A 72,089-nucleotide genomic window follows, 5' to 3' on the forward strand; every position below is an offset into this window, starting at 1 on the left:
ACAATTCTAGATGTTGATTTGTACCAAATATATACCAAGTTTACTCTTTTTTTTAAATCCTAAATGCAGGAAACAAAAATGATACGGACATACAGAGGGAAACGATAATCCCTTGTACACCATTATTCGTAAAAAGGCGTCGACAATGTTATTGATCAAGAACACCAAGAGGTTGTTTTTTTTAAAAAATTTTCTAACATATCATCTCTGTTCACTGTCTGACAGACACACATACAAAGAGTGTGAAGCATTTTAACGTCTGACACAGTATATTCTGGTGCTATTTGCTCAACTTTCAACCTGCGGGATAATTTTTAAACACGTCTATTGAAGCGAACGTTTGTGAGAAATAAAGTATGGAATCATATAACGCTTCTGATGTTAAGTGAACAGGGTGAGAGGTTACGAAAACATAAGTGATAAGTGGGAAAAAATGTAAAGACCAGAGTGGTGCACCCTTGAACAAAATATGATTGGATTTAAAGGTGCAATGCATGCACTCTTTCATTTTTATGTCATACAGAACACTCGTATTTAGGTCATATATATAAAGAGAGAGAGAGAGAGAGAGAGAGAGGGGCAGGCCTATACTATGTTTCAGTTGCATGCTGTTCTTCTAAACGTACAGTGCTGTGAGAAATCTTGCCGGTAGCTTCTCGTGGGTCGGTGGTTCTTTCCGGGGTTTTCCCGGTTTCTTCCTCCACCATTAATACTGGCCGCCATGTATAGACTATCTTGTGCTGAAAAATGGCGTTAAACCCCACAAGAACGAAAACGAAACTTATCTTGCAACTGCAAACATTTAATGTAACAGAGTCAAGAGCTCAGTCGAATTTTGTGTCCCATTATACAATGAAAATTCTGCAGTTTTCGACGTAGTTTCCAAACTTTGTTGCTGCGAAAGCATCAAAATGTCATATTATCACCTTCGTTACAAAATTTTACCTCACGTTCTAAAGTTTGTAGCTGTCGTCCTAAACACGCTTTTTCATTGTTCTCTCTCTTTGTATAAAAGGGAAACAAGCAACGAAAACTTAGACATTTGTTTTATTAGAATAAAGAAGTATATGAGCAAAGTACACTTGGATAAGTAGAGATATGGCGAAGTCTCGTTTGAAGATCATTTAGTGTAATTCAGATGATGGAAAATAATATTTCTCATCATAGAATCACAGTAGTATTAAAGCCTTTGTTGTCACAAATCCACAAGTAACATGTTTTCGTACATTACAATACAACTGCAAAGCATCGTCGATATTTGTAGGTGATGTCCATCTCTTTTCTTCCATGTAGAGAGCACATATATTAAATACATCTCTGTCACATGGATATTCATCTCGAAATGTACAGTCTTCTCGACAGATTTCTATTTGGTCTTCGTTCACTGACTGGAGGTAGCTCTGGGTTCCACAAAACATTAGTAATTTGTACATTGCAACGAGTCGGCCAATACGATGCACATTTCAGACCTGGACCATGCTATCAATGTCATTCTGCAAAGAAATGGCTTATTACTTGGCATTTCTCTATTGGAAAATACCCATTCCCATTTTAAGAAGAAAAAGTACTATTTCAAACATCATACTTTTTCTAGCTTGATATTTATGTTAAACTTTCCCGCTTGTCTTGACATTAATTTAATAAAGCGTTATGTGTATACATCTCTCTCTTTGCTTGCCTTTTAATTTCCCTGGATGGTTGCCTGAATGATTCATCGAAAACCTTTTCAACGTTTAGATTGATTTGATCGCTTGTATCATGACTATCTCGGAAGGAAAACAGTAGGGCCTATTCCAGATACTCTTTATAATATTTCCTGGTTTCTGACTTTCTGATAGATAATCATCAATTAAGGCATCTTTCTTCTTTTATAAATTAAAACAAAATAGAAGGACGATACGCTTTTTCTGTTTCTGATCACCATTTTCCGACCGTATACTACACAAACATCATCATTTTTTTATTTAAAATTACCGTGCAACCTATATACTGGAACATTAGAGGCTGGTCGGTATGTCCCACTATAACGTCATACGCAACAGACGGTCGTTCGCATCTTCGAGGTCAATCCTACGGATTAGTCCTACAGTGTAAGACATGTTGTTTTTGTTCAAGTGATATGTCTTACTATACAAAACACGGCCTTGTATAGCCTGTTTCGATGTCGGTTAACATCGGAATGAGTAGTCAAAGTTTCAGGAATATCTCACACACTTGGCCACCTTTATCGACAATATTCCACTAATTTATGTGTAATTAATATGCTTACTGTGCTGTCTATATCCTGGAAGAATGAAAATATGACACTAGCAAATGGATGCATTTTCATGTTGCGTTGACATACATTTGAATTTGTTGCAATGCGACGGTAGTCCAGGTATGTCGAAACATGTTTAAGTATGTTCATGTGGTGGTTATGTTTCTCGAACGAAACGAAACGTTGCTTACAGTTCCAATAGGCAAAATATATATTTACTCGTTTCGCTACAGAATAACATTTCAACTTCACCCGATTTCGGCATTCCCGGCTTTCATCGCTTTCCAGCCAACTGAAATGTATGCCAAAGAAACTTGAAAATAGGTCCATTTCTTTTGTGAGAATTGGAATTTGTTAGATCAGGGTCAGTAAAGTCTGGCAAAAGCATTATAACTTTCCTTTGTGGAAAAACGTTATTGATTGTGTATTGTATTCCTGAAAATTTAACTTTCTTTACACTGTTAGTCGATATCAAAACACGCTACACAGCGCTGTTAGTTAGGCCGTAAGGCCCATCACCCCCCAGAAAAAAAAATATCTGGTGATGTGTCTTAAGTTGAAGGACTATCTTTCGGATCACACCGTGAATGTACGTCGATAGCTACCATGCTTAAGTGCCAAGGGATAGTTTCGTAAAATGGCTCCAGTGAAATTTCTTAACTTCAGTTTATGGTGTGACTTTTTCAGCTATCATTGTTTAATAATGAAAGACATGGATATATTTGTGAATTAGGCATTTGGGGCTGGTGTTGTTCTTGAAACTCGTAATTACGAGATAGCTAACTTTTAATTGCGAGATAGTAAGTCGTAATTACGAGGTAGCTAACTCGTAATTACGAGATAGTAAGTCGTAATTACGAGATAGTATATCGTAATTACGAGATGCAAAATTGATTTCAACGTGGCACTAACCGACTTCCGTAGACGAAATTCGGTTTGAAGCATTTCCCATTTTCCCACTCGGTTATGTAACCGTCTTGAGAGTGTGTTTGACATTGAGTTTGTCATTACATACAAATAATGAATTCTGACCGCTGTGATGAGGTTGAGGAATTTACTGACGGGTGAGTAAAGAGATTGATAGCGGTTGCTAAGATTGATGGCATTCCGCTTATAGAAGAATATTTGCTTCAAAGTGGTGTTAAAAAAAACATCGTATGCATTGAAATGTAATCTTGTTAAGGCCCAAATAGAAACTGATCTGGGAACGCTCTGTTTTATCAATAACAACTAGACGTTCTAGAACGATGAAGTGGAATTCACCGATGAATCCACTCTGGTTACCTTTTCCAACGAATACATTAAACCATCATTGACTCAGCTGAGACAAAATAGATCTCGACTGTTATGCAGGAATGACGTGCTTGTTCATGTAACAGTTCTTAAGCGAAAGTGAGAACGATCGTTTTTAGAAATCATTCAGTAGTGTAAACGGTATGGCTTTAAATGAATGGGGCGCCAGACCCCAAGAGCGTACAATTGCCAGACATTTAAATATTTCCCAAATACATTTTCTATGATTATATGACAGCTGTACCTATAAGAAAAAATTGGTAATTGGTTAAAAGAGCGTGCACGTGTTGCACCTAATCAAGGTCGGACGGTTGAGCAATTGTACTACCCAATTACATTATCAGTAGAAGAAATATGATGGCTATTCAATGTTATCGACGTGAAATAATAACCGAAGTAGAATAACAGCCGCAAAATGAAATCACCAAGTGAACAGCGTTGATCATAAAATAAAATGTGCATATATTGTCGCCAGTGCTGTTTGTGAAATCGCCGCGGCATCAACCGTTAGTCATGGGGTTGATGGAACCAGAGCGACAACAACCATCATATGTACACTGTAGCGTCTAGAGGTTTAATTCTGCAATAGGTCAGTTTTGACTAGATGTCAACTTGGGATTTTAATCACATGACAGGAAAGCTATTTAAGTTTCAGCAATTTAATAAACGCTAGTAATGATAAATATTAACTGTGCCATATGGTATCACGATACCAATTGTTTTTCCATATACCTCAATGCTAATGTTTTGTGAAATAAATATACTTTCTGTCCTACTTGGGCATGCATGTCACACACTGTCATATAGAACAATGCTAGATAGTCAATTTGACAATGACATAACCAGGTACTCCATTGCATTTAAGAGAGATAACTCTACTGGAACTACACAGGGGTAAGAGTTATCTAGTCACAACAAGCACATTTTCAGCCATGTGTACCATATTTTAAAAAAATCATAAAAAATATAAAATATGATCTAGATAGAAATTAACACAAACTCACATGTTGCCAAGAGGCTCAACATTTTTTTAAGCCAAACAGAAAGTACAACTCTTACATAATGTACCAATCACAGCTAGTGTTGTTCTTTAATTCTGAATACAATGTTCCATACACCTTAAGCTCCGCCCACCTGGACTTGCGCAATTGGTACCGTTATACCATATGCATGAACGGATCACTAATGAAATCGGAATGTTTCAGGCAGAACTTTGAAATAGGTCCAAACGAGTCGATAATACCTAAAGTTCGTTCGTTAAATAAATGTGAGGCTCAGTGTAAAGTTAAGAACGTACACAATAAAACAATCAGTGAAAACGATTAATGTATTTCTCAGGGAAAATTACAACCCATAACGAATTGAATTGTAGAACACATGAAAAACGACACCACTCGAATGTGTTTCCAAGTGAGTTTGGTATTGGCATGGTCCAGAATGCGCTAATACTATGAAATATAAATTTAGAATTGTTTTTCTTCTTTATAGCTAACTAAATGTCACGTTAATGTAATATGGATATAATGAATACTCCCTGTAGGAATATTACAATGAATTCTCCCTTATATATATATATATATATATATATATATATATATATATATATATATATATATATATATATATATATATATATATAGTTATTTACCGTGGTACGGTAATGATATTTTCATTTATGCATCTATTTCAATTTCCATATGCAGCAATGATATAATAGTAGAATAGGTTATTGTTTTATCACTCGAGTCAATATAGGTGTAGGCCATCGGTTAAACCAACGCTACTGTAGTATAGCACTGTTAACTCTACGGGAGCATCGGTCTTCAACATTGAAGAATATATTGTAGGTTTATTTCATATCATTTGGAATATTTTATCGTCTGTAATGGTTTATATTGTTATAATGTGATCTATATAGAGATAATAGTAAGCATACCGCGGTCGTATTAGCTCTCTTATTTCTACTGTTCTCTTATTGCATATAGTTAGTCTCTGCCGGTCAGAATGCGTCTACCAGAATACGGCACACGACTGGTATTTATACCCTTGAGCCCCATTGGTCTTACCCAGAGATTGATGGGAAAAATCTTGCTCATAAGTGCGCGAGGGAAACACGCAAGTAGTTCGAATGATACGTAACAACAGATTAGTAACGCTCAAAAGTATAATGGCGGGTAAATTGCGATTCGCACTAAACAAGTACTTTGGCAGTGGAGTTACTCTATATTTGGACACTTGATGTAAAGATATTCACATTAGAACTAAACTCTTTATCCAAGAAAACTAATACATTAAGCTAATTAGTGTTAGAGGATTTAAAAGAGGCCAAAACACAACGACCAAAAAGACCGATTTGTACCAACATTGACAAAGGGATACGAACCCGTACGAAGTAAGCGCCAATCACAATCACCCCAATTAACAATATATTAATAATCCAAACATCACTAATCGTGATATTACAACATTTTTAGGTATTTATTGTGCCTAGCAACCCTACAAGTCCTTTATGTCTTCATGTATGTATTAAAATATATTCAATTTTGTTGACCATTGATGTAGACACGAATCACTGAAATTTAATATTTAATGCTGAGAAGTGTGCAGATTATGTTTAAATGAGCCAGAAACTACTTATATTTTATAACACCAGAATTTATCACATACACCATTTGGAATTATTGTTAGGGCTACCTAAATAATCGGTGTTGCAAGTAATGCTGGTAAAATTATTTCAATACGAATACATTCAGGAATATAGATTTGTCCAAAATTGATTGCAGTAGCAAAGGGCATTCTCAATACGATTTGTAAACTGTATTTGGTGGAGATTGAACTTAAATTAATTAGCACGACCAAATTCGAAACTGTGTTGATGGAAACGGAAAATAACCAACAACCCTGAGGACAGATAAGAAATGAGGCCGCAGATTTTCCGATAATAGCAGTTGAATAATATTCCTAAAAATAAAAAAATGTAAATACAAAAAAAGTCAACAAATATTATGTTGATCACTTCGTAAAAGTAAAATCATCAAAGTAAACCACTATAATTCGCCTTTGGTTTATTTAGTTTCCTCTTGCAATTGTTTGTATTGTTTATTGCCCACTGGTACATAACACTCGCGCGGAACGGTTGTAATAAACTATGTCTAAATCCACATTAATACACTAGTATCCTTTATGGGAACACGTCGAACCTCGAGTCGTAATACTGAGAAATTCAAGTCCGATTTCTCGAGAGTGAAAAAAACTGATGGACCGACTGAGCTTAAATTTAAAGCTGTGGTAAATAAAATAAATTCTATAAATTGATTACGTGTTATGTTTTTGTGCTGATTGTCCCGTTCAGGTCTAATTCACTGTATATAAAATAGCTCCTCCGAATTGTATATAAAACTGTCAAGGTTTTATCTTCTCTATGGGAGAGCAAGACACCAAACAGACACAAACACACACGCTACACACGAAACACGCGCGCGATCGATAGCAACTTAGAAACGTACGCATGAGTCAAAACAGATAACGACAATGAAAAAACTGCTGTTTTACAGATAGTTTCCTGTAGGAAATAGGTTAAGATCAGAACAATCTAATCCACTAATTTCTACGTAAGGAAATTAATTGTGTATTTGATTATCAAATTTCCAACCGTGTAATGTTTGTATATAGCATACTGTCACCGTTTGAATCGGATGATGCCCTAGGTGTATTACTGAAATGAAGCGTACAATCTAATAACATTTAAGCATACATGACCTTTTTTCGTAGGAAACCAGGTGTGTCAATCGTAGGCGGCCAAGTAAAGTATAGGTCTACACAAATCTCGTCTAACTTACCTGTAACAACTAGTCAGAAACTGTTTCGTTCATAAGCGTCGATGTATGCAATCTGTCTCACTATGTAAATTTTCACTGTTATGTGCAGTGGTATTTCGAAACTTTTACTACTCTACGCAGCTTTGTAAGTGTCCAAGCTTAGGCGAAGATATATATATATATATATATATATATATATATATATATATATATATATATATATATATTATCATATGCACCTGCGACTCTCACCCCATCCTCTGCCACGTTCCTGTATCAGTTCAAGTATATTTTTTCGGTCATATTTGTTTAATGGGCTGGCATGTAGCTGAATCATATAGTTCACACATAGTTCATGGTTGTAAAATAGCATTCACTGGAATGTGGTTAGAGATAATCGTATCAGTCCATAAGCAAAAGCGTAATTGAGAGAGAGAGAGAGAGAGAGAGAGAGAGAGAGAGAGAGAGTTATCATATAGGTTATATAATTATATTCGTCCCTTACAAAAACCGGTTCCGCGTGATACGGTAACCCTATACACAAAATAAACATCGTCCAAAAAAGGATTGAACTTGATGAATATAGCCAACACCCCTATGCCATCCAGTAATTGATTGACTCTCCTCTTACTGCTCTGTTACGATGACAGTTTTCATGACGTTCTCCTACGTCATCAGTATTAAATGTCAATGTTAAATCTACGTGTACGGTCATCATCTTTACGATGACAGTTTTCATGACATTCTGCTACGTCATCAGTATTAAATGTCAGTGTTAAATCTATGTGCACAGTTATCATCTTTACGATGACAGTTTTCATGACGTTCTGCTACGTCATCAGTATTAAATGTCAATGTTAAATCTGCGTGTACGGTCATCATCTTTATGACAGTTTTCATGACGTTCTACTACGTCATCAGTATTAAATGTTAATGTTAAATCTGCGTGTACGGTCATCATCTTTACGACGACAGTTTTCATGACATTGTGCTACGTCATCAGTATTAAATGTCAATGTTAAATCTACGTGTACAGTCATCATCTTTAAAATGACAGTTTTCATGACATTGTGCTACGTCATCAGTATTAAATGTCAGTATTAAATCTGCGTGTACGGTTATCATCTTAACTTTGTCATGATAGTGTCAATACTGCACAAAATAATTGGGCTCATAACATATTCTCCTATAAATATATACGTATATATACATAAATACATACATACATACATACATACATACATACATACGTGCGTGCGTGCGTGCATACATACATACATTTACAATGGTAGAAAGTGAAGTTAAATTAGTATATTTTCAGAAGAAATGCAGTAAAAGAGAACAAATAAATGGAAGATTTCATTTTATTTTGAAAAAATAAACATCTTTTGATCTTTTTGGTCGAGTAAACCCTTGCTGAAAAACAACAATTAGCAGCATATTTCATGGGTTCTCTCACGAATGATTGGAAACTAAAACAGACACGAGTCTGCACTTTATATCGCTACCAGACCTTCATAATTGTATTGCACTTTAGATCGTTACCAGACCTTCATAACTTTACTGCACGTAGTTAACTTGTGAAGAATCAATGCCACTATGGATCCCAACTTAATTACTCACATTCCAGCCTCCGTTTAAACAAGTGTGCCTCAAGGAATTATCCCTTTAATTTCAGCTTTTCCTCATACTGATTGAACTAAGACCATTTCTATCCATAATGAACGAATTAAATTAGGATTACCTCTTCAGACAAGTTTACTTAAACATGATAACTAAGGAAAGACAATGCTGAGTCATTTTCACTGGAAGGTAATACTTATATCGTCAGCTTCATGTTCTTACGTAAGAGATATAGCTATTTAGGTCGCGTGCTTTAACTGTGAACAGTTTCAAAGCAGTGCTTTTCAGTCCTCTGTCGTCTAGACTGTTAACCATGTGACGTCACTTACCTCATGAATGAGCACCCAAAGGATTATGCAAATACATTTGTTATGAATGACGATACCAATAAGTACCCACGCTGTATAATTTTGCGTCGTTTACAAAAGAATAAAAATACTTATATCACGTGACAAGATCACAGAGTGCACTTGCAGTGTTTTGAGTTTGGTGTGGTTCTCTATTTAAGACTATATTACATTAGTATTGTGTGTGTAATGCAAACAATCATGTCAGTATACATAAGTATCACAGTAGCAAGCTAAGTGTGAAACTAGAAAGGGATCCGAGATCTTTGCCTTTCAAAAATATTCACAGGTGTGGAGTTCACGTCGTACCATTCACGACTAGTGACCTTTAAAAACAACGGAAAATTATTCACGTGGATACTACTGAAAGGAAATTAATAGACACAACGTATGTGATATTCAAGGAGTCACTGGGAAACACCTTACTGAAATTTACGCCAGAACGAAAGTGAAACGTACATGTCGTATGTCATTATCGGGGAAATTGTACGTGTATTTCAGATCTTAATTGACTGATCGATTTCTGGTGAATAGTGACTATTGCCTTCAGGGGTTTGTTGTATTTATTTCCGAGTGTGCTACTTGTATCTAGACCACGACTTTTTTCTACATAATGTCGACGTCATACATGCAGTATTTAAAGGTAAGCATTCATTTCTATATTTATTTGTGAAATCTACGTGCTCCGTGTAGGCATTATTTAGGTTTTGCATGTTAGGTGCGAATAGTTCGTTCATACATACTTATTAGCGTTGGATTTCATTCATCATCTAGATCGATGTGTATTGCATGTATCTACGTGTATTTGACAACGTATTTGTTTGCTTATATATACATATATTGATCAGGAGGGAAACAGTTGAGCTTGAATATTTAATTCGTATCATGTACGATGCAAGTATTTTGTCTTGTTATTGGTCTAAAACCATAATTATTCCTTCAAGTTAGCGTGTCTCTTTCACGGAACTTGATATCTTGAGACCAGTGTGCTTTATCGCCAAGAAAATGAAAGTAACGGGGGAGGGGAGTATGTAATAGTAAGCTACCAGTATGTATGTATAGCAAGGGCAAATTTGTTTAAAGAAATGTTGTTGACATACATACCTACCCAATCATGTTTTGTATGCAACTAAAGGATTCATAAACACGCACCCATATGCTGGCAGGTATAATAGATTGTTGAATGGATAGGCAGGCAGGAAGGAATATATATATGTGTGTGTGTGTGTGTGTGTGTAGAGAGAGAGAGAGAGAGAGATGCAAGGTAGCTGTTTTATCCGCTAGTACTTTTGCGTTCAGGCTGTAAAACAAGTCACGTGTATAGTGTAGATGGAATGCATGGTCATTTCAATGTCAATCTCGTGGGTCAACGTGTATGCGAAGAGTTCTCTCCCGTTACCGTGTTGGCTAGATTACAAAAATAAAACTTTGTTTATTCCATAACATATGCATCATTCTTTGAGTCATTGATGGATAGACGAATGAATTGATTTTGGCTCTGGTTTTGTTGGGTTAAACTCCATATTCATAGCAGCCCGTATATTTTGGTGGATGAACATGGGAAGATCCCGCGAATAATCGCCGACCCAAAGAAAGCTTGAACGCATTCTTGCATAACCACGTTGGTTGAATAGATTCGAAGTCAGGCGGACAGAGTTAAGATGTGTGAGTGACCTGTATTGATTAACAGCTTAGACCATTTCGCCAACATGGGCCCCGGATTGATTGATAGATGGATAGATAGAAGGAGAGACTGACTTCTTAAATAGTTGGTTGGGTGATTCTTTGCTTCATGGGTGACTGGTAGATAGACAGGGTGATATACAGCATCTTAGGTATAAAGGCAGATAGGTCTGTGGGTGGGTTGTTTGGTTGATTGCTTGTTTCTTTGGTTGGTGGAATGGTTGGTTGGTTGGTTAGCAGTGAGACGGAAAGGTCAAACGAACGAACAGCTATGTTGTTGAATGTGTATATTACTAGCCGCCACTTCTACTACAAAGCCAAGCTCTTGAAAAATGGAACATTAAAATCGGAAATCCTGAATCCAAGAATGTTTCAGAACATATCACGTTTTTTATGCTTTCAGTCAAGAAAACTTTGCGTGTGTATGTGTGCATGTGTGTGAAACTCACAGGTTATTAAAAGTCTTTTTCTTTTCTTCAGTTACATCTTCTTACCTTTCGTTGAAGATTGTGACCGTAAATGTAGAATGGACAACGCAATGTTTCAGAGTAGTAGGCCCTAAAAAATATGTATAATAGGCATAGCTGGACGCGAAGGGTGGGTGGGTATAGGAAAGAACTGTAATTAAAAATCACTTCGTGTTCATTATTTTCCTCTGCCAACATCTCTATATAGAACGTTATATGGCGATATTTACTGCACTCTGTATTTAGCTTGAAAGTTTCCAGTGCACAGAATTGTACCCTGATTCGGAACATGCACCCCAACACCGCCCCTTCTTATGGTAAATATTGACTGTTTTCTAAAATTAATGGGAGTCACACACGCTTGTCTGACTAAGCACGTCATTTCGACCGTGATGCCAGTTTTTAGGCGTACATTGTTACTTAAAGTCATTTAGCTGTTTCGCTGTAAGAATTAAACATTCAATGAATATAACTTGATTTGTCCTGTTGATTGGATTGTTTGCATTTAGGATATTATTGTCCATCTCAGACCCAGAAATTAAGGGGTTAGTACTTTCCCAAAGGACATGATGAGGCAGCCATCTCGAGCACTCCTTCGCGGATATCGAACCCGCTACTCTTTGATTATGAGCTAGATAATCTACCGACCGACATACCTCATGATCCAGCTTTTGTTTGATTCATAAACAGACATATATATCGCAATATTTAACCAGCTGATTATTTAGCCATTAAAAATGTTGTTTGACACCAGTTATGTAAAACTCTTCTCAGATGGAAGCTTTGTTAAATGTAAATTCCAGTTAAGTTTAAAATTCCTAATATAAAACCCTGTTTAGTCGTAAATTCTTGTAATGCAAAACCCTATTCAGTTTCAATTTTTTTAATCTAACGCCCTGATCAGTTTCAGACTCTTTTAATGCTGTAGTCATGCTTAATTTGAAATTCATTTAATGTTAAAGCCTGACAAGTTTCAAACCATTTTAATGTAAAACCATATTCAAATCATAATTATTCCTTCAAGTAGGCGTGTCTCTATTAATGCAAGATTCTGTTTGAAACTCTTTTGTTGCAATACCAAACTCAGTTTCAAACTGTTAATTTAAAACCCTGTTCAGTTTGAAACTCTTATAATGTAAAACCCTGCTCAAACTGAAACTCTTTTAATGTAAAACCCTGATCAGTTTCAAAATCTTTTAACGTGAAATCCTATTCATTTTCAAACTCTTTTAATGTGAAAACCTGTTTAGTCGAAATTTCTTTAAGGAGATGTGCATCTTAAACATATTAAACCCCTGGAGAAATATATGGTCGAACACTGTACTTGATGCTTTTCCCATCAACCAATCCTATTTTACATGCAGATAGTGTTGGCTTTCCCCGTAAGTTTATAAGTTTATTTTTTTATATACAATGCCATCCCATTGCCAGGTGGTTAATGCGAAGGAATGATGCATTAATATATTGCTCCGCAGATAACACAAGTACATGCAGCACATATAAAACGCGCCGTGTATGTACACAACCTCTGATCTCTCATTCGTGTTCCACGAATTCGTAATGGTAGGTGCGGGCTATTACTGATAAGTTAATGTTGATTGGGTCAAAATACAAACCTTTAATCACGTGCTTTCCTCACTGCGCGAGATAAGAACATGCAAGGTAATGTAAATAAACGTTGGAAAGCCTGCGCTAGAATCCGGTGATGTCTTTGCCGTTATTATTGTCGTCGTCATTGTTGTAATAATGGCTCTAAGAAATAAAATGTTATTGCTTCCCTTTCACAGACCAGCTCTGCGCATTTGGCATCCACACTTGTGAAATATACCATGTACCTGAAATCAATTTGTCAGTGTATTAGGAAGGAGGTCACTGCTTCCATTCTAGTTACGCTCAGATTGCGATTATGCCATATCGTTTAAAACCGCTCTTCTGAAACATGATACTTTACATGGTACGCGCTGAAACACAAACTAGTTGGGGTGGGGCTTTTTTCACTGACCGTTGTGACAATAAAATATTCTTGGTGGATGACAATGAATCTGAATTCGCCTATTCGCCTGAATGCGACTTTTCAACTCTAAAATACATTTATTAATGTATTTTCCTCGTTAACATAACACTTCTGTCAGGTTCTTTTTAAAATTCACGGCTTTATTAGAAGGCGTACTCCAAAGTCCGTGGAGGGGAGTTGCGGTGGTTCATTGGTTACGACATTAGACTCGTGAATTGAAGGTGCGATACACAAAAACTTAGAGAAACATGATTTTCGCATAAAATATGGGAAAGAGATTATTTACAATTGCCGAATCACATTGACATTTTGTGCAAAGAAAGCACAGATGGAGCAACCCCAACCCACCAAAAAAATTGCATTCAACCGTCCATTTCTGAAGGGATGATTCCTTATACAGTGAAACAAATAAAAACCGAAAACCTTTGGTACGAAATTTACTTTTCGGTTTTCGGTTTTGAGAGGTTCGGCAAATCGGCTACGGCTTGGTCATCTGCGTGGGTAACGACGAGATATATGACCCATTGCCAGTCTTCACTGGAGTCAAACAAGGCTGTTTGTTGGTCCCGTCCCTCTTCCGCATGATGTTCTCTGCCATGCATTATGATGACTCCCATGACCGTAACACTGGGATCAACATCAGACAGCGCACGGGCCCCGGATTGCCGAGTAGTCCAAAGCGCTGGTCCTCACCGACTGCAGCCATCTCACATCTGTCACCTTGGGTTTGAGTCTCGGGCTAGGCCCTTGTGTGTTTTTTTTTAGATAGCTACCAGTAGCTTCCCGTGGCTCGGTGGTTCTTATTGGGGTTTTCACGTGTTTTTCCTCTACCAGTTATACTGACTGCCATATATAGCCTATCTTGCTCGGAGAAATGGTGTTAAACCCCAACACAACAACAACAGTAACATATGCCAGATTTTCAGCAAGCTGTTCAGTCTGAGAAGTTTCTCATATCATGCTTCAAATTGTGTACTTTGTCAAATTAATGAACATTTTCTTACGAAAAATTAAGTCAAGGTAGCTGAGCTGGTATCATACCGGACTCCTGATGGAAAGGGTGCTGGTTCAGATCCTACCCTAGAAAACCCCCCGAATAGATCCCCCTGTTGCCGACTTGGACAAAGCACTTTTGATTCTAATTGCCTTGCCCCCAAATATCGTTAAAATTGATGTGCCGTTAAACATTAAATCCCCCTACCCCAACACACACAAATCAAGCAATTTTTAAAAACTTTCAATAACACAATTCTTTCGTGAATTCATACATTGGATATTGTTAGAGTTGTGGCATACTCGTCTCATATCCTGACATTAATAATGTCCTCTTTCGTCGCCTGCTTGAAAAACAAGACATCGGATGCAAATAGTGGTCAGTCTGAACTGCTCTCATGCACGTTGTTGTTATTATGTCATAATAACCTCATTGACGTCACAACGATTCTATGACGTGTCATTGCTAGGTTACATCTGCCACCAAATGTGTCATTTCTTAACAATTTTAGTTTTGCAGCTGATATGTCATTGATAAGTCTTTCTATCGCAGGTTTAATAAAATCATTAAAGACATGTGAATAGTAAGGAAATTGTATCATCTTAAATCGGTATAAATGGTCTTTCAGTCCACTTTCTTTTCTAATTACCATTTCCTCCCCTATACATCTTAACGGTCATGCTCGTATGTATGTCAACAGTTATACGTATCTGGGTCACATTTTAAAATCCAATTGGTTCGATGATGAAGATATGATAAGACATTACAGATTTGTGTGTACTCGAATAAGCTTGCTTCTGCACAAATTTAGAAATTGTTCATTGAATATCAAAATTAGATTATTCAAATCTTATTGCTACACTATGTATTGTGCTCCTCTGTTGACAAACTTTAATGAATGGAAAAGAAAACTAGTTATTGGTTATAATAATGGTCCTCGCTTTCTATTAGGCCTTCCAAGATGGAAGATTGCCTCCAACATGTTTGTAAATTTTAATGTAATCAGCTTTGATGAAATAATGAGAAAATATATATTCTCAATGATGACAAGAATATCGAACAGTAAGAACTGTTTCTTGAAAACTCTGTGGAACTATGACATTCATTTATACTTTCGTATTATAAGTAGATGAAACAAATTACTATCTAAATGTGCTATATAATAACATTCTTAAAAACGCAGGACGTAGTCCATTGTTGTAGTTGTGTCTGTATACTTGTACATAAGAGATCTTTGATCTGTTTTGTCTAAAATAATTTTACTTAACATCTTTATTTTAATTTAGATATATGGACTATGTAGTCTGAAATAAAGAATTCTTATCTTGTCTTAATAGCAAGCAGCGGTGTGAAGATATTGAATCTGAATATCTCCCTTTTCTTTTAATTCAAAAGTTCCAGAAAATACGCTAAAAACTGAAGGTCCAAGTATTTCAGTGATGGTTGAAACGTTGCGAAACATCTTCATCGCTTACCGTTCAATATAGCCATCTATTCTCCCCATCCAGCCCCATGTTCCACCGCTAAAAACGTACATATTCTGAAAGTATGCCAACGATTACTGTCGAGTCTCTTTCATGGAGTCATGCTATTTACCAGCACTGGAAATAGACGAGGTGTTCTGAATGAAAGCTTTGATCACTTGGCCTGCTTTAACTTTTATCCCTTTGGTGAAAAGTCAAACATAGGACGGAGGGGGGGTGGGGTACAAAGTGAAAAGGAGTACGATGTGCCCTAAAGTGTGGGGCGCTAGACTCCGTTATAAGAATTGACTAAGCTTGGTTTGCCTAAGCTTGGTTTGCCTGGTTTTTATTGGCATTTTAACATATTACTGTGTTGAGGAAATGTAAACACATTTCCATTCTGGAGGATATTCTACGGCAACCTACCTTGGCTGGTCTGAGCGATTATGGAACCCGCGACTTTTAGATTACGACTTCGACGCTCTACCGACTGATCTACCAAGACTTCCATAGACTAGGGGGAAATTATAATCCATAGACTAGGGAAAATTATAATCCATAGACATGGGGAAATTATAATCCATATACATGGGGAAATTATAATCCATAGACATGGGGAAATTATAATCCATATACACGGGGAAATTATAATCCATAGACTAGCGAAAATTATAATCAATAGACTAGGGAAAATTATAATCAATAGACATGGGGAAATTATAATCCATAGACATGGGGAAATTATAATCCATAGACATGGGGGAAATTATAATCAATAGACATGGGGAAATTATAATCCATAGACATGGGGAAATTATAATCCATAGACATGGGGGAAATTATAATAATATTTCAAAGGATAGTTTGTTACTTCCTATCTTTAATTAAACATATGCAAAATGTTATACAGTCATGCCAAATAGAGTACGATTCGTTTAGCTGCTTATTAGATACCGATCAATATTTTATTTAAGAAAGAGCCAAAATTATACTGTTATAAGATAAAGGATACTGACGTTTCTTGATTTCGTATTCCCATACTCACACAAGGCTGGATTGCACGCACTTCATTCATACAACTATAATACTCATGCTTATATCAGCTGATCAAAATTTAATTCGGTTAATATAGTAAGATGAAGTTTCCTTTACATGTCAAGGAAGGTTACGGTATACTTGTTAATGCTTATTCACTTTAACTTGATAAACATCAGGGAAAATGTAGTTCCAGCCTCGTTTGATAAATAGGTGGTGCAGAATCGGAAAACGAGGGAATCATTTTCCGTCTTGAAGGAAACGACGGTTAAATTATGGCTCTTTCTATAATAATAATAATAATAATAATAATAATAATTAGATCAGTAATACGACATTGGTTGCTTGATCACGTGAGTTGTCAGCATCAGACAATCCGGGTAATTACGAAACTCGAAGAGTCGAGTCACGATCTTCAGTATCAGATGCCGATAGCTGTGCAACATTTAGCAATCAAGATCGAATTACTATGACAATTTTAATTGTATTATATACTTGCAATTTTCAGATAATTTATCAAAATCACTATAAATAACTGAAAACAAAAAAGAAATTGCTTAATATGTCAATTTTTATAATACCAATTGAATTCAATATTATTTTGATTGGCATGATATGCGCATGAATATCGGAGTTTATGAATCAGGCGCGTGAAACAGCAATTACTCATTTTCATTTTGATCACTGCTAGTAACAAGAATTCTTAGACGTTTGGTAGCAGTGGACCCGTATATGTGATTTACAGTTATTGTCCAGAAGTCAAAGTTTGCATCACGTATGATTTCAACAACTGGATGACTCAGAAAGTTTCGCTCCGAGGTCAAGCTAAAAGCGGTGTGTCGGGCTCTAATAAAGACAAGACAAGGGATGACATCATTATTTTCAGTTATTTACAACGGAATTAGACAAATTGTTTCGAATTTGATGAAGCAGATTTGTTTCAGAGATTTTTTTATACTCTTTTACTTTTGTATGTCAAGTGAGGCTACGGCATAGTTATTCACGCACATTCAGTTATAACCGTGGATGAAAAGGCAGTCACAGCTTCGTTCGAGAGGATGGTGACACTGAATCGGAAAAAAAGATAGTATTTATTTCCGACTATAGGAAATGATGGTAAATTTCTGGCTCTTTCTTGAGTAAATCTATATTGACCTCGTAAACGTTATGACGATACGATCTTGATAATGTTAATATACACTTAGTGGATGAGATAAAATCAATCCGCTTAATTGAAACCATCCGCAAGAAGACGCAGTTCAACTTTTTTCCCCAGACTAACATCGGTCATATTTTGATGCAGTTGTATACTTGGCAGATCCCCGTCCAACACACCACAATTAATTACCTGCATTTGTTAGAATAATAAAGTAGTTTCCAAATTGCAGACTTAGTATTAAATTCCGCCTGGAGAAAGCCATATGCACATAAGTGCACCACTCAGCTTAGATTACATTTCTGCATTTTTTTTTAACAATCGCTTTTGGTGTTGAATGTTAAGATTTTGTCTAATACGTAGGCGGGAAAAGGCAGGAATTATTTACATGCAGTTGTGGAGCACAGGGGTGAATATGTTACAAGGTTGCACCGGAAGACTTGATAATATGTTGATGACATCACAATGAAATGCGTCTGAGCCGCCATTCATAATAAGGTTATTTTACCTCATTTTCTTTGTGCTCGACCACTCCGCTGGCCTAGTGGTTATAGCGTTCGCCTCGAAAGAGGGAGGTCGTGGGTTCGAACCCCGGCCGAGTCATACCAAAGACTTACAAAAATGGTACTAACAGCTGACTCGCTAGGCGCTCGGCATTAAGAGGGTAGTGTTAGTACTGATCGGCCTGGTGTCAGGATAATGTGACTGGGTGGGATATCATGCTATATGTGTGCGGCATGATGCCCCAGTGCTAGACATCATTATAAACTGGCACACTGCAGACATCGTCGTGATTATGACTGACAAATTGTTAAAGCTACGTTAAAAATCATAATCACACACACACACACACACACACACACACACACACTTTGTGCTCGTGTATCAATGTAGAGACTCAGCTTAACCATGCGGTAGCATATTGTTCTGTACAGTGATGATATATTTTAAGATCTGTTCATGTCTGTAGCGGTGGTGTTGCTGGTGGTGGTGGTGGGGTTATCGCACAGCAATACATGAGGTTCATATTTTGCTGACGCAATTGGCGTAAAGCGTATTGTCCAGGAACACACTGTTAATCGCCCCCGCTCGTCCAAAGGGAAGATCAAAATTCGCACTTTTCGGTCGTGAGTCTGGTATGCTAATCACTAAGTTCTAGTGTGTGTGCGTGTGTGGATTTCCAACCCTTCCATTGACAAAGGATTTTTTTACTTAAGCAAAACAACATTGTGCGACGCGTCAAGAGTGTCCGTTGACCTATAAGGTGTGTGTGTGTGTGTGTGTGTGTGTGAGAGAGAGAGAGAGAGAGAGAGAGAGAGAGAGAGCGCACCATTTATTTGCTCATCACTGATGAGACCTTGCAACATTGTTGTGGATATATTTGGCCGTCATCTACGAAAAAATTCTGCTCACATGTAAGTTTCGAGGGTGGTTACTGATGTTATGAGCTACCCTGGTCCTCTTTTCTCTGAAGGATATGAAGGCAGCAGACATTTTTAAAGAATTTACCGAGTTATTTAGTCGGGTTGGTGTTACAAGGGTCATGATAACAGACAAAGGGATAAACACAACCAGCTCCCTGAACGAAACAGCTGTACGAACTAATCTGTATATGATAAGTGAAAACAACACCTTATCACCCGAAGCAATTAGAAAGGTAGATACCTTTAGCACGCCGAAGTCATTGCTGATGAAGGTATATGCAGATGATAAGAATAAATGGGATGAGATGTTTATTAATTTACTGCTTGCAAACCTTGAAATCCCACATGATGAAATTATGATTGCACCATTTGAACCGTTGTACTGCCTCCCGGTCGATTGACCAACTCATATTTGTCAAAAGTTGTTTTTGGCCAATGCAGACCTAGGGAATCAAGTGTGAAACATTTTGTGAATATGCGCGAGAAGATGGTTGGTATCGGGACTCTCGTCAAAGACACTATGCCCAATCAGTACAAAAAAAATCAAGACGTTGTATGATTGTCACACAACACATGTGAACATAGTCTGGTAGCAGAAGAAGTTAGTGAGCTGCCATCAGTTTCCTTTGGCGATGAAGGTACAATGACTGGGACCTTATGGCAAGGTGAGAAAAGTAAACAAAGTTAACTAATGGGTATATATACCAGTTAGCTACGATGTCGTAGCTTCAAATTGATTTGTTGTGGTTGAGGCTACGAATTGATCCCATATCATGTAATGGAACAAACAAATAATCACTAAAGTCAGAAAAACAAATAGTGCAGAAATCTACGACATAAGTATAATCATATTGTGAAAGAAATTTGACTTATTTTGAATTTATTAAACCCTTACACGATAACGCGAGACTCTCGCCGTGACCACTTTTCTATATAAGGCATGCCAGATCATATTTGGATATTCTATGCAATGTTATTATCAATCAAGTGATCAATAATGGCTTCTTGGTGGAATTTCAAAGTTGCCTATAAACCGTATTTACTGTTGCGCAGAATTTCAAACCGCGCCATAGTTTTACTACGATTTGTTTACGTTTCCAAATAAGGCTTCAGTGTCCTTATAAGGGCACACAAACAAACAAGACTGAGAACGGAAGTAATCATTATTTGAACTAATATGGCGGACAGTCTAAACGAAAATATCAGATAAAAAAAAAAGGTAAACGAGATTTTACAACTATTTTTCAATGATTTGCGATACTTCCGGTATTAAATAAGAGGACTAGTCATTTTATTGCATTATATGCAAGGAATGTGTTCAAATTGTTGATATTAGGCTAAAAGAGCGCCGGGTATGAATCACACCCGGCTTGCTCCATTGACACATATATACTCATGTTAGTACCCCGTTCACGAGGTAGGAGATGGGGTACTAATATTAATACTAATAAACCAGTAGGCGGGGTATGGCGACCTATCACGTAAACGTACTGCGTGGATACAGACGAACTTTACTATTGGCAACACCAGTAGATGAAAAAGACGGAGTGAACATTGGTTTTCCACGAATAGCATGTGAGAAATGACACGGTTTTCCACGAATAACATGTGAGGATGACACTGGTGTTAAGGATGAACACAGCATCACGAAGGAGAACTGAATGCCACGAATTTAAATAAGACGTCGAACAAACCTAGCAACTCATAATACAATGCATCAATCTTCAAAACACCCAATGGTCGTATAGAGTACCTTTTGCACAACGCAAAGAGGTGAAACCAATATTCCATGAAACAATGGTGAATTAGATGAGAAAAAGGTAAGAATTTTTTCAGCCATGTGAAGATTACAGAAAAATTGACAATATCACATTATTAGACGCATATACAGTCTCACGAATAGATATGCTCGAAATGATTGGTTACAGAAGAAACCCAAGCCAGTAGATGATATGTTCGAAATGATTGAGTACGGAAGAGACCTGAGCCAATCAATAGATGATATGTTCAACATGATTGGGTACGGAAGAGACCCAAGCCAATAGATGATATGTTCAACTTGATTGGGTACGGAAGAGACCCAAGCCAATAGATGATATGTTCAACATGATTGGGTACGGAAGAGACCCAAGCCAATAGATGATATGTTCGACTTGATTGGGTACGGAAGAGACCCAAGCTAATAGATGATATGTTCATCATGGTTGGGTACAGAAGAGACATGAGCCAATAGATATGTTCAACATGATTGGGTACGGAAGAGACCCAAGCCAATAGATGATATGTTCAACATGATTGGGCACGGAAGAGACCCAAACCAATAGATGATATGTTCAACATGATTGGCTACGGAAGAGACCCAAACCAATAGATCTAACGAAGAAATAATGTCAAGTTTCTGTCGCTGAAAAGTCAGGGCCGAAATCTGTCCTCATAACTCCGTTCGGAGTTTACGAATTTAGAGTCATGGCTTTCTGTATGAAAACAGGGTCTGGTAGGATATTTCATTAATGACTTTGCAAAACTTGAAACACCCTTGCCCTCTATAACAAAGAAAGGACGACCAAATACACTTGTATGGACTGAATAAGTTATAGCTCATAGTGACCGACCTCTATGAGAGCAAACGTTTGCAACTATTGGGAAAGAATACCTCTCGACCGTTTGGGCGATAACTCCATTCGTGTACTACATGCCCAGGACAATGTATAAAATCGTGATTAACCACAATTTAGTAACATGGAGTTATCATTTCCTTTGATGCAGTTTGGCAATCAGGCATAATAACTTTGCCATATTCTACAGTAGCGGTAAACACCATTCGAGTGTCAATTTATTGGATGGGTAAACAAAAAGAAGAATGACTAAGATAAACTTTTATGGACAATGTAAAATGGCTGAATGGGCCACGACCATTTTTAAATTTTTGGAAGAATCAAACTTATTAAAGCAGTTAATTAGATGTCCTTATCTCTAGCATAACATTTACTCTTTAAAGAGTAGTCAATCAGTTAATTGTCTGGGCTTGATACTGTACGTCACTGGTATCTATCTATCTATCTATCTATCTATCGGGGCCCCTAGTGGTCTAGAGCGCTCACCGTTCCGGATCACTGCCATCTCACCTCTGTCTGCGTGGGTTCGAGTCCAAGGCTCGGCTAGCGTGGGTACGTGGGAAAGCCTGCCAGTAGCTTCTCGTGGGTAGGTGGTTCTTCCCTGGGTTTTCCAGGGTTCTTCCTCCACCAGTTATACTGGTCGCCATGTATAGCCTATCTTGTGTTGAAAAATGGCGTTAAACCCTTGAACAACAAGATCAAATCAATCAATCAATCAATCAATCAATCTATCTATCTACCTATCTCGTACTAATGAAATGTTTGATGTGTTGTCAGTATATAATATAATGTTTAGAGCGTTGAGACCATTCTCGTCTTCTTTCTTTTATTATGATGCTCAGAAGACTCTTCTGTTAAGGTTTATCTCGTTGGATTCTAGTTTTAGTTCGCTGTCATTTCTGAATATATAACCGGTTTCTTCATTTACATTGATTGATTCTCCCTTTTGCAAATGTTTCAGGCCTGATATCATAAACGGCTGCTTTATTCCTGAGACACTGTTATAACAGGCTTTTGTTTTACTGAGACAATATTATAACAGGCTGCTTTCCACGGAGACAATAATATAACAGGCTGCCATTTTCCTGAGACAATATTATAACAGGCTGCTTTTACCTGAGACAATATTATAATAGGCTGCTGTTCCTGAGACAATATTATAACAGGCTGCCTTTTGCTGAGACAATATTATAACAGGCTGCCTTTTCATGAGACAATACTATATCAGGTCTTCTATAATTCCGTCCAATATTGTTTGGATTTTACGTGTCTTACTTTGATATGTTATTTTATAAACATTGTACAAAGGTTAAAGTTTTATATTAGGACTTGTATTTAATTTACAAAATTTATTTGGAAGGCTTTATCTTCTTGACACTACGTAGCCACGTTTGTACTGAGGTACCGTAACACACACACACACACACACACACACACACACACACACATATATATATATATATATATATATATATATATATATATATATATATATATATATATATATACAAAGACAGTATAATACATGAATGCTTGTGTGACAATATAACACATGGATACTTTTATAGTTCTATCTCTAACCTTTCGTTCCCATCAGAATATGTCTGTAAATTTCGAAATCATTTACTTGGGTGAAACCGTGCTTAGAAATAAATGCGTTTGAAAGAATCGTCTTAACGTCGGAGGGTTTATCGTTTCCATAGTTAATCTCTGAACCCAGAGCAAATCGGTTACTTCTGAAGTCCTTATTTCATAGCATAATTGTTCAAAACCCATTCCGCACCCACTTAAATAACTTGGCTTCACATTACACCTTGATTACATAAGGAAAGAAACATATGGTATTGAGATCTAGGATTGGTCATCGATGAATTTGTGCTTTGAAATTCCACCATGGGGCTTTACAATTTTAGCAACATTTTACCAAAGACACTGTCATGTATTTAACAGTTATAAGACGACCATCTTTGTGCATTTCTTCTAGATGTTTGGTTGTGTCTTCGGACTTGATATAAACCATAGTCAGTGGTTCCTAAGCCATTTGCCAATAGAGTTGCACCGCGTGCTCCAATGTTCTCTGGGCATAGTATAGATCGGTGGTTCCCAAACATTTTCGGGCCACCGCCCCCTTGGTTATCATCAGCGCACTCTACCTTACCCAATAAAATGCAATATACTGCATTACTACGAGGTGCCGTAGCGGACAAAAAGCTGGTCCAATGAGAACGTTGCAGATGAAATTTCGATGTCGTATGTCGAGAAATCCAATGTCCCGTGTTGGATCAAATCGCATGTCCTTAAAGTTCCATTTCTAGATCGAGACTTTAGATTTTATATGTTGAATTATACAGTGGTGGTGTAAAGTTTTATTTCCTATGTCAACGTTTTACAGCGTATATTTCGAATTATACAGCCATGGTTGAAATTTCAATATCACAGTCGAGAATCCCTAATTCACACGTTGTATGCAACTGTTTGTGATGAAAGTTCCATTTCATATGACGAGTCTTTAGATTTCATCTGTTGAATTTCACAGCAACGAGAAGCAGCCTCCTCGTTTAAAAATAACGCGGTCCGTTCACGAGAGCGACATCTAGCGAAGAAATTCATAGTAATTCTCGACCTGTGAATGGTAACTGTTAATACATGAAAGGTAATGGCGCCTCATAATTGAATACACGAATGATGTATCTTAATATTCGATATTATTTTGAATAGTTTAAGTACACATTGTGTAATGTTACTTTTAACACGAACACTTCATTTCACCATATCAAAGTAATAATTCTGACAAGCACAATAACATGTCCAACCACCGCTGTGTAATTCAATAGACACAATCTAAAAACTCAACATACGAAATGGAACTTTCAGTACAACCATTGTGATTCAACATGTTAAAATGAAACTCTCGGTACCAAAATTTTAACACTAGCCGTGTAATGCAGAGGATTCAACCAGTGATGTGTGAATTTAACAGATGAAATCTAAATACTTAACATATGAAATACAACGTTCAGCATAAACTCTTTGAACCAATACGTAAGTTAGGCGTGTGTGTGTGTGTTCGTAGGTGTGATTCGGATTTTTAACGCAGCTTTAACAATTTTTAGTGATGTATACATGTAGCATGATGTCCCATCCAGTCACATTATCGTGACACCAGGCCGACTAGTCCTAACGCTAACCTCTTAATGCTGCGCGCCAAGCGAGGCAGAAGTTCGTACAATTTTTGTAAGTCTTTGGTATGACTCGGCTGGCGATCGAACCCACGACATCCCGCATTCGAGGTGGACGTTCTAACCACTAGGCCACCGGGTGGTACGTAAGTTAGGAATTCTCGACGTATAACATGGAAATTTCAAGCACCGCCGTGTAATTCAAACGACACAATATAAAACCTCGACATAGAAAATATAACTGACTTTCAGCCACTACTGTTTAATTCAACAGATACAATCTAAGATCTCGACCTAGAAAATGGAACTTTAAGGACAAGCATTTTTTAAATACAACACGTGAAATTGGAATTTTGAAAATATGACATTAACATTTCAACAGCAATGTTCTGATTGGACCAGCTTTTGTCCGTTATGGCGCCTCATACATTACCACAACCCCACCCCCACAGGGGGCGGTACCGCCCACTTTGGGAACCACTCCTTTAGATCCTCTTGCTCACCGCCCAGAACTTTGAGGCACTTCATATTGAGACTTGGAGCCGTGTCGAGTGATTGGAATACATGTATGGCATCTAAGTCAAGGCTGTACCTCTGGTGCTACCAAAGGGCACCCATATGTGTACAACCATTTAATTCGTATGCACCATTATGTAGATGACAGTCAACGAAATCTGTTGATCCTATATTGTGAATCTTCATATAAGTATATTAATGTATGGTCTGGTGTAGAATTTTCTAATACTGACTCAATAGCGGGGTTGCTGAATAATTTTCTAATACTGACTCAGTGTCGGGGCTGGTGTAGAATTTTCTAATACTGACTCAATAGCGGGGCTGGTGTAGAATTTTCTAATATTGACTCAACAGCGGGGCTGCTGTAGAATTTTCTAATACTGACTCAATGTCGGGGCTGCTGTATAATTTTCTAATACTAAGTCAGGATCGGGGCTGGCATAGAACTTTCTAACACTCACTCAATAGTGGGGCTTGAATAGAATTTTATAATACTGACCTGATATATGGGCTCTGTGTAGAATTTTCTAATACTGACTCACTAGCGGGGCTGGTGTAGAATTTTCTAATACTGACTCAATGTCGGGGCTGGTGTAGAATTTTCTAATACTGACCCAATATCTGGGCTGGGGTAGAATTTTCTAATACTGACTCAATATCTGGGCTGGTGAAGAATTTTCTAATACTGACTCAATGTCGGGGCTGGTGAAGAATTTTCTAATACTGACTAAATATTGGGGCTGGGGTAGAATTTTCTAATACTGACTCAATATCTGGGCTGGGGTAGAATTTTCTAATACTGACTCAATATCTGGGCTGGTGAAGAATTTTCTAGTACTGACCCAATATCTGGGCTGGGGTAGAATTTTCTAATACTGACTCAATATCTGGGCTGGTGAAGAATTTTCTAGTACTGACCCAATATCTGGGCTGGGGTAGAATTTTCTAATACTGACTCAATATCTGGGCTGGTGAAGAATTTTCTAATACTGACTCAATGTCGGGGCTGGTGAAGAATTTTCTAATACTGACTAAATATTGGGGCTGGGGTAGAATTTTCTAATACTGACTCAATATCTGGGCTGGGGTAGAATTTTCTAATACTGACTCAATATCTGGGCTGGTGAAGAATTTTCTAATACTGACTCAATGTCGGGGCTGGTGTAGAATTTTCTAGTACTGACCCAATATCTGGGCTGGTGTAGAATTTTCTAATACTGACCCATTATCTGGGCTGGGGTAGAATTTTCTAATACTGACTCAATGTCGGGGCTGCTGTAGAATTTTCTAATACTGACTCAATGTCCGGGCTGGTGTAGAATTTTCTAGTACTGACTTAATATCGAGTCTGGTGTAAAGATTTCTAACACTGGCTTAGTACTGTGGTTGGTGTAGAAATTTCTAATACTGACTGGAGGGTTAACTACTGAAATCCTTACTTGAAGATGATAAAATTATTGGTGAATGTGTTTGCTTATTTTTCTTTTTTGAAGAAAGAAAAAAAGATATTACGCCATGTTGTATGCATTCGTTTGCGCCGTGGGATTTAAATGTTACTTAACACACATGGGCATTCAGTTACTTTCTACTTCATCACACATGTTTTGGATTTGGAACGAGTGGGACTTGTCATCACTATTTCCGTTTTACATAACTTTTCGTATCAGTCCGTAGAGACGTACCTATATCTCTTATTATTGCCATCATTCTTGAAATTTGACTAAGCTATTACGTTTTCTTGTAGGAGTTACTCAAATTTTCTTTCAAAAACGAAAAACAGTAAAACACAGAAACACAGATACAAATTTAGTGAGTGTACATTATTAACGTTTAATATTAGCAACATAAAAATAAACTCACAAAAATACAACGGTATTCAAGGTACATTTTCGCCTCTTTATACGGCTTTATAATAGTCAGCCATCGTTGCATCCTGTTGTAGCGCCACCTTCCAAAATTATTAATATTTGCATTTCGGAATTTCAGCGGAAGTATTATCGTCACTGAACAGATTTAGTTACATGCAAAAGAAAACAGTATTTATGCCGACATGGAAAATGAAGCGTACTGAGTTTAACCTCTTGACCTTTAAGTAGGATGTCAATGCTTCTAATAAGTGCGATTTTGCTCGGTTCTGGAAATTTCAGTCATTTCATTGTATTTTCCAGAAAATATAACTTAATATGCGCTGTTTCTTGTATAGCTTGTGTCCAAGTTAGTTTCTCACGAAACTACACTGGTTTTAATGCACCTGAACGTATATCCAATGCACTAGGTTTCATCACAAATGTAGAAAACTGAAGAAAATAGGAAATAATTTAGTGAATTGATTAATTGAAAAGCATCAAGTTGAAAATCTGTGATGAACATATTTTTTTAAATAATTATCCATCCAAGGCACATTCAGACTAATTATGTTATGTTAGTAAACGATATCAGTAAATAACTCATTTCTGTGATGCATATTTGCAATGCATTATTTAAGAAATATATATATAACTTTTGCATTCTTAGGGTATTACAAATTTAAATATTGACAAACTTTATTTCTTGCAAATTAACTTATTGTACAAATAAAGTGTCACATGATTGCATGCCTTTAAAGATTCTGAAAATTACTTCGGATGCAAACACAACTTGAATGCATAGTTGGTACTCTAATGTGTTTTCTTCAACCATTTGGTACTGCAACAATGGACTGGAGCAGGATTTCAGCGTTAATTTTGTTCATATTTTATTTCCACGAATGACGCATCTGAATAAGAAAGGCTATTAAATCTATTTGCAAATTTATAACTTGTAAAATCAATCTTTTAAAGGATTACACTACGTTTGCAATAGCTCACGAGGAAAACCATGATGATGGGTTACATCCACCATTGACGAATCGAAATGGAAAGTGGTGTTCATCAGCACTTAGTGGGTTACATCCATCATTGACGAATCGAAATGGAAAGTGGTGTTCCTGATGATCACTTAGTGGGTTACACCCATCATTGACGAATCGAAATGGAAAAGTGGTGTTCATCAGCACTTAGTGGGTTACATCCATCATTGATGAATCGAAATGGAAAATGGTGTTCCTCATCATTTCGTGCAAGAATATATGCAGTCGAAAATTACAGTCAGAACTTTACCGACATTTTTGCATCGGAATCCAAGGCCAAATATTTGTGGAATTATTAGACTGGACTTTTAAGTACGCATATATTGGGCCTTTTTTTTATAAAAATTCTTAATGTAAATGATAATTCCTTGATTAACTCCCTTTATTAGTTTCATACGAAAGGTTTATCATAATAGAATGGTGTACCCTCGAGTACCGTATGTACTCGCTTATAGGTCTAATCAAACTGCAAACAGCAAAGATACTGATCTGCCAAATATAATGCGCCTGCATATTAGGATGTATGCTGCTTTTTTTTTTAAATGATAATTTGCACAGATCCATATCTGCTGGTGCATTATGCGACGACAGATCTGTATGTATTCCTGTTGGACCTGTCTTATAAGTGAGTATAGACGGTATGCTGTGAATATAATGCTATAAGAAATGAACATAACAAACCTACCTCTCATGAAGTGAATCGGTAGTGTACATGACCAGTATATATTTTTTATCGATCATAGTTCCTTTGGTAAAGTATGCCATGCATATTGTACCGTTTGCAGCTAAGATTCCAAAACACTGTTGGTCGTACAGTTATAGTTTGTAGCTAAGATTCCAAAACACTGTTGGTCGTACAGTTATAGTTTGTAGCTAAGATTCCAAAACACTGTTGGCCGTACAGTTATAGTTTGTAGCTAAGATTCCAAAACACTGTTGGTCGTACAGTTATAGTTTGTAGCTAAGATTCCAAACACTGTTGATCGTACAGTTATAGTTTGTAGCTAAGATTCCAAAACACTGTTGGTCGTACAGTTATAATTTGTAGCTAAGATTTCAAAACACTGTTGGTCGTACAGTTATAGTTTGTAGCTAAGATTCCAAAACACTGTTGGTCGTACAGTTATAGTTTAACATATATCATGTATGTTTATACCAATGAAATGTTAACACTGGTTGTAGCGACCTTTTTTCTCTTGGTTACCCTTCTAATTCAGGTTTCTACATCATGTAATGTTCAGCCGAAGCAGGCGAGTCATCATTCGACAGAATTTCCTTTTGCTTCATTCTTAACACAGACGTTCAAATATATGAGCGCGAAAGTAGAGAAAAAATTGATTTAATTTTTTATGCAAAATTTCACACTTGTCCTCTTCAATACTGTATTCTTTTTCTAATTAGGAAAAAAAAATCTTATAGCGGCCATTATACTGAAATTGAAGGTTAGCAAAATTCATTTCCAAATTCTGAATGATGGTTTTGCACAACATTGGCACAGAAACTCCGGCATAACGTCATGTTGAGTGTCCAATAATAAAATCTGGAACTCTACCTCAGACTTGATAGCCGATGTGGGAACTGTCATAATATTCCCTGTTCGAAAATCTCACTATTGGACATTTGTTTTATACTTTCAGTACTTGAAAGATCATGATATAAATACCCAGATATGTTCTGTTGATTTTTTTTTCTTCAAAAGAGATAAACAGCCGAAGTATAGATAGTTCCCCAATGACGTCATCAGCATCCATATTTATGGTATGCTGGCAGGTTTACTGTTGAGTTTATATGGTGTTTGGAAGTTGGAATAAATTCATTGAATCTCAAGATATTGTTTAAAAATTACTTACATAAACATAACGCAAGTCAGGCTTTCTGTTAGCATCTAAATTTGTAATTTAAAAGCTGATTTTGCTTCAGTTTGCCTTGTTAAACATAGTTGTGTTGGTCGCATATAGGAGAAACTGCCAGGTGGCCCATCGTCTAGGTAAAATGGGCAGAATATTGTATGTTAGTGTTCTTATTGGAAAGCATCTATTATGGATGAAAGGCATATCATGTAGAGTTCGAATAGTATTTTTAAGAAATGTTTTTTTATTTATTATATAAATTTAAACTACAGGGCCACATTAATGTATTGTAGTGAAGATCTTAAACATGATATCTCAAATAATAATCTAAACAGGATCGATAACACGTTTGAATGTAAAAACATTGATATTCATTATTATACTCGGGTCATTGTTGTGCAAGGGGTTTTATGTCAGTCAACCCGGAAACGCCATTAAACAGTGGCTCCAACATGTATGCCTCGCAACACCGTATCTCAAAGGAGTGGTTCCCCATCGGATTAAAACGATTAAACGACGAACACTATTGATGTTTTTCTGTGTTTAGTCAACCGATGTGCCATTCATGTTCAAACTAGACTGTATGACGCAGATCCTTTAAAAAAGAATAGTTATTGTTTAGGAGACATTTATAGTGACGATCTTGAAGGGAATGAGATAGTGTCAAAGACCTCTTTATGGTTATTAGTCCTACCAGAGAAACAACGTAAGCTGTTATCCTTTGTAGCATTAACATTTCGACATGGGAGAACTACAGGATGCGCAGAAAGTGGTAAGTACAAAAGAATACGCTAAATAGAAATCTACTTGTCAGGCCATCATTGGTCGAGCCTTTTAAAGTGTTTTTATGGAGGCCTGGAAGCGGAAGTGGTGAGAGTGGCCGGTTAAGATTTTGTTGATTGAACGATTATGCTTTTCCTTTAATCAAGCGAGGACAGACTGTTCTTTTCCCTGATAATATTGGATAGATGTTAAGTTGCTTGTTAAAATTTTCATAAGAGCAGAACTATTGTTACTTGTTTATTAATCTAGTCAGGCCAGAGTATTATCTTGCCGAATAATACTGGGCATACGTTTAGATGGTTTATTGGTGTTTAATATTGCCCGACAATATTGGCTGGATGATCTATTGATGTTTAACGTTGCCCGACAATATTGGCTGGATGGTCTATTGATGTTTAACGTTGCCCGACAATATTGGCTGGATGGTCTATTGATGTTTAACATTGCCCGACAATATTGGTTTAATGGTCTATTGATGTTTAACGTTTCCCGACAATATTGGCTGGATGGTCTATTGATGTTTAACGTCGCCCGACAATATTGGCTTTATGGTCTATTGATTTTCAACGTTGCCCGACAATACTGGCTGGATGGTCTGTTGATGTTTAACGTTGCCCGACAATATTGACTGGATGGTCTATTGATGTTTAACGTTGCCCGACAATATTGGATGGAAGGTTTATTGGTGTTGAACTGCACATCAAACAGAAGCCAGGTTAAATTAGAACAATTAGAATATAGTGCCTTGCCCAGGGAAAGATCACGGCCGACGATCGCGATACATGCGGGATTCAAATTCGTAACCTCTTGGCATGCCATTGCGACTCGTTGACAACCTGGACAAAGCTACCCAAAGAGCAGATTATATTATTTTTCGGCCTATCATCCGGGTAAATAGGGTTATTGAGCGAACTATAAATACTTTATGATGTCATTTACTCATTAGGCAATGCGTGATCTGCCATATTGTTTTCAGCCTGGAACTTATAAAAAGACCATAAGTTCCCATATCTTTTTTTTTTACCACGCACTTTAAAAGAAAACGATTAAACGATAATATGTTGACTGAAATTCGGCCGGGGTTGGTGGGTAGATGGAATAGCTGGGGTGCATGTGCAATTTCGTAGCCAGGATGTTTCGCACCCATCATTTATACGCATTCTGTTGTATTTTCCGTTTACATTAGTTGAATTTATAAGAAAAGAATTGCTAATTTTTATGTTATTATTATTATTATTATTATTATTATTATTATTATTATTATTATTATTAAAAATGAAGAAGTCGAAATTTAAAAAATCGTTGAAAGAACAATAAAACAATAAAATAAGAAAAATATATAGCGGGTCTTAAATCGATCTGAAAATAACAGTTTGTGTACATAATTAGTATAGTGCGTTAAATTAGAAGAATAGGTTTATGAAAAGCGTTAAAGAGATGTACAAATTGAACAGAACGTCCATAGGTATAGCTTGTTAGGTAGCTAGAAAAATATTTACAAAGCGATCAGTCAGATTAATTATTGTCTCATTATATTGACTTTAGAGTTATTTGCTGTTACCATTTCCTCTAAGTTTCGTATTTTATAATTTAAATAATGATACTGGCAGGTCCGCCATATTTGTATATGTTATGTCCGAAATGGCAGCTACATTCTATTTTTAGATATGATGTAGTGATTCGTGACGCCACGCGGGGGCCAATCCTAAACATCCTTATTAGGCCAATACGCAATTCACCCTAAGGTCATAACCTACCAATCGTCATTGCGATATATGGATCTGAAGACGATATACACAGACTAATACGTAATTCACCCTAAGGTCATAACCTACCAATTGTCATTGCGATATATGGATCTGAAGACGATATACACAGACTAATACGTAATTCACCCTAAGGTCATAACCTACCAATTGTCATTGCGATATATGGATCTGAAGACGATATACACAGACTAATAGTTCGAGATTTGCGGATTCGACTTTTCGAGTCAGAATCTTTAGTGAGTACTTAAACACTGGTTTTCGCTCATTCTGAAAAATGAAGTAGTTTTAAATCTTGAAACCATTAAGTAATGTTTGCATATTATAGGTCACGTGTTGAGGCTCTGATGTCTGACAGCAGTGCAAAAATACGCATATTCAGATTATTATAACCTTCAAAAATGAGTTCCCGGATGAGTGTTAAAAAAATTTGATCTTATATAAATAATTTTATATTTAAGGAGTAGCTACACTATATATTCTGTGCAACGCATCCTTTAACTTAAATCCAGATAACCGCAGATTGAACCATAAAAATACAAAAGTTTTAGAAAGTTTTACAAACTGCATGTACGTGTTCTTCTGGAGAGAGAGAGAGTGTTCACAGACCGCAAGAACTAGTGAACTAGTATTAGCCATACACATCTTCCCATTTCAATTATCACAAGATGTAATGAGTTTCCCTTAGATTTGCAACTTCATATAATGTCCCCTTGATTGAAATCTCATGAAAACAAATATTAAATTCGTTATCAAGCCAAAGAAACAGCATATGAATGATACCTGTAGGAAACAAGGATTTCAGCAGACCTTTATTAGACTCTAGCTTGGTACGGATTCCTCAGGTTCCTGCCAGAAGGAGACTTGTAGGAGACAAAGTTTTAAATGCGATGATAATTTTCCTCCCATGAAACCACTGTCATAGTTTCGTTCCATTTATTTAGTGTAATATTGGAAGTATTTGAAGACAATAGTAGACGTCGGTATATTTTCAGATGTTGTCACATCAGTGATGTAGGCGGAGCATGTATTATTTGATTTATATTATTCGAAATAATTCACTATTTAGAAAACATAAGGTTTTGCAAATTATCGAATTGTTCATGAAATCAGATTTTCTCGTATATATCTTTTTTTCTTTCGTAAGTGGATTGTCTAAAAGGCGACCGAGAGTGATTTCTTTGGAGGCTAAAATGAAGACTTTTGGCCTCACGTGAGAAAGTATCTAAAACTATAATCTCCACGGTCACTATTACGGCACACGCCGAAAACATAGGATACTTGTATGCAAATATTCGTCCGTCTGTTTCGTTCGTCCGTAATGCTAGTCTTTATTGACGAATTTTAAAGAACCTAAGTATGTGGAGAAATGAGAATGGAATTTTGTCTGTATGTCGAATAACAGATTTAAATCAGTTGCATGTCGTGCAAACTATTTGTACGATCTCTAGGCAATCGTGTAAACTATTTGTACTATATCTGGGCAATCGTGTAAACTATTTGTACTATCTCTAGGCTATCGTGTAAACTATTTGTACTATATCTAGGCTGTCGTGTAAATTATTTGTACTATCTCTAGGCAATCGTGTAAACTATTTGTACTATATCTGGGCAATCGTGTAAATTATTTGTACTATCTCTAGGCAATCGTGTAAACTATTTGTACTATATCTAGGCAATCGTGTAAATTATTTGAACTATCTCTAGGCAATCGTGCAAATTCTTTGTACTATCTCTAGGCTATCGTGCAAACTCTTTGTACTATCTTTAGGCAATCGTGCAAACTATTTGTACTATCTCTAGGCAATCGTGCAAACTATTTGTACTATCTCTAGGCAATCGTGCAAACTATTTGTACTATCTCATGGCAATCGTGCAAACTATTTGTAATATATCTAGGCAAAGAGAATGGTCACACATGGGAATTTTTTTCCGCAAAGGACATGTTAATCATCGACTTCTCGCATTTGCGGCCGATTTGGCAATTTTACCGGTGTTTGTGGTCATGCTGATTTCATAAGTAGTTATTTGCACTTCAAGTAAGTTTCTTAGCGGGTTTTGCCCAACAGATACACAGATTGAGATCTTTTGGGCTATATATGAATTCTATTACATTTTTTATTACATTGTATGTGGGGACTGCATGGTTGAACAGAAACTGCGGTACTTAAATTTTTTATAAATTATTTTTGTTAACTTTTTAGGTTGCAGATTGTATAGCATGTGGGGTTAAAGTTTGTAAATGTTTCGTGAAATTCTTTTCACACATCCATTGCCCATTATACATTCAATGAATCGCGTTTTGCTCGAAAAAGCGTTTCACTGTATACGCACATCTTAACTCGAAGTCGGCTTACCACGTAATTCTGATGAAGATCATATTTAAAGTTGAAGAACGTAGTGAGTGACGCAGTGAAAATGTATTTCAATCACATGATCTCTTTATTGAGCGAAATCGAGCTCGGTGAGGTGTGTGCGTGTTTTGTGTGTGTGTGTGTGTTCATTCTTTCATTCAGTTTTATTTTTCTCAACGTTTCAATAAAAGCAGATGTTATGCGGTAGAAAACTTCGTACCTATGAAGACTCGTCATCCGTTATGGGTATTTTTTAAAAATCGTTTGGTCTTTTGATTTGTTCCCAAAGTAAAAATGTTCAGTTAGTATAATTATGGTTTACTGATGTACTGATCCGAATCTACAGGATGTTGACTAGGAAGGGTTGATAAATGTGTGACACAGGATGAACATACATGCCAGCAAATTGATTGGGTTGTCGTGTTATATCCGGATTTAGATTTGATAAACCGATAGAGCACTAATCTCTCTCTCTCTCTCTCTCTCATACACATGAACGAGCGAAGTAAGTTTGATGTGTTTAATCCAGTAGGAAAGAGAGATTAGAAATGTAATGGATGTTAACCGATTGACTGCGTTTGCTTTGGCGTATAGAAAAACGGAATGTTTTATAACGTCACATACCCACATCTACATACATAAATATACATGCGTGGATAGAAACAACACAAATGAGGGGTTCGTTTAAATTCTAATTAGCTTTCAGTTTCAAGGGCTTGATTACCTGTCTGACGGATTAACAAAAATGACGGAGGGGAGGCGATATATGGAAACAACAGAAACTAAAAGTTATGAAAATGTCTACTACTGTCTCAATCGTCAGATTGTTGTACGCGTTGTGAAACTTGAAAATGCATGAAATGATTTTTAACGTTTTCAACACAGAAGAGATTTATTATAAAAAGTCTGATATTGAACCACCTTAGATTTTCTTCCGCTCATGTTTCTACCTTTACTGTATTCTTTACAAGTAATACGCGGTCGTGTTCTATGGAATCCTTTGTTCATCAAACTATAGCTTCTGAAAGTGAAAAACAACTTTCAAAATTTTTAGTTACGAATTATACATCTCTCAATCAAGAAATGCAATTCTTTATATGATATAGAACTAAAAATATTAGGAACGGGAATTACAAAGGTCACCATATAATATAAACTTTTCACCGTGCCTGTCAAATTTCCTTCATATCGCAGATCCGTTTTTGAATCAGATTGATGTGTACCGGTTTAGCTAGTTCACAAGTACTTAACGGTGTATGCCATTGGATACTTGCAGTAACTATATGCAAAGTCCTGGCTAAAAGTCCAGGCTAAAAGAAGCACGATAAACCGAGTTTGACCTTTCCAAACAGTATATCTCATTTTAATTGACTATTTTCAGAGTAAAATTTCAGAGGACAAAGATCAGACCAGTATGGAGGGTGACACAGCACGAGCTTTAGTTGATGGTGCCACAAATTATAGGAGGAAACAATCTAACCCGTCGACACAGAAGAAAGGAAGCTGTACCACAAGACTTCTGGTCTGTATAGAATACAGTAATATGTATTATTATCTTGTTATCGCCATCGCCATAGTCATTATTATCGATATCATCACAGTTCCTTCTTTATCACCTCATAATTATTGATTGATTGATCGATCGATCGAGTGATTGATTGATTGATTCTTGAATAATTTCGCAACAAAAGCCGTATTTTAGGAGCTGACGTGATCCTGATACAAGCTGTCAATAAAGGATATCGCGTAAGCCCTTGACTCTTTAGGCTAACCAGGGGGCATGGCCCAGGAACAAAATACCACAGGAGGTAAAGGAAGTACACGATGTTTCTATGGTTGTCCTAGTAGGGTGTAAATTAGATGATACACGTGTAGCGACGAAAGCATCACACCTTTTTTTACCCAAATGACCCATCCAAGGACATAATCAAAGTGAGTTGTACAAGGGAGTATGTACGCACATGATGATGTCATTGGATATAATTAGAATGGAATTAATAATAATAATAATAATAATAGTAGTAATAATAATAATAATAATAATAACAAGAAAAACATAAAAATATGTCCTATTTCTTGACACCATTGTACCTCCTAGGGCCACATCCCCGTGTCAACAATGGTATATTGACAAAAGGCAATATGAGATTATTTGATATTCCGACTGTGAATGTTAAATTACTAACGAAGTTATGGGGAGGGGTAGCATAGTTTCTCAAGTACAAAAGCATCGACGTACAATGTTTTTTTTTTCCCAAATATGTATAACTTTTACCCTGAAATGTGCTATGGTACGTAATTGTGACCTTGGGAATCGGAGTCGGAGCTCGGTTTGTCAATAAGCTCAGATATATTTGTTTAGGAAGACAAACCTACATTAATTCCTTTGCTCATTAATGATTTTTTCTTCAGATTGTACGGTAGAACTGCTACCTGGTCAGCCACCACACACACTGAAAACTATACCTACCATATTACCCCATATTGATCTCATCTGATCAAGTTCATTGTTAAGCTATATCTGGGGCTCAAACTTGAGACAACTTGAAATGCGAAAATTATGCCGCCATACCAGAGGCAGTTTGACCATTTGGGCAATTATCTCGCGTAATGAATTTTCTTTTTAATGTTATCAAGATCATATATATATATATATATATATATATATATATATATATATATATATATATATATATATATATATATATATATATATATATATTTGTGCCAGGTTTCAGCTGTGTGCTAGTGTTTAAATCATTTTGCGTTTATAACCCCTGCTCCGAGCCAGTCGCTATTAATATTAGCATTACTAACAAGCACCAAACTTTAGCATCAAATTTTTATATTTGCTCATTACATATATAACTAAATTATTGATGTGGGCAAGAGACACAAAAATAACTACCTCAGTTATGTGAGCGCTCACAGTTAAACATTAATTACAAACATGCTGGCAATTTTTCTTTCATCAGTGCCTAGTCATGCGTGCGGTGTTTGTACGACAAAGTTGCAAGTCCTTTAGCTCAGAAACTCTAATCAAGCAGACGACATCTTGGAATGGCACCCAGTAATGACCTCTTCGTGATACAGGAGCCAGGAGATCCTGTACAGGATCGCTTCATGGAGATCATGCAGAGATCACAATGTACATCAGAATGCTTAATATGTTCAATACACTATTCCAAAAACACATGCAACATACTTTCCAAGCTGCAACTTTTCATGGCCAGAAGTTTTTCGTGGGTCGGTGGTTCTTTCCGGAGTTTTCCCGGGATCTCTCTCCTCCATTAATACTGGCTGCCATGTATGGCCTATCTTGTGTTGAAAAATGGCGTTAAACCCTACAACAACAACTTGTCATCGTGTGTGAACGCAGGCAGTGCGCTGGCCGTTACTGTTGTCTAGTCCAGTGTTTCCCACCTAAATTGAACCTAGTAAAGTTATGGTCTGCAGAGATCTTCATATTCAGTTCCTCTTCAGAGTTTGAAATAAAGCAGTGATGATAACTCGTGCCTGCAACAGTCCTTACTTCAGCGAAGCGCCCAGACGAATGAAATGTCGCTGCTCTGCTTGCAGATGCATAATAAAATATCACTGGATGAATGCTTTCAGCTGCCCAGATGAACATCTGAGTTGGTGTCTAATGTGACCTTCTACTGTTGTTTGCAAGATAACTCGAGAAACATGGCTCTTCGATGTGCCAGCGATGCTGTCGCATGGGTTCTTGCCATGACTTGTGGCAAAACAGTGTCATTCGGCATCTGGGTCGTGGTAGTGTTTGCGGTGGCACATATTAATCAAGCTCTATAAATGTTTCTATTGGCTAGCTGCCCCATCACCGAAATATATTATCTTCTTGATGGTTGGTAACATGATCCTGAGATTGGGTATATGACTGAAAATGACTGAAATAAATGAATGCTCAGTGCCAGTATCATGGGTAATCCTAAATAATTCAAGCATTCCAGTATCTTATCTCACCCTTCATTGTGTTATGTATTACAAATGGTGCGGTTGGATCTCCGCCCTTTGGTAAGAAAACAAAGATTGCAATGTACAACATGATTACAATAAGTGACAGCGACATGTTATATGCTATTGTCCATTAACACCTTAGTATAAACAGTTAATTCCTGTATTACAAATCACACGAATTACTGACGGAAAGAGAAAGACCAAGGATGAAGTTTAAAATATAATGTATTCGGCTGATGTGTGGATTTCTATAGAAATTGGCGTCACCCATTCATATAGTAGACCATGCTTTAACAGGAATAAAATACTTGAACCAAGAAGCGTCTTCGTTCGACAGAAATAAGAGAAGATGGGCATTCCAAAGTTACATTCCAAAGATAAATTGAATTGGTAAAATGAATTATGGAATATAGTTATTTTAAAAAAAAAACAAGTTCGTGATGATATTATGTTCCAAAATGAGATGAATTGGATAGAGGGTTACTGAATTACAAGTACATACAAAAAAGGAAGAATAAAGATAGGCAAAGCTTTTCCAAGAGAAACCCCAAACACAGACGGTCAACCCCAAACATAGATGCTCATGTCTCAGAGGTACAAGAGTTACGTATACAGGTGATATCACGACATCTTTAAAATGCGCTGCCTTTGTGCGTCCATTGTGAGTGGACTGAAACATGAAGAATTGATAGTAACAGAAAGAAGTGAAACAAAGATTTTAAGTAAAATCAAAGAGCAATTTATTTCTCTACAATACCAATTGAAAATTCCAAAGACACTTACAATATTGAGAATTTTATCCAAGATAATCCTAAATATCCGATTAGAAGTAATATATATATATATATATATATATATATATATATATATATATATGTGTGTGTGTGTGTGTGTGTGTGCTTCCTAAGCCCTTTGTTAGGTTCTCATCAATGTCATGAATCAAAAACAATTTAAGAGAAATCAGTCTGAAAAGTCCGAGAAGTACTTTCTTGTTCATTTGTCCTTCCGGTCAAGGTCACAGGAATAGAAAATATTCATGAAGATATCGGTTAGTGTTGCTTGATTTGCTTGTATCTCCAAAACCACTTGAGATATTGCGTTCTTTTTTGGAATGTATCCCTGTGAACCTAAGTTACACCATGCTGCGACAGGCTCCTGTTTTTATTTTGGGCAATGTCATAGTCACAGCGAATTTGCTTTCATTTTCTGGATAAGTGTTTTCGCTGCTTATTTTACCGAAATCCCGTGATGGATTTTGTTCATACTTTCGAGGAATTATCATGAGTCTAATATAATTCATTCTGCGACATACTTGACCACTGAGCCAGATTCAGTCTGAGAAACATTTTAATATGGTTTAGATTCGAGGATCTGTTCTTCGCTTGCTTGTTTCCTAAATTTCTTCTTGGTTTTGGATAAATCATTATAAAGCAAACACAAAACATTTTGGTGACCTCGTAGTTAGAGCGTCCGCCTCGGATGCAGGAAGTAGCGGGTTCGAACCCCGGCCGAGTCATAACAAAGGTTTTAAAAAATGGTACTAACAGCTGACTCCCTTGGCGCTCAGTATTAAGAGGTTAGTATTATGACTGGTCGGCCTGGTGTCAGGATAATGTGACTGAGTGGGACATCGTGCTACATGTCTGCGGCATGAGGCCCCAGTGGTAGACATCGCTGTAAACTGTCACACTGCAGACATCGTACCGATATGACGTCGTTGCTGAAATTTGCCCTGGCCCTTTGCATTTCGAGTCACATGACTATACAAGTCTCGCAACCTATGTGTCAATGACATCAAAGGTCATATAGGCACGTGATATTGGACCTGGCCATTTGCATTCCGAGTCACATGACTATACGAATCTCACAACCTACATGTCAATGACATCAAAGTTCACATAGACACGTGATATAGATAATAAACAAAATTCCAAAGTTGTTGTACATAGAATATGCACATATTACAAAGAAGTCACTTACTTTTTGTAAATAAATAGAATGCACACTTAATTCTCAACACATGTATTCAGAGAACAACGTCGGTATTGCAGCAGGGTGGAGAAAACCATTTTCAACAAGAACCGAGCACGTGACAGCGATGTTTTTGTTGGTGTCACTTGACTACCACGTTGACATGTGCTCTCTGCGTAGTGAATCTGGTTTTCTTAAAATTGCTGCAACATTTACAGATTTTCGGTCGTTGTTTTCACATGAAATATTTTTCGAACTTTCTTTTCTTCTTCTTTCATTTTTCTAAAAGGAAATTACGTGATTTTCCATTCCTACAGCAACACTAGAATGGTGTATCGTTGATATCACGTGGCTGTATGACCTCTCATGTCAATGACATGTAGGCTGCGAGAGTTGTGTAGTCTCGTGACAAGGAATGCAAATGACCAGATCCAGGTCAAATTTTAGCAACGATGTACTTTCGTCTCGTCCGTCAGCGGATTAAAGACATGACAGAATGCTATGCCATGCTCATGATTCTTTAGAAAATAAATTATATTTCAATCGATTTCATACAGGTATATCTCGATGAAAGGTCGTTGAAGTTTGCTGGGCCTTCTAGTAAGCAGCTACACCACGCTGACACCAAATGTTTTGGTGAATTTCAACTTTTGGATAGGGAATGGACTCTATACCCCAACATAAATGTCCAAATATCAAAAATGGGGCGACATGGGTCAGAGGAAACTCGGACTAACCTAATATCAGTCCTTCAATGCAATATGAAGCATTGATGTGTCTTAGTGTATTCAAGACTTTAAACAGTACATATTTAGCTTAAGCACTATTTAGAACTAAGTGAAAGAAAGAAACACCAAGACTAATATGCATTATCATCAATAACATACCATTCTGACTGCTAGGTCACCGACAATACTCAACAAAAATGCATTCCAGGTAAGTGTTATGTATTTTCGAGGCATTATGTCTTCTACTCACTAGGAGAAAATTATAAATTTTTCCATTACAAGACAACTGAAAACCTAAGCCTGTTTGAATTAACATATTTGTTAATAATATGTTGAATAAGAAAAAATGTGATTAATGAAAGCATATTACTAAAACTGGAGCAATAGCAAAAGGAAATGCAATTTGAGGAAGTATAGTGTATGGTATGTATGAATGTTATATTATTATTTACCGGTATGATTGAGAACATCTTCATGTCACGTCTGCCAAGGTGATTACTTTCGAAAATCATAAGATATAATTATCTAATTTGCAATAATTGATGCGATTTGATGCTTTGTTATTTTCTTTCTAAAGCAATGCATGTTTAGGTGTACGTTCATGATGCATCAACTTAAACTCGTATAATCCTCTCTTGCAGCTTGGCCTGACGATATTTTTCTTCCTTACGACTGTCGGGACAATAGCGGTTCTCCTATGGAGAGAGCTTATGTAAGTCTGCAATTTCTAAATATGTCAATCTGTCCTACGTGAAGATCTGTCCTACGTGAAGATCTGTCCGAGACCGCTTATGTGTCATGCTCTGGTGACCTAGGTTATTACCATAATCGTTAATTTTATCAGCCAATCAGATGAAGTCTTATATCTTTGCGTTTGGGAGACTGAGCAGTAAAGATGATAATCATCAGTGTGTGCCTATCGACTAGATTCACTTTCAAATTTCTGAAAGCTGCATTTACATCGGCTAACTCAAAGGTCACCAGAACATGACCCAAAAGCGGTCACTCTCAGATCTTCACCAAGGACAGTGGATATTTGATTTTAATAAGATTGCCAAGTATATTGGCGTTTGTGTGCGTACTTGCAGTTAGAGGTATGTTCTCTTGATTAAAAAATGTCAGAGGTTGAGTGTTCATCATTTGCATTAAGGTGTGCCTAATGTGCATGCCCTATGAATGACTAATAAATACAATTCTCAAACATGTCAGACTTTTAAGTTTGATTAACTCATTTCTTTTTGTCTATAACATGAAAACATACCATTATATAAGCAAAATTAGAATATATATATGAAATATTGCGAAACACACACACACACACAAATATATATATATATATATATATATATATATATATATATATATATATATATATATATATAGAGAGAGAGAGAGAGAGAGAGAGAGAGAGAGAGAGAGAGAGAGAGAGAGATTTTGGCCAATATTTACAAACACGACCTAATTCATGTCAACAAATAAAGACGGGCATGTTCGATAAGCAAACAAACTAACCGTTAAATATTGTAAATACAACTCACTTTGTATTTCCCGACTTTACTTTATGTAATAGGATCTTGTTTGTTTATTTTATCCTAATGTATCATTAGAAAAGGTTATCACATGTGTGTTCTACCCAGAGCCTCTAATTTGAAGTAGGACGATTCCTGTTTATGAGGAATTGATACTAGACAAATAATCAGATAGTAGGCAATACGGTCTAATGCATCTACAACAAACAACAAAGGGACAGGAGTGGCAAACATACCTTCAATAAAGAAAAGCAAGTGTCACGACACAGTATAACGCCAAACAGGTTTTCGTTAAATTATTTCCATACGCCATTGACTTGTATGCTTATATAGGTTTACTCACCAACAAAGCTTCGATCGAGCGAAGTCACAATACAGTAATTACAATCTAAGTGCCCTGAAACGAATTATTTTTACATCTTAATTCACCACAATGTGTTTCTTAGATACAAGCTCTTTCAGGAGAAGATGCAACACAAGTCAGCAATATACAAATAATATTCACAATATTGTTCATAATCGGACTAATAAAACCATTGGAGATGAAATATGACAAAGAATAATGCACGTATTACCAATACAATAGAGATTTATATAACAGGGAGATAAGAAAAAAATAATACTAAAACTGAATAACTGAATAACAAATAATGAAATCACATTCTTAATCATAGTAGCAGATTTCAAGGAATTTAGTCACTGTATAAATTTGGAACTCGGGTCTTTTCAAAACTTAATTGGAAAATTAAATCAAATAACTTTTGTCAAATAAAGGCCAGTTGTTTACTTTATACTGCTTGACTTGTTATTTAATTAACTTTTGTAATGATAATAACAATATCTCTGAAATTGGGATATTATCTTTAATTTATTCGAGTGAAAATATTATTTGTTTTAAATAACTTTTGCATGTAATTAATAATCTTAAATGATTGGTCTCATATTTATACGTTGCTGTTGTCAACTGAAGTTTCTGTCCTTTTAAAATAAGTTTGGATGTGCCAAAACATGGATCCTTCTGATGATCAGGTAGAACGCGTACATGTACATTATTTGTAAGATCTACCTTTAGATGTGCGTACATGTACATTATTTCTAAGATCTACCTTTAGATGTGCGTACATGTACATTATTTGTAAGATCTACCTCTATATGTGCGTACATGTACATTATTTGTAAGATCTACCTCTATATGTGCGTACATGTACATTATTTGTAAGATCTACATTTAGATGTGCGTACATGTACATTATTTGTAAGATCTACTAAAGGTAGATCAGAGGACGCGTATTTGAGAGCTGAACAATGAGAACTCAGTTTTTAATTGCACTTTCCAATGATTAAGTATGAGAATAATTTCAGCAAAGTAAAATACCTTGCTTGGTGTAACATGTCTTGGGATATCGATCATTCTGCCTACATAAAGTGCTCTCTTAAAACAGGCCTTCTTTTATTAGAGGTATTTCTCTATATAACACTAGTTCATGCATGGTCTCTCACAATGATGGACTTTTAAGACAGGTTTTAATTTAGTATAAAAGCTTAAATATACACCATATGATGCTTTAGGACAACAATGGCTTCTGAGGAAAGGTGGCTGCTTGATGGATTTTTTTTATAGTTATATAATATAAGAGCTCTCAAATACGCATCCTCTGAAGACAGGTGGCTGCTTATATATATATATATATATATATATATATATATATATATATATATATATATATATATATATTAAGAGCCCTCAAATACATGTCCTCTGAAGACAGGCGGCTGCTTGATGGAATTTTAAAAAAAGAATAGTTATTTAAATGCGCGTCCTCTGAAGACAGGTGGCTGCTTGATGGAGGTTTTTTAAATTAAGTGATGTAAATTAAGTGGTCTCATATACGTGTCCCCTGAATACAGGTGGTTGCTTGATAGAGGGTTTTTATACAGTGTTATTAACTATGTGGTCTCAAATACGTGTCCTCTGAAAACAGGTGGTTGCTTGATGGAGGGTTTTTTATACAGTGATGTAAACTAAGTGGTCTAAAATACTTGTCTGCTTAAATTAAGGCAACTCTTGGAGACAGATGATCCTCAAAGTATCTTTCTGTTTATATTTACTTTCTTAAAATAGTGATAGAATGTGTTATGAATATTTAATTTGTATTGTTTGTTCGTTTTTCTTGTTGTTGTTAAATTTCATTATATGCTGTGGTGCGTTGTATGTTGGATTTGACCTTGTCCAGTCAGTTTAGTTATACCTATCCCACACAGTGAGGATTTAAGCGAATCGGACTGTATTAACTTTGGAGTAACCAGGTGACTTTGGTGTAACCAATCTTCGGAATTTCAAAATTATGAATAGTCAGGGCGAGAACATTTCACATCTGCAGGAACAGGCAAAGAATTACTAAAACGGTTTTTACTTGAATGTGGGCATTTGTTTCCAGGGAAGTCATTTTTTTTTTGGGAGGGGGGGCATGTGCTGTAAAATTGCCGTAGCCTATATACGAAAATGAACAAGCCCGTCATGTTTTATCCTCCTCTAATCAAGTTTGCTACCCCTCCCCTGAAAGAAGTTGGAAAAAGTTGAAATGACGTCCCTGCTTGTTTCTAGATGTTCCTACACGAATAAATAAAATCTACCATGACGCTGAAATTGTAGATTCCATACCTGTGAAACAACATCCGGACCGGATGAACTCTCTCAAACAGGAACGTTTGAATAAAGAAATTCATTGTTTGCTGGAGAATGATTTCATAGAACCAGTAAAAGTGGCTTTATTTCACCATGTATTCTTGTACCGAAAACATAATACTGCATCTGCACAGATTCATTTCCATTGACAAGAATCGATGACTACATTGATAAAATTGGAAATGCAAAATATGTCACCAGATTTGACTTTTGGAAGGATTCTGGCAAATTCCACTGATGGAAAGGGCAAAGGCAGTTTCGGTATTGGTGATTCCAGATGAACTTTTATCGATACAAAGTAATGCCGCTTGGGATGATCGTCTTGTACTATTCAGCGTTTCATGAACATGATTTCATCTGGTCTAGATAATTGCGATACTAACTTCAATGTCATGATCTACAAAATCACCCGAGAAGATCACTTAGAGACAATTCGGAAATTCTTTCACTGACCCACCGATGCAAATTTGACAATTAATATATCCTAAAGTGCGTTTTGCCGTGCTTGTATCACATTTCTAGGACATATCGTGGGGCATGGACAAGTTAAACCTATTATTGCTAAGGTCAAGGATACCACTGAATTCCCTGCGCCATTCAATAAAAAGCAACTGATGCGATATTTTTGTGTATGGCTCGATACTATCGAACATTTTGTTGCAATTTTTTAAGAGTTGCTGGAACCCTGACAGTTTTTTAAATTATTATTAAGAAAACGAAGTTTCATTGGTCTGAAAAATGTGACGAGGCTTTGGTAAGTTAAAGGCCATACTTAACGAGTGTACCTGACTTTTCAGTTCCAAATGTCAGTCAGTCATTTAAACTGTATGTTGATGCAAGTGCTGTTGTCGTTGATACATTATTGATTCAAAAAGACAAAAATAGTGTAGATCATCCAGTGAGCTATTTTTCTAAACAAATTAAACAAGCAGCAAAAGAAAAACCTATTCTACAAATCGGGAAGGGATGCTTGGTTTTGATACTGGCTTTTCAGCACGTTTAAGTGTATATTAGTTCAGCTCCTTCTTCGATTATTATGTTTAGTGATCACAACCCTCTTATCTTTATTGGCAAGATGAAAACAAAAATCAAAGGTTGTTAAGGTGGAGTTTGAAGTTGCACGAATACAATTTTGACATCAGGCACATCAAGGGAAAATACAATTTAATAGCAGATACACTCTAAAGTGTATAGAAATATGATATTGTTTCACGTATACTTTGTATTATTCATAATATTCAGCTGATGAAATATTTTATCACTTATTCACTTGATTGATAGTTAAAAGAAAGCTTTATTGAATAAATCTTTCTTTTTGTGTGTGGGTGCATTGTATATTTAGTTTGCATTGTTCGTTAGTTTTTTAAAATTTCATTATATGTCATGCTAGTTGTATTTTGGACTTGACCTTGTCCAAAATTGAATTCATTTTCTACCTGACCTGAATCGTTGATTTTAGTTTCGTAAACAACATGTTTATCTCAATCTGAATCCAGTGCTTTTGAAATTTTCCATGAATTGCTGGGTCTACCTGTTGTTTACTACATTTTATATTATACATTAAATAACAGGCTTCTATTTATAACAAAGATTTTTTTATCTCGTAAACATTATGATCCATCTAGGAGGTTATTTTCAATTAGGCAATCCTTTTGTTTAGAAAATGATAATTGTGACCTGAGGTCAGAGTAGAGGACTATATAATCTTGTTTTTCCAGAAATCATTCATTCATGCTTTAACATCTGAACATTATAGAATCACTTATATTACTTTTGTGTCTAGCTTGATGCTTCTCTTTTTTTTCTATTACTTTTTTTTAGGACCATTGAGTCATAATAGATGTTCTTTTCAAAAAAAGAATCATTTTGAATGATTATATCATAGCTGTGATATAGGCACTAATGTTCCATGTCACATATTTCACAGCTAAAGGCAACTTTAAATTTAGGTTCATTTTTCTGTATCATTCTTGACTTATTTTAATTTGAAGTGAATTATCACCTAATATTGATTAATTACTACCATATATCTATCTATTACTACTTAATTTTGATCATTGTGGACCACTGACCACTGACCAATGCACATTCAGATCTGATTCATTGATACTTTGATAATTGCTGCATTGTAACATATACACATTTAAATAGTCCTAAATTGATCCTGTTTTCACTCTATTGTGCACAGTAATAATACCACTTGCTGATGACCTATTTGGGTTTAAGTTTAAATCCTGGATTAAAACAAATTATTGATGGTTAATCTTGTGGCATCATGTGGCCTATGTTATATAGGGTTCATGTGGCCAATTTATATAGGGTTCATGTGGCCTATATTATATAGGGTTCATGTGGCCTATATTATATATGGTTCATGTGGCCTATATTATATAGGGTTCATGTGGCCTATATTATATAGGGTTCATGTGGCCTATATTATATAGGGTTCATGTGGCCAATATTTTATAGGAAATTGGATATAACCTGATTTTAGATGGGTAGCAATGAATTCTTGGTTTGCTGGTTCAAGATCAAACTTGAGAATGCTAGTGTGTTACACTGATATTCAATTCATGCCCATATAACCTTAGTCAGTGATTCATATTTTGTTTTAATACTGATTCAATTATAAATTGCAAATTTGAATGATATCCCAGCCATGCATTGTCATTTAAATTCTTTATTTCTTATAGATATCATCGTTCCACAGAACCACTCAAGGAGAAAGTTTTAGCGAAGTTCCCGGGCTATTTCAGAACACCAGAGGAACAAAAGTCATTTGAAAGAAATCTAACTGACTTAGACATTGGACAACCTATACTTGTCAATCAGAGTGTCAATAATTATGGAGACCGTAGTTGTTCTATTAATTGCGCTGTATACAACCAAAATTTGAGAAGGAAAAGACAAACATATGCATCTGGTTCCATATTTCATGGATGTTGTGTCTCGTAAGTATTAATGATATCAGAAAACGCCTCCAAAACTCCCCGATAATTATGTCACAATCTCAGATATATCATGTGGTTGATGCATTCAGGGATAGATCCTGGGTTTTAATTATAGGGCTCCAATTTTAAAAGGTGTCGTTTACTTTCCTCTTAATTTTTAATGAAACCTATATTATTTTAAATGGAAAATGAATTTTCACTGAACAACCCAAATCATTCCATTAATTGGGAAGTAGATCTGCTTAATACACACCTAATGAAGAATCTTACAAACAGCCACTAGAAACAGCGTGACATCGAAAAGTTCTGAGTAATTTCTTTGGTAACCATAACTACATGTAGTTTGAAAGTCTAGCATTGGGGCATCATTCCACAGACATGTGGTTTCATGTCTCACCCAGTTACATTGTCCTATCATGTCTCATCCAGTCACATTGTCCTATCATGTCTCACCCAGTCACATTGTCCTAACACCAGGCAGACCAGTCCTAATGCTAACTTCTCATTGATGAGTGCCAAGCCAAGTAAGGCAAATGCTAGTACCATTTTTATGTCTGTAGTATGATTCAGCCGGTGTGAACCTACAACCTCTGAGGGGGACGCTCTAACCACTTAGACCACTGGAATGGTTCTGATCACATATCAACATTAAGATAAAATATAGGGGAAAATGGACTCAGCTGGAAACATGTGAATAATTTATAACTGTTCATTCATAATAATTATAAGTGTGATCTTTAATTTTATAACTATCTACCTTTGTCTTTTAAGGAGAAATTGATACAGAATTCGTTGTTAACTTTGATGCATGGTATCAAAATAACAGTGGCAGATGGATGTTGTGAAATTATTGCAAAGCAAAGTGTGCATCCCTTTTGGGGTGTGTTTAGGCTAAATGACAGACTTGGCAGAGATTATTTCACCCAAATAGCTCCCTAGTGTAGGCCCTCATGGTACGGTTCATGCATATATATGGGAAATAAATACACTTTTGTTTTTTGTTAATAGACAACTTTATAAAACATTTTTGAAAACATTGGTTGCAGATTACTTATTAGATGATATGTGCAGTGAAAGGATATCTCTTCCTCACTCTAAATGACATAATAATGCATATGGAAGACAAAATGAGAAGTTTTCTCCTGCGTTGGATATTTATTATCAGTTTAATTACTTTATGTTTTACTTTTACCTTGTATTAACATGAATGAGCTATGGTTGTGTTAGGTTCTCCAAGCCATTTTACAGTTATCTATGGTTTTCACTGCACTGTGTGTGTCCTTCATTTTGTTTTCACTTTTGCATTGTGTGTGTCCTTCATTTTGTTTTCACTTTTGCATTGTGTGTGTCCTTCATTTTGTTTTCACTGCATAGTGTGTGTCCTTCATTTTGTTTTCACTTTTGCATTGTTTGTGTCCTTCATTTTGTTTTCGCTTTTGCATAGTGTGTGTCCTTCATTTTGTTTTCACTTTTGCATTGTGTGTGTCCTTCATTTTGTTTTCACTTTTGCATTGTGTGTGTCCTTCATTTTGTTTTTGCTTTTGCATAGTGTGTGTCCTTCATTTTGTTTTCACTTTTGCATTGTGTGTGTCCTTCATTTTGTTTTCACTTTTGCATTGTGTGTGTCCTTCATTTTGTTTTCACTTTTGCATTGTGTGTGTCCTTCATTTTGTTTTCGCTTTTGCATAGTGTGTGTCCTTCATTTTGTTTTCACTGCGTAGTGTGTGTCCTTCATTTTGTTTTCACTGCATAGTGTGTGTCCTTCATTTTGTTTTCACTGCATAGTGTGTGTCCTTCATTTTGTTTTCACTGCATAGTGTGTGTCCTTCATTTTGTTTTCACTGCATAGTGCATGTCCTTCATTTTGTTTTCACTGCATAGTGTGTGTCCTTCATTTTGTTTTCACTTTTGCGTAGTGCATGTCCTTCATTTTGTTTTCACTTTTGCGTAGTGTGTGTCCTTCATTTTGTTTTCACTGCATAGTGTGTGTCCTTCATTTTGTTTTCACTGCATTGTGTGTGTCCATCATTTTGTTTTCACTGCATAGTGTTTGTCCTTCATTTTGTTTTCACTGCATAGTGTGTGTCCTTCATTTTGGTTTCACTGCATAGTATGTGTCCTTCATTTTGTTTTCACTCCTGCATTGTTTAATCATTTTTTCCCTGAAATATTAGTATACACAATTTGTGCCTACTCTGTTGTCTCCCTTGTTTAACATCTCTTATGCACATAAACATATACATTCTGTACTGAATGAATTACTTAACTGACATTAACATATATAAATGCTACCGTAAACTATATTTCATTTTTCTATCATTTATTGATTCATGCATGAAGTCTTTTTGCCTTCTTATTGTATAAATGGTTGCCATGAAATAATAATACTTTTTTGTTTTAACAGAAACAACTACTTTACTTCTCCTGACACTAAGGTGAACGTATTTGGAGTTATGAAGACACTAGTACACTATGTCAATGTGAGACAGTATTTTCAAGCTACAAACTGCAGGTAATGGGACATTGTAACATGGTAATAATTACATGATTGAAAGGGTGTCTTACTTCTTATTTCAGTAGTGTTGGTGGTGGTTATGGTGGTGGGGATTTCACACCTGAGCCATAATAAGTGTCAGATATGAAACTGATAGGAATAGTTTGTTTGAAATCTGTTTCCTATCCTCTTCATAATCTTCCGAAAATTTAGCATACACTAGATTAGGAGGAACCTGGCTAAACTGAACACATATAGAGATTTAACATTGCTACATTGATTTGACTTGAGTATACTAATCTAAACAAGTCTAGACAGAAAATATAGAATGAGCTAGACTGAACCACACTGAACTAAACTAGAATCAATTACAGCATACTAATCTGCACTAAACAAAGCAGGATTCACCTAGATTAGAGTAAATATTTACAAGATTAAAAAGGTCATACTGTCCTGGAGCCAACTTGATGAGCCTTTTTTTGACTACACTGTGGTAGGCTGCTCAGGGCTTTATTGAGGTAACTTGACTCAGTAAGAAAATTGTTCTTTGTAAGGCATATACAGCTAATCAGATAGTTATGCATGACAATAGGAATGTTTTGAAATATATAGCTTACTCAAGAAAGCAATAAATCCTAATGTCTTTTTTAAATGTAAGCAGCGTTTTGAAAAGCCAAATGTTGCGAATTTGCAACATGATCTAAATAAGAAAATAGTTTCTAATATGCCACAAATTATTTAATAAAACATAATTAAAAACAGCAATTTGTTCTCACTAAATTGCAGTCAAAATTTCTATTTCAGTCGTGTTATGGGTTGCACGGGATGCACGTGCATTCAAGATCGATCAGTACAGACTGCAGTTGTGTTGAAAGCAGGAGTGACGACAGCAGATGACATAGAAGACTTTGAGACTAACTTTTTCTATTTCGATGGATGCTGTACGTGCAGAAATACGTGACGTGATAATTAGATTTTGCTCAAAATACTCGTACTTAACAACAAGCATGGAAGTTTCATAAAGGATTTTGGTTCCTTACTACACGTGGATTGTACAAGCAGGACAGATATTGTTATTTATGAATAAGAAATAGACTTTTGACTTATTCAGCTTAAAGAAAAATGTTTTAAACATCACAGTCAGATTCATATTTGGTTTTATTAATGTTACCCCTACCCCCACCCCCACCCCTCCACCCCCACCCCACATACACATCATGCATACTCGTTGCCTTAACAGTGTTCTTTCACATGATATTCACAATACTTTAGGACTTATTGCTGATTGCATACAATATAAGTAAATAAGATTTTAGAAAGGTTTTGTCCACTTCCTCACACCCTTCTCATTCTGTGACATAAAAGCTAAAGAGAATCAAGTACAGCAAACCAGACGAATGATAACAAAAGATGGCATCTTAATTGCATTTGTTACCTTTTTATCACCATGGATAACATGATCTATTTCAGTTTTGATGCACGTGTATCATATATGGGAATATTAAAATATAGTTATGAAGAGAAACATTAGAATCATGTTTGATAAGAAAAGTGGATGACTTTGCAATCATGCCGATGGTTTACGATAAATGATTCTTTTTTCTTTTTTCTTGCATGTATTTATATATATCTGTACATACTTAATTTAATATATTTGACATCCATCTTGATCTCTTCAACGAATTGGCATACATTCAATTCACATCATTTGTGTTTTCATTGGCCTTTAAGTCTTTGTTTAATATAGAACTGTATGTATGTGTCTATTTATTGGTAAGTTGGCACAAAATTTATTTGTATTTATTTAGCCATGTTATTTAGCTATATTCCAAAGATTGGCTTCAGATACATCAATAATATATGCCACTTATACACTTATCGTCTACCCAGTTCGTGTAGCCATCACAATATTTATTCAGAAGTACGCATTTTGTACTTGACTATATGTCCATGTTTGTATGTCCGTCTGTGTTTTTATTGCCAGAGTTTTCAGTCAGTCACCTTAATAACTTTATAAGATAAAACATCCTAAATTTAACCAGTTTATTGAGTTGATAAAGAAATGATGTGAAAGGTGAAATCGGCTGAACTTCAAGCATTGTTGTATAGTAAATAGGTTTTGAAGTAATTGCATCCATTTGTACATTTGCCTTATTCAGTGTTTAACTACAGTTGATATGAAAATGGTATAGAGAATTAAAATGTGTTATAATTATGTTTTTAAGTTAAAAAAATAGAAACCAAAATTGCTTTCATTGTTTTTATTTCCTTAGGTAAAGTTAGTCAATGTTGTGTGAGCGAATGTTTCGGTGAATATTGCAGCAAGCAGTTGAATTATGTTTTACATTTGAGTATGGGACTAGCAACATTGACAGTTGTTTTCTGTATCATAGTTTATGGAAGTATAAGGCAGACATATTTTGCCTAACATGCTACTTATGTGACAAATTTGTCGGTATAGAAACTTAGTGTTTAAGGTTATTGTTAAATTTGCCGTGTAGAATCCATGTAATATTTAGGGCTACTGTTAAATTGGAACAGTAAATACAACAATATTTTACTGAATAAATCTAAACTTGGTTGGAAATATTACATGGTCATAATGTAGCCTGGGCACAATTTTTCATGTTCTGAAGTCAAGTTAGGCTGACAGAAACATGATCTTGTTCACAAAAGGAAAAACAAGAGTGGCAACAGAGAAAATAAGCTCTTGAAAATTTGTTTTTTGTTTTGTATTCTTTACTATGGTGAAGTATTGCTGTTTCCCTGCTTTAAATATTTAGCATTTGTTTCATCTGTGGTAAACATTTTTTAAATGAAATATTTCAAGCAATGGTGTGATACAAACACAAACAACATTACCAAAATAAAAAAATTGTCACAGCGTGGCAACTATTTAGCCTGGACAAGTATGCACGGAAGTCACTAGATATGTTACTCGACTGGTTTTGGTAAAGGAGCTGGTACAAAATTATACTTTTTAGACTGATTTAATAAGTTATAAATTCAAAAACATCAATAAATATATGAAGGCATAAATATATGTCTTTTTTATGTTGCAAATTAATTTTACACCTAGCTACGTTATTTTTAATATATATTAATTTCACGTTATTACATGCGTAATATTGTTTGAAATTTATATATTTGTACTGCATCTTTCTTTATAACACTCACATTAATTCAATGGGTGGAAAGAATTGATGACAGAAGATGCAGCTCTACATTTTTAATATTTTAGTTTATAAAGAATGAAGCCTTTATAAATTGTAAACCTGATTGTATAGTCAAAGAGCAGTTTTGTTAACTATCTAAGTGCACACAAGAAGTCTATGTTTGATATTATAGAAATATGTAACGTAATCCAGACGTGCTAATCACGGGTATAAATATAGCTATTGGTGCTTTTAGTCGAAGAATTTTTGTGTTCGTTAGTATAATTAGTATTCTGTTTTGTAGCGAGTACTAATTTTTTACCTACCTAGCAATGCGTGGATATGATAAGTCTGAAAATAAAATATCAAATTGACAGTTCTGTTGACCAGGTTTTTTTAATACCTACCTATTTGTGTAGGAATACTGTGTTTCATCAGAGCACCACTGCATCAGACAAAAAAACATTAGAGTTAAAAAATTCTCAGAGCAATGGTGCAACACCTACTAACACACTCGCAGAGGCACATTATGTAACAATGGAACTGCTCTCCATCAGAAACAATAACACTGAAATAAATGATTATAAAATGTAGAAAACCAGGTGTTGTAAGACTAGACAGGTAAATATTATATTACACTGTCAATGTTCACATAACACAGAAGCATAGTGGTGTGAATTTCCATCAGTGGTCTGAGTTGCATTAAGTGTTCTGAGTTGCCATCAGTGGTCTATGTTGCCTAAAGTGTTCTATGTTGCCTTCAATGGTCTGAGTTGCATTCAGTGGTCTAAGTTGCCTTCAGTGGTCTATGTTGCCTTCACTGTTCTGAGCTGCCTTCAGTGGTCTATGTTACCTTCAGTGGTCTGAATTGCCTTCAGTGGTCTGAGTTGCCTTCAGTGGTCTATGTTGCCTTCGCTGTTCTGAGCTGCCTTCAGTGGTCTATGTTACCTTCAATGTTCTGAGCTGCCTTCAGTGGTCTATGTTGCATAAAGTGTTCTATGTTGCCTTCAGTGGTCTGAGTTGCATTCAGAGGTCTGAGTTGCCTTCAGTGGTCTATGTTGCCTTCACTGTTCTGAGCTGCCTTCAGTGGTCTGTTACCTTCACTGTTTTGAGCTGCCTTCAGTGGTCTATGTTACCTTCAGTGGTATGAGTTGCATTCACTGTTCTGAGTTGCCTTCAGTGGTCTATGTTGCCTTCACTGTTCTGAGCTGCCTTCAGTGATCTATCTTACCTTCAGTGGTCTGAATTGCCTTCAGTGGTCTGAGTTGCCTTCAGTGGTCTATGTTGCCTTCACTGTTCTGAGCTGCCTTCAGTGGTCTATGTTACCTTCACTGTTCTGAGCTGCCTTCAGTGGTCTATGTTGCATAAAGTGTTCTATGTTGCCTTCAGTGGTCTGAGTTGCATTCACTGTTCTGAGTTGCCTTCAGTGGTCTATGTTGCCTTCACTGTTCTGAGTTGCCTTCAGTGGTCTATGTTGCCTTCAGTGGTCTATGTTGCCTTCAATGGTCTAAGTTGCATTCAGTGGTCTGAGTTGCCATCAGTGGTCTATGTTGCCTTCAATGGTCTAAGTTGCATTCAGTGGTCTGAGTTGTCTTCATTGGTCTATGTTGCCTTGACTGTTCTGAATTGCCTTCAGTGGTCTATGTTGCCTTCACTATTCTGAGTTGCCTTCAGTGGTCTATGTTGCCTTCAGTGGTCTGAGTTGCATTCACTGTTCTGAGTTGCCTTCAGTGGTCTATGTTGCATTCAGTGGTCTGAGTTGTCTTCATTGGTCTATGTTGCCTTCACTGTTCTGAGTTGCCATCAGTGGTCTATGTTGCCTTCAATGGTCTAAGTTGCATTCAGTGGTCTGAGTTGCATTCAGTGGTCTGAGTTGCATTCAGTGTTCTGAGTTGCCTTCAGTGGTCTATGTTGCCTTCACTATTCTGAGTTGCCTTCAGTGATCAATGTTGCCTTCAGTGGACCATGTTGCCTTTAGTAGTCTATGTTGCCATCAGTGGTCTTTGTTGCCTTCAGCAAGGTATTGCCTTGGCATTCCATGTGTACCATTGGGTTGATCATTCACAGCATGTACACTGCTCATTTCTGTGTAAATCTAGTTTGCCTCCAATGTAATAATAGCAATGGTTAAAGATAATAATAATACAATAATAAAAAATAAAATAATCAATATATTAATGTATGATGTTTTTTTCCATATTGTTACTTACATTGATACACCAGGTGAAGAATCAATACACATTGATATTTATGCTATACATGTTACTTTAGTCTTCATCAGCCATTTCCATTTTTATTTGTTACATTGAAAATTCATCTAAGGCAGCCATTGCAGACATATGTATTTATTTATGTTAGTAACAAAGAAAACAATTGACGTTAATTAGTCACTCTTATAAATTAGCAGAGACAAAGTAACAAACTCACGTGGTTTGAAATCTTGCCAACAACCTTGCCAATTCCATACTTATTATTTTGTCCTGTCTGTATGCTCAACCACTAATGACATATCAATGTAAAGAGGACATTCTAGGTTTGCTCACCGTTTATGATTTCATTTCTTTACCAATCATTTAATAATCATTTTTTCTTGAAGTGTCACTGTTGCCTCACATCTTGTCTACTTGTATCAATTATGAGGGTCATGCTTCCAGTGTGTCACTCAGTGAAACATCTTACATTCAATTGATTGTTGGTTATTGGGTGTTGAATTCCAGAGTAAAACAATAACAACAAACTAACTGTAGCTTCTTCACTGCATAACAGATTAGAAGTATTAGCGTCCAAAATACAATAGAAATAAATAGAAAGCAACAGGGATTCTTACACATAAGTGGATTTTAAATGATCTGTAAAAAGTACTTAAATCATACATAGGGATAAAGTTTGGAATGTCTCCTTTTACGCTGGTTTAGATCATTAGCAACTGAATGTACCAACCAAATAAAAACAAGCTTTACACAGAATTGGCAAGGTGTCAGATTACAAACATTCATGAGTTATGGTCACCTTGTTTATTTGTACTTTTTCATGCAAGGAAATGAGGGTCTGTGTCAGCAGTAGTTGTTTTGCATCCACAGGAAGTACAGTGCACTGGATTTGATTGTTCTAGTCATCTCCGCCCCCATACTTGGACTTGTTCTAGATATGATTTTCTTTGCATGAGGAAATTTCACTATTTCTTCTAGTTTGAAGACAGCAAGTTATTTCCTTCAAAATTTTTAAGGAAATGCATGGAATTGATAATAAAATGTTTTAAAAGTACTAACACTGTAGTAGTGACCAAGACAAACCCTGCAACTGATAAAATGGAGAAGACTGAAATGGCCTAATAGGCTTAATGAAAATAATAGGTGAATAGGCTCAATGAAAATAATAGGCTAATATGTTCAATGAAAATAATAGGTAAATATGCTCAATGAAAATAATAGGTAAATAGGCTCAATGAAAATAATAGGCTAATATGCTCAATGAAAATAATAGGTAAATAGGCTCAATGAAAATAATAGGCTAATATGCTCAATGAAAATAATAGGTAAATAGGCTGAATGAAAATAATAGGCTAATAAAATAAAAAAAGTTCAAAACACAGCTGCTCGGATCATACTTAGAGTACTACGATCAGAGCACACCTCCCCACTGCTCTGTACCTTACACTGGCTATCCATTCTATCCAGAATCAAATACAAAATTTGTTCTCTGTGCTAAGTTTCACTGTCGGACTCTAGTCCAACATACCTATCCGACCTCACTCATGTGTACACACCAGCAAGATACTTATGCTCCTCTTCTGACAATCGTATACTCATTATTCCAAGTATGAAAGCAAAGTCATATGGACAACATTCTTTTGCATACCAGGGCCCAGCAATGTGGAATGAATTGCCAACTGAACTTGGACACAAAGACAGTGATCACATTCAAGAGGGCTCTCAAAACTCACTTATTTCGACTGCAAGAATAAACTTAAAGACCTAATAATGTTTCCTACCTTAAATATTCTCAGCATGTTTTTTTAATGTTTTCTAATTTCATGGTATTTGTTTTTGTAATCATATCATTATATGTTTTTTATCTTATAGGTGTTGTCTAATGCTGTAAAGTGCTTGGAGCTTCTAAAGATTAGGCGCTATACAAAGTCCTCATTATTATTATTATTATTATTATTAATAGGCTCAATGAAAATAATAGGTTAATAGGCTCAATTACAAAATACTGACACTTAGTAGGTAGTCTGTTTGTAAGTAATTTTTCTTTTGTCAAAGATGAGATTTGTAATAACAGATGATAAATCTGTCTTTTCATTATTTGTATAATAGCAATACAACCAAATGTCAAAACACAAAACCATTCTACTATAATGGTATCTTCTAGCAATGAAAAGACTGACAAGTTAATGTGTGCATAAATACTGTATTGTATTTTTATTGTATTGTAGGCTATGTATAGTGTTGTTGTTGTTGTTGTTGTAGGGTTTAACTCCATTTTTCAGCACACGATAGGCTATACATGGTGGCCAGTATTAACGGTGGAGAAAGAACCTGGAAAAACCCCCAAAAGAACCACTGACCCTCAAGAAGCTACAGGCAAGCTTCTCACATATCCACATTGGCCGAATCCGAGACTTGAACCCACGCAGACAGAGGTGAGATGGCAGTGATCCATAACGGAGAGTGCTTTAGACCACTCGGCCACTCGGGGCTCCCTATGTAGAGTGAATTGTAACAATACAGATTATCATTTTACCATTAATATAGTACTGAATAGAAAAAGTTAAGATTAAGGACATTCTTTGTTCTTCTAGATGCAGAGAACATCTCTGTATGGGTCACAAGTCAATACATGCAGAAAACATCTGTGTATGGGTCGCAAGTCAATACATGCAGAGAACATCTCTGTATGGGTCACAAGTCAATACATGCAGAGAACATCTCTGTATGGGTCACAAGTCAATACACACTGGTAGAAAATAATATAAGTATCTGATAAGCAAATTAGATATTTAGAAGAACATTTTTCGAGATATCATGTGCCTATGGTATATATTGTATATTATAAATCAATTTGGAGATTCTGTTATGCTTGAATGTCCATTTTTAAGACTGTGGTCTGGAGATCTAGATTCCAGATGAAAATGATTTATCTCCCTTTATTGATGATTACATGGAACACAACTAACAGTACTAAAATGTACCTTGAGAAATCAAGGGAAAATGTGTATGTCACTATTGAAACCTAAAACATATATTATTGTGTTTTAAACTGAGAAAACTGCATATAGATGTCTTAATTTATCAATAACCTTTATGTCCATAATTCATTAAACTGAATACAAATTTGTGCACTAACAGCAACAATTGATTTCCAAAAAGATTTAAATTGAACAATATTAAACATATCAAAGTATCAAAATAAACTTGTCTGAAGTCAGCAAGTTTATAACTGCAAGGAAGACAAATTTTGATGATGATTTAATTTAGGTTAGTCAGTCAGAGAAAGAAAAGTAATCCATTACACTATTCTATTAAAGTTGTGACTATCCAAAGTATAACACCAGGTTATATTACATTATAGACTGTCTGAAGGATAACACTAGGTTCTACTAAAGAAGCAGCTATCTGAAGGATAAGACCTGGTTCTACTACAGTAGAGACTATCTAAAGGATAACACCAGGTTCTTCTATGTTAGTGACTATCCAAAGAATAAAACCAGATTCTATTACAGCAGAGACTATCTAAAGGATATCACCAGGTTCTATTACAGTAGAGACTATCTAAAGGATATCACCAGGTTCTATTACAGTAGAGACTATCTAAAGGATAACACCAGATTCTATTACAGTAGAGACTATCTAAAGGATAACACCAGGTTCTCTACAGTAGAGACTATCTAAAGGATAACACCAAGTTCTATTACAGTAGAGACTATCTAAAGGATATCACCAGATTCTATTACAGTAGAGACTATCTAAAGGATATCACCAGGTTCTATTACAGTAGAGACTATCTAAATGATAACACCAGATTCTATTACAGTACAGACTATCTAAAGGATAACACCAGATTCTATTACAGTAGAGACTATCTAAAGGATATCACCAGGTTCTATTAACATGACAATGAAAGAGGGTTATCGTATTGTACTGTAAACAAAATGTACTGGGTATCATCTCTTATTGTAGTGTAAACAAAACTTACTGGATAGCATCTCCTATCATATTGTAAACAAAACGCACAGGATACCATCTCCCATTGTACTGTAAACAAGACATATTAGGCACCATCTCCTATTGTACTGTAAACAAAATGTGTTGGATACCATCTCCCATTTTAGTGTAAACAAGATATATTAGGCACCATCTCATATTGTACTGTAAACAAAATGTGTTGGATACCATGTCCTATTGTACTGCAAATGAAAGGCATTGGATACCATCTCCCATTGTACTGTAAACAAAACGTATTGGATACCATCCCTTTATTGTACAGCATGCAGATGAAACGCTTTGGATGCCATCTCCCATTTTACTGTAAACAAAACGGATTGGATACCATCTCCCATTGTACTGTAAACAAAACGCATTGGATACCGTCTCCCATTGTACTGTAAACAAAACGCATTGGATACCATCTCCCATTGTACTGTAAACAAAGCGCATTGGATACCATCTCCCATTGTACTGCAAACAAAACGTATTGGATACCATCTCCCATTGTACTGTAAACAAAACGCATTGGATACCATCTCCCATTTTACTATAAACAAAACGTATTGGATACCATCTCCCATTTTACTGTAAACAAAACGTATTGGATACCGTCCCTTATTGTGCTGCATGCAGATGAAACGTTTTGGATACCATCTCCCATTGTACTGCAAATAAAACGTATTTGATACCATCTCTTTTTGCACTGCAAACAAAACGCATTGGATACCATCTCCCATTGTACTGTAAACAAAACGCACAGGATACCATCTCCCTTTGTACTGTAAACAAGACATATTAGGCACCATCTCCTATTGTACTGTAAACAAATTGTATTGGATACCATCTCCCATTTTACTGTAAACAAGATATATTAGGCACCATCTCCTATTGTGCTGTAAACGAAATGTATTGGATACCATCTCCTATTGTACTGCAGAAGAAACGTTTTGGATACCATCTCCCATTGTACTGTAAACAGAACGCATTGGATACCATCTCCCATTGTACTGTAAACAAAACGCATTGGATACCATCTCCCATTTTACTATAAACAAAACGTATTGGATACCATCTCCCATTTTCCTGTAAACAAAACGTACTGGATACCATCTCCCATTTTACTATAAACAAAACGCATTGGATACCATCTCCCATTTTACTGTAAACAGAACGCATTTGATACCATCTCCCATGTTACTGTAATCAAAACTCACTGGGTACCATCTCCCATTTTACTATAAGCAAAACGTATAGGATAGCATCCCCCATTGCACTGTAAACAAAACGCATTGGATACCATCTTCCATTGCACTGTAAACAAAACGCATTGATACCATCTCCCATTGTACTGTAAACAAAACGTATAGGATACCATCTCCCATTGCACTGTAAACAAAACGCATTGGATACCATCTCCCATTGCACTGTAAACAAAACGCATTGGATACCATCTCCCATTGTACTATAAACAATACACATTGGATACCATTTCCCATTTTACTGTAAACAAAACGCATTGGATACCATCGCCCATTTTACTATAAACAAAACGCATTGGATACCATCTCCCATTTTACTATAAACAAAACACATTGGATACCATCTCCCATTTTACTGTAATCAAAACGCACTGGGTACCATCTCTCATTTTACTATAAACAAAACGTATTTGATACCATCTCCCATTTTACTATAAAAAAAACGCATTGGATGCCATCTCCCATTTTACTATCAACAAAACGTATTGGATACCATCTCCCATTTTACTATAAACAAAACGCATTGGATACCATCTCCCATTTTACTGTAAACAAAACGTATTGGATACCATCCCTTATTGTACTGCATGCAGATGAAACATTTTGGATACCATCTCCCATTGTACTGCAAATGAAACGTATTTGACACCATCTCTTATTTTACTGTAAACAAAACGCATTGGATACCATCTCCCATTGTACTGTAAACAAAACGTATTGGATACCATCTCTCATTGTACTGTAAACAAAACGCATTGGATACCATCTCCTATTGTACTGTAGACAAAACGTATTGGATACCATCTCCCATTGTACTGTAAACAAAACGTATTAGATACCATCTCCCATTTTACTGTAAGCAAAACGCATTGGATACCATCTCCATTTTACTGTAAACAAAACCTGTTGGACACCATCTCCCTTTGTACTGTAAACAAAACGCATTGTATACCATCTCCCATTGTACTGTAAACAAAATGTATTGGATACCATCTCCCATTTTACTGTTAATAAAACACATTGGATACCATCTCCCATTTTACTGTAAACAAAACGCATTGGATACCATCTCCTAATGTACTGTAAACAAAACCTATTGGACACCATCTCTCATTGTACGGTAAACAAAACGCATTGGATACTATCTCCAAATTAACTGTAAACAAAACGTATTGGATACCATCTGCTCTCACTTCAGAAGCTTTTGCAAGTCTGATGCTGAATCTGGAATCAGGTGGAAGGGGACGCGGATCATTTAGAGATGTTTTTATGTAATAGTGTTTATGACTTATCAGCACAAAGTAGCCGCCAACAAACGGTGAAAGTTTGAAAAATGTAAAATTAAATTGCACAAGAAATGAGGAAGTTAACACATCAAATCAAATAAATGCAAGGCTATACATTAATGAAAACCGTAAAGATGAAATACATCGCTGCAATCAACATAAAACCACCAAGGAGTAATTTGTGAGTGGATGAGATCGAATGCCTTGGACATATTTTCTGTGAAAGAAATAATAAGACAAAAGGAAAGCAATGATTGAATTTTCACTACACACGACGGAGAAGGAGTTACGCTCATCTAGGGAATAGTTAGATAATTCAATAAGGACTTTGTAGAACATGAAGCACCCTGAAGCTCCGTGACAAAGAAAGGACGACTAAATACATTTGCATGGACGGAAAAAAATGCTCAGCCAGCATGCTGATGGCAAGGAAGTCAGAGAGACAGACTTCCACGAAAGCAAACATAATCAGCTATTAAAAAGAACACATTGCATTTATTTATGATATAGCTTCATTTATATATATATATATATATATATATATATATATATATATATATATATATATATATATATATATATATATATATATATATATATATATATATATATATATATATATATATATATAGATATATATATATATATATATATTATATTATATGTATACTTTGCCGTTGTATGTTCCTCTCAGCTCCCTAAAAGTCACCTAATTTAACTGTGTACTATACTATTCAATTCGTATACATGTTCATGTAATGTTAATAGCATTATTTGCTACCTCATCTAGACGACAGTCAACGAAATTAGCCGATATTACATTGTGAATCATCATATGCGTATACATTTTGGGGCTGGTGTAGATTTGTCAAATTCTGCCTGGAGGGTTAACTAATCAAATTAAGACGAAAGAAAATAATGGCGAATGTTTTTGCATATCAGTTTAATAAATTAGACATAATGGAATAGTGTATGTATCCGTTGTGTCTGTGGGTTGTAATGCTAATTGGTATATATGGCCATTCAATTACACATTCAGTTTAATAAATTAGACATAATGGAATATTGTATGTATCCGTTTTGTATGTGGGTTTAGATGCTAACTGGTATATATGGCCATTCAATTACACAATTAATTTAATAAATTAGACATAATGGAATATTGTATGTATCCGTTTTGTATGTGGGTTGTAATGCTAATTGGTATATATGGCCATTCAATTACACATTCAGTTTAATAAATTAGACATAGTGGAATATTGTATGTATCCGTTTTGTATGTGGGTTTAGATGCTAATTAGTGTATATGGCCATTCAATTAAACAATTAGTTTATTGATTACTACATATGTTTCGAGTTTTCCAACGAGTCGGGCTTGGCATCAATATTTCGAATTAACACGACTATTCGTATCAGTCCAAGGATCCATTAGAGATGTAACCATATATCTATTATTGTAGCAACCATTCTTGGAATTTTATGAAGCTATTCATTTTTACAGGAATATTCTACTCTCTTCTCTTTAAAAAAAAGAAGTACAAAAATAAAAAATAAGAAAATTAAATTGAAATCTAAATACAAATCTAGTGAGCGTGCATTGTCGGTTTTTAGTCATAACAACATAAAAATAAACTGTCGCCCAAATCTAAACGTATCAGAGCTACAACGACCAATCTGAATGAGATAATACTACACCAAGTAAGGCTTCCGTTTGCATTCCTGAGGAAAATCGTTGATATTTATATCTCTTTTTTTGAATGGAGATATCATATTCCCTGAAGAATGTTAAATACATGCAATAGAAAGCAGCATGAGTACTAAAACGGAAATTATTTATCGGGTTCAACCTCTTGGCATTGCACGGGCTACCCTTGCAAATATGTGCGATTTGGTCGGTTCCGGAAAGGTCATTTGCACTAAACATTTCAGTCATTTAATTTAAATCCATCTGTTTCCAAAACCATGCAAGATAACATGCGCTGATAATTGTGAATGTTGTGTCCAAGATAGTTCCTAACAAGTATACAATAGGCTTGACGCAACTGAACGTACATCCAATTTCACTTGATTTCATCTCAGATATAGAAACATGAAGGAAATAGATGTGTAACTTAATTACTTTGTTGATACCTTGAAAAACATAAACCTGTGGCGAATTGAGAATTAGTCATCCTATGTAGCTTCATAGCTAATTATTTTATGCATGTATTTGAAATGCGTAAATATATCAGTTTTTTCGTGTATATTTAGACCGCTCCGGTGACCTGGTGGTTAGAGCATCCACCGCGGATGCGGGAGGTCGTTGGTTCGATACCCGTGTTGAATCATACCAAAGACTTACAAAAATGGTACTAACAGCTTCCTCGCTTGGCGCTCAGCATTAAGAGGTTTGTATTAGGACTAGTCGGCCTAGTGTCAGGATAATGTGACTGGGAGGGACATCATGCTACATGTATGCGGCATGATGCCTCAGTGCTAGACATCACTATAAACTGCCACACTGTGCAGACATCGTAGCGATATGACTGAATTGTTTTTAAAGCTACGTTAAAAATCCAACACACACACACACACACACACACACACACACACACACACACACACGTGTGTATATTTTAAATTGATTATTTGAAAATATAGCTTTTTCATTCTAAAGGTATTAAAACATTCGAAATGAGATGCTACCGCAAGATATTGGGCATCTCATGCTGTTATGTACATTTGATTTAATTAATATTTGTTTTGATTCAATTGTTTGGTAGTTTTAATTTTTTATATTCCATTACATGCAATCCTAATGTAACTTTATTTACTGGAGTAGATTTTAGTTCTGACTGATTTTGAAAAATAGTTTTGACGTAAGCAACTTTATAGAAACATTGTATCTAATGTTGATATAGTTGCTGACCTTGATTCAGAAACAGCGATAGTTTGTAGTAAACAACGTTTTTTTTATTATTTTCCTTAAAATTCTTTCTCAGAGTAAGATTCATAAAGTGGCATCGATGCCAAACCTGGCGTACGTGACAAATAAAATTTATCATTTGTTACAAACTCTGGTTTTTCCAGAGGACTGTCTCACATTCGGACATCTGTTTTGCACTGTAGCTAGATTTATTACTGATGTTTTGAGAAATAATAGTTATTCTTACCGTAACACTTGAAAATTTAAAGTGTTTTATGATGTTACCAGTTTTGGACCAATTATATTGTTTTCTTCAATTTATTTGGATTTCGAGTTTGTTTTCTCTGGAAATACTAGTGCTCTAAATTATTTCTTGGACAAGGACATTTATCAAAATTTATACAGAATTCAAAAACTAGAATATTATTTTCTGTGATTCAACAAAGAACTGTTGATACATCCGTACGACGCTGACCACAGCATACGTCATCACCTTCCATTTTGGATTTCATCGAGATTTCGAACTTAGTCTCGTTGGGACATCGAGATTTCGAACTTAGTTTCGTTGGGAGATTTTATTACTGGGGCTTCTATTTTTTAATTCTTGGATTTTTTTGGATTTGATTAATAAAAGTTATTTTTCTCATTTTTACCGTGTTTTGCTTTTTTTTAGGGAAAAAATTATTTGTCACAATTTACAAAGCTTCTTGTCTTCACCTTTTTCTAGTAAAGTTTTGTAAGAGCCTAAACCCGTAACAATATATTTACCATATAACCAACAAAGAGGTCCATAGCGGGATCTAACGTCTTGAATGTCAAAAACAATCTTGCAAGGCACAGAGTGGGGGTGCAGAAGATGAGGCAGACCGAAAAAGAGATGGGAAGAAAACATTAAAGAGTGGACAGACATGGGGATTGGAGATTCCTAAAGGGCAGAAGATAGCAGTGAGATGGAGAGAATTGGGTGGAAAGTCAGTTATTGATGCAACGACCTATTGGGTTACGGGATTGATGATGGCAATTATTTTCAGGCATAGGCACAGTGATTTAGTAATGCTTAGCCTGACTTGAGAAACAAGTGTGAACTCTGAGTTTGATCTGTCCGTTCAAGATGAGACTTGCATTGGGGATCATGGTCTTGTTCATTGTAAGAAATTTGCTACATGTTTTTGGAGAAAAGGCTTTAAAAATTCTAAAATTCACCATTCTCAAAGATTTAAATATTTTCTGACATCTGGAAATAAACATAAAACTGAGTTTATTGTATACAAAGGTTTTAGTTCTTGCACCTAATATATATCTAATTGCATAACAATTTGTGTTGCTTCTTAACCGCTTCAGATATTTCTCCTTAGTTGCGCACAGGCAGAATATGTTCTCCAGTTGCATCCTACTATGGTTCCTTAGGATAGCCCCAATATTTTTTCTGCCTTTGCGAGAGATTTGCTAGTCAGTGAATGTTACTTGCATCCTGCAGAAAGTAGTGGCATTAAAGCTTTAAAAATATTATTGAGCTCAACATGTTTGCTTTTGCAAAAGATGACAAAGGTGTGATTCTGGAGTTCCAGAAAGATCACTTGGACTGCAAATTCCAGTCATTTCATTTAAAAATGCAACTGTCCAGAAGTGGAAAGATACAATATGTTGATTGGTATATGGCGAGTCCAAGTAAGTGCCAGTTATGGATAGACAGTACTGTTGTATCTGTACTTAAAACTGATACATTGGATTTCATCAAAGATGTAGACTAAAGAATGAAATAAACAACAAATTTTAATTAATGCAGTGGTACTTATAAACTTTGACCAGTGTGGGCCCATACAGGCAGATGAAGTGGGACACGCTTTGCAACTAGCAAATATGTATATCGTACATGTATTTGAATAGTGAGTGCTCTTTCCCTCTCCCAGTTAAAATAACCAATCAATAATACCTTTTTATTCGAGGACCTTGATCCAGTACGTACACAGCATACAACGATTAAAGTGTGCCGAGCATTTTTCTCGTATACCATTTTACCTATACAAGTGAAAATAGAGCAGCAGGGGGGGCGAATCGGACATTTTGTCCAATCGTTATTTTGCTTAATTATTACTTTCTGCACTCAACGATCTAGTGTCGTCAGCGCCTGGTAAAAAAAAAAACGACGACGTCGTTGGGGGATCGTCCAAACGTCATTTGGTTTAATTAACACCTTCTGCGCGTCGATCCCCAGCGTCGTCAGCGTCCGGTAAGCACATCGACGACCGCGTCGATGTCATCGCCCCCCCCCTGCTGCTATGATCTTACAAACAGAGTGATCACTAACTCCTCCTCTTGCAGATCAATTAGGTTATTTGACTGATCGGTAAGTCTGAAATTAATTCTCGTTAAAAACCGATCATGGCATCGCATATAGACCGGATTAATCGGACTCTCAACGATTAAAAATCCCGGAGGGGCTGTTGGTGAAAACGAATAAAGGATATACCCCTGTTGAGCTTGATTTGATTGCTTGGTATCCACCTGATAACTCCCTTCGATAACATCACACACTAGATTGATCGCTATCACTGATGCGATATTTACGTTGTATGGAGCAATATGCCTACCACCATCTCCGTTATCGTGTCTGAGGATAGTTGATGGGGGGGTGTCCGCGGGTGGATTCTCAGGCCATCCTAGTATGGTTCTTATTGAACTGTTATAAATATCAACCATATACCCCGGTGTGCTTATTTCAATCGTCGACGATAACGTCGGTTCATGAACCGTAATAGCGATTTTTGATTCCTTTCCTGTGATCGATTTTATCCTGCGTTGAAATTCTTTATTGATTTGCTCTATTTGGTATGACCCAGTTGGTATTGTAACCTCCTCCCAGTTTGGGGTCCCATCGGGTTTATTTGTCCGTGCAAAAACCAGCGAGTTATTAGGTTGTTGTCCGTTAAATGCGTCCGCTCGGATATTAGGCCAACTGTGATATACTCGCAATTTTGCCAGCGCTATTTCCTTTACTGGAACCGGTGATGGGAAGTTCACACTGAATTCGGGTTTCGTTGATGTTATCGATATCATACTTGTTTGTACCGGAGTGGTGTTCTCCGCGATCCGCTGAAGTAATTGAGACCCTTCGGGGTTCAGCGACATTATTATTATTCGTTGTTTTTAGTGTCTAATTTTAACAACCAGGTGGTTTCGGCTTCCAGTTGAAAATCCTCGATTTTTGACATCGCGGAGCTATATAACTGGACCATCGTGGAGAATTCAACATCGGATACGAACAAATTATCAATCGATAACGAGATCAACCCGGATAATTTCGAGTATGCGTCGGATACTATTTGATGTTTTACTGTATACTCGTTGAGTTTTTTCTGAAAACACGATGATATCTTCCTAGTGATTGCGTTGGCAACTCCAGCAACTGTTGTCATTGCGGAGACAGCGATTGGAACAGCGATCGGGGTTATCGTGGTCACCGTGGATAAAATAACACCGGCGCCAGCTACTATACCCGACACCGAGTACACGACCGCGTCGATGGCGGTTATTTTACGACGGTATTTTTTTATTTTTACACGGTATTGTTCGGAAAGCGTTTTCAAGTTCGCGGAAAATTCTTTTGCGGTATCGAATCGATATTGATGTGACGTCGGTGATACCTCTGATTCAACTTCCTTGGTGGTCATTTTTATTTTAAAAGAGCTAGTGTTTTTAATTACTTAGATTCGCTGCAAATTCCACATACCATGTAATGTTTGCCCGGGCTAGATTTCTATCAACGGCATAAATTGTAAACTGTTCAGTTGCGTTCTTGTCTATAATTGTTGATATTGTATTGTTAAACCCGGATGAACTCGACGATAATATATTAAACTGCATCATTGAAACCAGTGTCAATCGATAAATACCCTTAACAGTTGCGGTGATATTTACTGTATTCTGTGTAGGAGTCCAATCGAATGATCCATGCCGAATTGTGTATACTGTGTTGATGATGTTCTCATGAGGGGTTTTTATTTTTTCGAATTGCTCTGCTACTCTCGGTAGTCCGTCTTTAATCGCTTCAACATCAGTTTTAATCGTTCCTATTTCCTGTATATGCGTGTCCACATCTTTTTTGTTCGCTGCAACATTAGTTTTGATTGTTTCTATTTCCCGTGTATTCTCGGTTATACTTTTTTTGTTCGCTGCAACATCAAGTTTGATTGTTTCTATTTCATATGTATGCACGTCTATGCCTTTTTTGTTCGCTGCAACATCAGTTTTAATTAATCCTATTCCCCGCCAATATGCGTCTACATTTTTTTTGTTCGCTTCAATATCAGTTTTGATTGTTCCTATTTCCTGTGTATGCGTGTCCATATTATTTATGATCGTTGTAACATCAGTTTTGATTGTTTCTATTTTCCGTCCATGCGAGTCTACATTATTTATGATCGTTGCAACATTAGCGCCGATTATTTCTATTTCCCGTTCATGCGCGTCTACACTCCTTTTGTTCGTTGCAACATCAGTTTTGATTGTTTCTATTTCCTGTCCATACGCAGTGATATCATTTATAGTTATTGTGATTTCATCCGGTTTGGCATTTTTTTTACCAAGGAATTTATCAAAGTTGTCATCGATCCTGTTAACATTTTTTCGTAACGAGGTAAATTGGCCCGACAGCGTCGTAAACTCCAAAATAGTATTTTTTATTGTTGCAAGATTCGGTTCGGTTACCGTCGGGGTTCCAAAAAAACTAGCGGTAGTGAGTTGTATATCGGTGACAGATTTTTTCACCTCGGTGGCAGATTTTTTCACATGCGCGTCAAGTTCGATCACGGATTCATTCAACCTTATAGTACCGTCTCGGATTAATTCTATTATTCTCTCTATCTCCACTATATGTTTACCTGGTCTGAGTCGTCCGTCGCTGGTATACAGCGCGATAGCGTTCTCGGCGGCATCACGCTGTCGTATTAAAACGTCATTCAGTGACACATTACCGGATTTCAATTTACCCTGGCGGTCTTGAAATACAACTATTTCGCCCGGGTCAACACTTGTTAGATTCAACATATCAGCGATTTCATCCTCAATTAGTTTTTTTATGTCGACGGCGGTCGTTTCCGCGGATTGTTTCAGCGCCGAAACCGGTCGCCCCCAGATATCAATCATTATTATTGTAAATGTTATTCTCTAAAATCCGTTGAGCTTCTACAACCCCACTAGTGTATTCGTTTACAACCACATGAGGTGGTTTCCGCGATGATGAAATCGCCGCGAGTACGTTCAATACCTCACGGCCACATATCGGTGGGTCACTTAATTGCTGTGTTGGCAGCGTGGAATAAAAAACCCGGGCTGAACACGCCCGGACATACCGCATGAACTCTTTCGGCGGGGCTAACCCGTATGAATCAAAATAGACGATTGCACGCGGATCA

At 36.2% G+C, this 72,089-nt stretch overlaps 1 protein-coding gene across 2 annotated transcripts; it reads left to right on the forward strand.

Moving 5' to 3' along the window:
- The first annotated feature begins 9,383 nt into the window (after positions 1-9,383).
- On the forward strand, positions 9,384-55,390 carry LOC149790498 (uncharacterized). 2 transcript variants are annotated; one of them, XM_089972546.1, is made up of 6 exons: positions 9,384-9,981; positions 36,906-37,046; positions 42,843-42,913; positions 49,110-49,367; positions 51,772-51,879; positions 52,666-55,390. In XM_089972546.1, exons 1-6 carry the CDS (start codon positions 9,952-9,954, stop codon positions 52,820-52,822), a joined length of 765 nt encoding a protein of 254 aa, XP_089828672.1. In that variant the 5' UTR covers positions 9,384-9,951; the 3' UTR covers positions 52,823-55,390. The 2 variants fall into 2 exon arrangements, with proteins under 2 accessions (XP_089828672.1, XP_089828673.1); XM_089972547.1 differs by lacking the exon at positions 9,384-9,981 and adding an exon at positions 31,126-31,393.
- Positions 55,391-72,089: the final 16,699 nt, after the last annotated feature.

Source organism: Sinohyriopsis cumingii, chromosome 10, assembly GCF_028554795.1.
Source record: "Sinohyriopsis cumingii isolate HCF-2022 chromosome 10, ASM2855479v2, whole genome shotgun sequence".
Classification (NCBI taxonomy): Eukaryota; Metazoa; Mollusca; class Bivalvia; order Unionida; family Unionidae; genus Sinohyriopsis; species Sinohyriopsis cumingii.

Bases quoted from the DNA above. Each gene is read 5' to 3' on its own strand.
- LOC149790498 (XM_089972546.1), top strand. From the start codon at position 9,952: ATGTCGACGTCATACATGCAGTATTTAAAG. The intron at 49,368-51,771 runs GTAAGTATTAAT...TTGTTTTAACAG, and splicing joins TTTCATGGATGTTGTGTCTC to AAACAACTACTTTACTTCTC. The intron at 51,880-52,665 runs GTAATGGGACAT...TTTCTATTTCAG, and splicing joins TTTCAAGCTACAAACTGCAG to TCGTGTTATGGGTTGCACGG.